General features: G+C 37.2%; 1 long non-coding RNA gene across 2 annotated transcripts; it reads left to right on the top strand.

Moving 5' to 3' along the window:
* The first annotated feature begins 48,553 nt into the window (after positions 1-48,553).
* Positions 48,554-63,575, top strand: LOC102004579. Of its 2 annotated transcripts, none has more exons than XR_259925.1 (3): positions 48,554-48,626; positions 56,367-56,484; positions 63,316-63,575. It is a non-coding gene; the product is annotated as an uncharacterized LOC102004579 (long non-coding RNA). The 2 variants fall into 2 exon arrangements; XR_001232795.1 differs by having other exon boundaries at positions 63,185-63,575.
* Positions 63,576-72,089: the final 8,514 nt, after the last annotated feature.

The raw sequence follows: 72,089 nt of genomic DNA, 5'->3' as shown, positions 1-72,089 counted from the left end.
CTTTGACCAAGCACAATGATAGATGAGTGCAGAAAGAAGTGAGAGGGCAGAAGCAAGTGAAAACTAGAGAAGAAATAAGGAAACCCAGACAGTGTGCAGCACTAACTGAACGTGTAGGGTTCAAATTAAGTGCATATCAGTATTACATGCCCCTTGTTTTCTCTCTGATATCACATACTCATTCAGGGCATTCCTACTTTATTTGAATTTATTTCTTCCTTAGTGGGAAGAGAATGTGTTGACTACAGGATTCTCGCTTCAACATTAACATGCAGCTATATTTTGTTATTACTGATATTTTGTCTTTAGTGACTTTGGGAGGATCATAAACCAGTTTTCCCAGTACCTGACATTCTTAGAGTAAATCAAAGTCAGCAGAGCAGAGACCAACTGTGTAGAATAAGAGAATGTTTTTAACTCTTTTCATCACATTTGCATCATTTATTAGACAGGAAATTATCAAGTGACAGGATGAGAGCCACCTCCTCCAAAAAATCTAAGAACAATGAAGGCAGCTGTGAGGAAAAATACATGCTCTAGATATATTAGCTCTGAGGATAATTTGACTAGTGAAGAAAAACGGAAGCACTTTCTTTCAAGGGCATTTGCGCAAAAATATAATCTGGCAGACGGGCTGATTCAAGTCGTTCCTCTAAGCATTAATAACTGTCAATATTGAAAACTAAAACTTTTGAAATTCAATATTTACATGTTTTAAAGCAGTTTTACCTTGTTGGACAGTTTAAATGGCAAAACTACTTAGGTACACTTTTTACTACATAAAAGGTGCTTGCAAATCACATTATTATTGAAAATATGATGACTCTGTTTTAACAAATGTGGAATAGGCATTTAGACTTACAGAAAAAAATATATTTTCTTTGGTACATTTTATATTAATATTGCATTGAATAGGAATTTGTATTAACAGAACTGGCAACGTTGGAAGAGGGGCAGGGTTGATATTTCATTTATTTCTTTACATTACAGAAAAATCTATAAGGAATGCAAAGCTATGATTAATTTCATTGTTATTTAATTCCAGATTAACAAGAGAAGATTTTAATACTAGCAAAAATTTTTTCCTAAAGAAATATTCATGCCTTTATACTTTACTTCATGTATGAGTAACCATAACTCACATTTAATAATACTTTCACGTAATTTATGTCACAAAAATTGTAAATGTGGTTTTCTGGTCTGACAATATACACAGTGGTGCCTCTGTTCATGAACTTAATTTAGTCCATAATTCTGTTTGCAAATTGATTTTGGTCATGAACTGAATCAAATGTTCTCATAAAGTGTAGAATATTAAGGTTAATCTATTCTGAACCATGTGTATTTTGTAGCTGCAAAAACACGAAAAAAGGTAGAGTACCTTGGAAAGAGAACACTAACCTTGCTTGAGGTGACTTTGGGCATGGAGGACAGAAAGGTAGATGGGGAGGAGGTCACTGGTTGGAGGGAGAGTCCTCCTCCACAAGGACATCAGGGACATTCTCCTTCAGGGTTTCCTCTCTTTTTGTCTCTTAGGTGCAGGTTAAATTTTGGTGAAAAATCTCTCTAATGTCACTTTTTTCTGTGCTGTATAATTCTCCTTAAATGAGAAACCACATTCATCAGCTTCAACATTGTATGTTACAGTTATGTTGGTGTTGGTCCTTCTCAAAGAAATCCTGGACTCATTTCATTTTTCCATAATGGATCTTATCACATCACTGCTGACTTCCTCAATCTTCCTCTTCCTAGTGGCTGCTTCTCAACAAGTGCCTTTTCCAGCTCACTCAAATTCAGCAGGTCCTTCTGTCATCAGCTCCTCCTTATGGTCCTCAAGAAGCTCCTGTATGTCTGCACCATTGACGTCCACAACCACACTCCTGCTCATGGACACAACCTCCTCCACCACCTGTGCGTCAGCCCCTCCAACATCACATCCAGTGACACATTCTGGCCACACTTTCTTCCAGACTGTTTAAGATCTGGTACATGACATCTCCCTACATTTTATCAATAAGGTTGATGCACTGAAACACATTGAAATGTTTCTTCTAGAACTCTTTCAAAGACAAGGGTGTCTCTTCAGTGACATTAAAGTACCTGGTGGAGAGTACATTTGTGTACAGCTTCTTAAAGGTGGAGATCATTTGCTGGTCTTTGGGTTGCAGAAGAGATATCAGGTTAAGGGGAGGAACTTGACCTTTATGCAGTCATACTCATTGTCCATATCATCTACCAAGGCTGGAGAGTGTCCTTGGCATTGTCCATCAGAAGGTACCTTTCCGGAAGCTGGCTGTTAGAAAGATATTTCTTAATGGTGGTCATGAACACACCTCACTCAGCCATTCATGGACAGCTGCCTTGTGGCTCAAGCTTTTGCATTGGCCTCCACATGATAGGCAGCCCATCCTCATCACATTCTGCTCCTTGAATGCTCCAGGGATGTGGGAATGGTACACCAGTAGTGGCTTAATCTTTGGACTTGCACTTTGGTTCACAGGCAGCAAAAGAGTCAATCTGCCCTTGTAGGCTTGTGCTGCAGCAATGTCTTTTCTTCCCACCTGATATAGGTTCCCTTCACCATTTTCCTTTAGAAGAGCCCAGTTGCATGGCAGTTGAACACTTGTTAAGTGGCATATCCTTCTTCCTTCATGAATCTCATGAATTCTTTTTTGTAAGCTTCTTAAGTGGCCTTGTCAGAACCGGAAGCCTCACCATGTCATATCATACTGTGGAGGCCACTTTTCTTGTTGAATTTAACAAGTCATGCTGCATTGGCTTTAAACTCACCACTTGTTGCCTTTGGAGAGGGATTTGCTTATTGTAAGTCCCTATGCAATTTCCTGGCTTTTTTACAGATCACAGCTTCACCAGTGCTATCACCTGCCAGCTGTTTCTCCTTCAACCACACTAACAAATGTTTTTCCACCTCTTCTGGCACTTGTGTCCTCTGCCTGGATAACACTATTACCCCTTTTGCCACATCAGCTCCTTTGATGACATCTTTGTTCTTCAAATTAGTCGGGACTGTCAACTTCACCATCTTGAACTCTGAGGCCAGACCAGTTACACAAACAACATGCTCATACTTTTCTACAATTGCATTATTTAATTCTATGTTTATTTTCTTTGAAACCTTCTCACCACTTGTCTTAGTTACTTTTCTCTTGTTGCTGAGACAAAATACCTGACACCCAGAATTAAGGAAGGAAAACTTTATTTAGCTCACAGTTTGTGGAGGTTTTAGTCCATAATTTGCTGTCTCCAAGGCAGAGTGGCATGGCAGAGGGCAACAGTTCATGGTTCTGGAAAACAGCAAAAGCAACAAGAGCAAAAGGGAAGGAGCATAAGAGAAGACCTTTTCTGTCCTTTATATTTTGTGTAGGCTATCCAGCCTACAATGGGTGTAGCTTTCACAACCATAATACCAGCACTAGAAAATAAATCAATCACAAAATCTAGAACCCACACCCATGACTGCATGAAGTCTTGGAGGGACATCTAGACACAAACCATAACATTCTGCCTTGCCCCCCCCACAAAGACTCATGCACATCCCTTTATGCAAAAGGCGTTTTAGTCCATTTCTAAGAGTTGTCCAAGTCCTAACAGCTTCAGCATTGTTGAGAAGTCCAAGTCCCAAGTCTCCTCTGAGATTTAAGGCCAACTCTTAGCTGGGAACCCTTGTACAAATGAAAAATTAAACACTTCCAACATTCAATGGCACAGATAAGCATTACCATTCCAAAATGTACAAACAGAAGGATACAAAGTATTGGGACTAAACAGGGCCAACATTAAGTCCTGTAGTTCCATGTGGAATATTTGAAAGAATCTGCAGTAAGCTGTGAACTTCAGTGTGCAGCCCTTACAGCACTTCCAGTGGTTGTAGCTCCCAGGGCTTCTTTTGTAGTGGCAGACAGGTTGATTTTCACAGAAGACTAAAAGATTCAATTTTAGGGAAAAACAGAGTTTATTGAATTTGGACCAGTCACCATACACCCCCGAGTAGCAGGTCGGGAAATGGCGGCCCCTTCCGGGTTTTTGTTTTCACTTAGTATACATTTTTGGTCTCTATGGTAACAAAATAGAATGTTACAGCCATTGACTTAGGTGGCCACATGTTTTCCTTGTCCAGTGTGGCCGGATCAGGCCCCTGATCATGAGCCCAGCCATTACGATACATACTTCCTGCACGCTGTTCTGTTTGTTCTCCTTTTTACATCTATACATTTCCTGTATGATCACAATGTTTAACTAGGGCCAGAGAAGGGATGAAACAATCCACGCAGGGTCATAGGTGGTTATCTGGGCCCGGGTGTTCTTTGTCTTTGGAGAAACATTCCAGGGCAAAGTGGACTGCTAAGTTAACTTTTTACAACCCCTCTGGAATGTTTCTCAAGACATATTTTGATGCTTGTACTAAGACTAAAAGTATCCTATCTTAAAAATGATATGCTAAGAATTGCCATCTCCTACACTTTCTTAGACCGGCTCTGCTCAATCTTAGCAGCTTTCTTCAGATAATCCACAGTCATGGATTTTCCAAATTTCTGGGTTTTTCCAAAGCACCTTTGGCTTCCCACTCATAGCTTCACACACTGCTCTCCCAGGAGCACACTTCCAGGCCTCCCAAATCTTCTTCTGAAAGCTAAATTGAAGTCATTTTAACCTCAGAACTCTTGCATTCTGCATGCACTTAAAACCAGTGCCGTATGGATGATGCCAACGTCTGCTGTCAGCTGGAGCAGTAGCCAGGCTTTCTTCTCTCTTGGTTGTAGGGGTCAAGTGGCTGTAGGGGTAAAGTGCCTGCATTGTTGACCACTCTGAACCTGATTCTGAGGAACAAATTCTTTATGCCATCACCATTCTGAAACATGGTGTGGCTGTCACCATTCTGGAACCTGGTGGTCTGTAGCTTTCTCCTCTAAGAAAATTCTTTTACTTTTGCAGTTTTGAAGCTGAAAATGGTGAAGACTGCATCTTCATGTGATGTCCCAGGTCATCTTTTCTATTCTCCTATTCCTTCTTAGCAATCAAGATTTCCTCAGCTTTATCTTTATAGTCCACAGTTTTACTTTACATTGTCCAAACTCACAATGTTTTAAATCATCTTGCTGGGCTCTTTGCTCTTGATTCTCAACATAAATCTGGCTAAAATCCCCTAACAATAGCCATTCCACCACCTCAACATTTGACAACCTTGAAATTTCTTCTGCCGTGTTAGTTAGTTTACCATCTTTAATCTTAGGCTCATGCAAAAAGCTCTGGACATGAGCAAAATGCAGACAAACTTTTTGCCAAGTGATAACATACATTGTCTGGGATCCAACAGCTAATGCAGTTCTTCTTCCCAGGGGAAACCTCCTGAACCTAGTCTATACCTGCAGGATTTCAATGAGACTTCTTGTCTTTTGAATTCTGACCAGAATCTCCCATATAGAACAGCCTAAGACATTCCAGATCTACTATTTCAGGCAACATCTCTGAACCTTTTCAACTTTTCCCATAAGCCATTTCCAAAGGTTGAACCACATGGTCAGGTATGGTCACAACAGTGACTCCACTCCTCTGGTACAAATTGATAGACTAGACTGTATACTGGTTCTTAAGGATTGCTAAACCTGTGTTATAAGGTTGAAGTTATGAAATGATATGTGTAAGTATCAACCAAAGACAACCTACCTTCTATACTGGTGAGAGAATTAATGCATTTCCTTTGTATGCAAGATAGTTATAACATGTTAGGCACAATTATATGCATGTATTTGAATCTGGAGACTGGCTTAAAGAAATGTATTTGGTTGCTAAATTGATAAGGGGTGGATTGTACTGGTTGATTGTGTTAATTTGAGACACTTAGAAGCTTAACTAGATAGGCTCAGCAACTCTACACCCTAGGAAGTAGAGGAGCCAGCCTAGGGTGGCTCATTGCCTGGATGACATAAAAGGGAAATGAGGAAGGACAGATGGGTTTTTGTTCTTTGAAGGAGCTCCAATCTTCCACTTCAGCTTGCATGCCATCTCCTGTCTTCTGGTGTAGACTCTTCGACTTCTACCCTGGATTCCACAACTTCCTGGCATAGACTCATCCACCTTCTGTTGCAGATGCATTGGCCTCCTCAAACAGACTTTCATGGAACACTGCAGTGAACTGCAGACCTTAGACTGAATCCTTTGGTCTCCAGTGTGCAGACACCCTCTGCATGCTTCCTCATCCAACGTTGTGGCTCACCATGGTAAGCCAACCTTGTAGTTTCTTGTACATGTGCTTGTCTTGTGTTATATCTGTTTCTCTAGCAAAACCCTGATGGATACAACACTCTTATTCCAAACTTTATTATCTTCATTACCGTTCTGCACATTCTTGTGACCTTCATTACTGGTCTGCCCTTTCTTTCTACCACCATGCTTGCTCTGTACCTTCTTTGGAGCCATGTTGGGTTAAGTAATACTGTAAAGTATTATATGTGCTAAAGAGCACACAGAAAAGCTTCACAGCAAGTGCACACACATCTGTCTGTGACCTCAATCTCAACTAGAGAAAGTGATGACCACATGTCAGAGCAGGAAAGATGATCAAGGTTGTGTTTTCCACCTGATGCAGAATCCATAAACAGAAGCAGAATTATGCCAAACTCTTTTGCTCATGAACAAAATTGTGGCAAACAGGAGCATTCATGAAAGTATTATTGTATTTTTAAAAGCCTCTTTCACCAGGGGTGGTGATGCATGCCTGTATCCCAGGATCCAGAAGATTGGAGCAGGATGATTATAAGTTTGAACCCAACTAAGGCAACTTAGTGACTTCCTGGAATCTCCCTGAAAATATAAAATGGAAAAAGTTTTAAAAGTGTTGGGGTTGCAGCTCAGTGTAAGACCCTGGATTCAATCCCCACTACCACAAAAAACATCTGTTTCATGTTTTTCCTCCTCTAATGATTATTTATACATATGGATTTGTATTTACCATTTTATTTTACACTTTCCCCTTTTCCTGATTTTTTAAAATTTATTTTCTTTCTCCCTGCCTTTTATTATATTAACTGTTTTTTATTTCCTTCTATTAATCTGAAGGAAAAACCTAACCTGAATTTAACCAGTATTGCTGCCATGGTTCTGTCACTTCTTTCTGATTCCTTTTACAGGAGTACGTCTATAGCACATAATTCACTGAGACTCAGGACACTGTAAATTATTTACTCTTTGACATACAAAGTTTGATTTAAAAAATGGTGAATTCTTGATTTTTAAAAATTAAGACACATTCACTTCAGTTGTCCTACAAATACTTCCCCTTGCTCAAACACACTGAGTCTAACAATCTTTCCATTTTTGGAAGCATTTCTGAAGTATCTTTACCATTTGTGATCAAAACTGTGATGAACCTATTGCTTAGTGCCATCCAATAGAGAGGCAGGCCTGTAAAGACATTATAGTGTGTTCTCATCCACACTGTTCATCAAATCTGACACTGTGTGACTTCAGGCTCTTTTCCAAATTTGAAATAACCATGAAGGATAAACTTTTTTTTTTTTTTTTTTGGTTTTTCTCCGGTACCAGGAACTGAACTCACGACCTTGCACATGCCAGGCAGGTGCTTCTGCTGCTGATCTAAATCCCCAGCCCCAGGATAAACATTTTAAACAAATTCCAGATATCAAGGCAAGCATGAACGTGTAACTAAAGACATCCATGAAAGGGGACTTCCAGAACTGCTTCAGAAAACACCAACAATTATGGGCTAAGTATGTTTGAGCAAAGGGAAGTACTTAAGGGGGAGTTAAAGCAAATGTGTCTTAATTTTTTAAAAAAAATCTCTTTTTCAGTTCATTATAAGACTCTGTTGTAGTCTGGTAATTTCTTATTACCTATAAGTTTATTTCTAAAGCAAAAATAATGTAAATAATCCCGAATATCTAACAATATGAAAATAGACAAATAAATAAGCTGGATTATAGTCTTATAATGAAAGGCTGCATCAATTATAAGAATAGGTAAACTTTTATAGAAAATGACATGCATAACACTCAAAAAAACCACCATGCTGAATGAAAGATAAACACAAAGTGATTAAAAATAACTTGTACGAAGCTCAAAAGAATGCAAATAATTCAAGGTGATGGAGAACAAAATATGGTTGACTCTGTCTTTAGGGGTGAGGCAGGGACATTGGCAAGTTTCCTGGAGTCATGGAAATTTTAATCATTTCTACTAGAAAATTGGTTGTCAGTACATGCAGCTGATAAAAAATAATATCACTCAAAAGACTAAATCTTAGCTACAGTAGAATTAAATCCATAAGCAATCAAGTATTAAAGCCAGGTATTTTAAAACTTTAACAAGCATAACAGATGTCTTAGTTGTTTTTCTTGTTGTCGAGACAAAATACCTGACACTCAAATTTAAAGAAGAGAAGGATGATTTTAGTTCACAGTTTGTAGACATTTCAGTCTATAGTCAGCTGGCTCTAAGGCAGAGTGGCATGGAAGAGGAGAAATAGTCCATGTCAAAGCAGGCAGAGGGCAACAACAAAACAGTGAGCAGCAGCAGCCAGCCTCCCTTTCCCTTTTATCCCACCTAGGCTATAAGCCTTTTGGGTGGTGCATCCCACACCCAGGGTGGAGCTTCCCATGACCACACCCACTGTGATGAACCATCCACATTCACATATTCTAGATCCAGCCACCTCTGAAAAGCACTGCCTATGACCTCATAAGACTTTGGAGGTACATCTACATACAAGCCATAACAACAGGGAAAACTGTATTTCTCTGATGTAGTCTTTCTGGATTTCCACTTTGGCCAGAGGACCAGACAAAACGCTCTCTAGAAGCTTTACCTGACATTGACATTGTATATTGTTTTTTGTGCCTTTTCCAAAAGGCAGCATAATACTTTTAAATATTTTTCATAAAGAGTAGTTCAGAAGTAACACTGAAAGTATTATATCACTACAATCAGATTTCATTCTTCCAAGTGAAGGCAATTCAATACAATGCTTACATCGTCCATGTTGCGTGTCCATTGCTGTCACATCGTTTAGCAAAAAACCAAGATTTTGTTTTCACCACCACCAAGAAAGACTACGGAAGGTGAGCTAAAAGAAAATTCTATTGCTGATTTGTAAGAAGGGATCTGTTACAGTTTAGATTCAAAATGTCCCCTCAAATCATCATGCATGCAGAAGGTGATTGGACCATGGGATGAGATAGCTGACTTGCTGTTAGGAGGCAGGGCCTGGCTGGAGGTGGTACATTGTGGGGTGTAACCTGGAGGAGTATTTCTCCCTGCCTGGCTTCTCCCTTCTCTCTCTGCTTCCCGGCTGCCATCCAATAAGCATCTTTGCCCTCCCAGAGCCTTCCAGCATGTCCTTTTTCTGCCTTGGAGCCAGCTGGCTAAGGACTGAAGCCTTCTAAAGGTGTGAGCCAAAGTAAACCTTCCCTCCTTCAAACCGTGGGTGTTGGGCATTGTGTCTCAAGAGACACAAAATGACAAGACAGAAATTGACACAGCTTGTCCTGTTGCTCTTAGGTTTCTGTACTGCCACCATAAAGGACAATGTGCATTTTGTCAATCAGTTCAGCATACCTGACACGTGTGTTTAAGTAACGTGGCAGCAGAGACTCACAGTATGCTTCCACTTTTACCCACAGCACGCCTACCTTTATAAGTCAGTGGTAACACCATCAGAACATTCTTGCTGGGAAGCTGGTCCTTTTACACATGGGACTACAGCAGATGTGCTTACCATGCCTTCAGAGAGGATTTGGAGGTGCTTTGCAAGGCACCACTTGCAAAGAAGATCCATAGACATGGAAAGGGTCCACACAAACAGGAGCAACCATGTCACAAACCTGGTGGTGAGTCATAGGCTTTAACCGTGTAAGGCTTAGAAAATTTTTCTTCAACACTTAATCTTGTCTCTGCTACACAGAACAGAGCAATCTTCTTGATATGATTTTATATTATCTCATTATATAAAATTAAAAGAAAAATGACTAAGCTTAAAATAAGACAGCACCCCTCTTCAGACTCTTCTAAGACTCAGTTCAGCTATCTGTATCCATCTCTGAGTCAGAAGTCAATGAGGCAACATGAATGGACTCGCTCTGTCTCCCTGGAACTGCATCAGCTCATTTGTTTATTTCTTCTATTGCTAAGTTAGTGTTGATCACTTTAAATCTCACCAAACAATGCCCTGTGACTTGTCTGTCTCTTTTTCCACTTTTGTGCCCTCTAGTACATTCTCCACACGGTCCCCAGTAGACTTGCATTAGGGTGAAAATTATATGGTGTCACTTGCTTTATGAATACATGTTGGAGACTTTTTGTTGCTTGGCTCTTTTTTAATGCCATAAGGTTCTAAAAGAAATAGTCTGACTATTGTTCTTATAAAAAATACAATGGCTAAAATTAGAAATACTAAGCTTCATTGGGTATCTCTTGCTATCAGAGGCAGTGGTCTCTGTCTGAGATACACAGGACAGAGATATATATGATTTTGAACAAGTGAATAAAAGATGAAATCTCTCTGAGAATCTCTGGGAAATGTTGTCTTCCTGGGAGAAGTGAGGAGAAATCTTGTCTTCCTGGGAGAAGTAGGAGAGTAGGAAGAGGCAGGAGAGGAAGAGGAGAGAGGAGAAATTAAAGAGAACAGGAAGAAAAGACAGGAAGGGAGGAAAAAGGAAGGGAAAGAGGTAGGAAGAAAGAATAACAAAATTCTCCCCAACTCTCCCTACTCTTGTGTTTGTATGAGACGATAGCATCAGTGTGTTATAAGATATGGAGGCGGCACAGCCATCCTAAAATCTTAGGTGTAAGAGCAGGAGCATACAGAAATATATTTTCAAAGTTCTGACAGCGCTGAGTTTCTGAGAAGACAAGTGGTGTGTGACCCTGACTCCTGCCCCTCCCCCCACTGTGTTAAGTCGCCTCCGTGTAGCTCACACATGGACTCTGCCCAGAGCCATGCGTTTGTCACAGAACATTCTGGCAAGTCCTGAGGGCGAGGTGCCATTTTCTGCATCCCACGAAGCACCATGTGGACTACAGCTGCCTTTGCACTTGCTCTTAGCTCTGACGGAACTGCTTTCGCAGGAATGATTTTGCTCTTTTCTTATCCTTCAGCCTTCAACTGAAATATCATTCCTCAGAGAGGCTGGGACCCCTGCATACCATGACGGTTTATTTTTCCACATGACTCTGTGAGAACTTTCCTCCTCATCTTTGTCAATTTCTGAAACTATTTTAATGCCTCACTCCTGACTCTTTGCAAAAACCATCAGAAAATGGACTGTATCTTCTCCTTAACCCTTCAGTCACCAGTCCCTCACCCAATGTCTGGCCAAGCGCTCAGTGTTTCTTGAACAAAGGAGTGGATGACAATTGGAAGAAAGCAGGAAGACTGCAAGGTGAGAAGAGGAGGACGCAGGCCTGAAGGCAGGGAGAGAGTGAGCAGGGAACGAGAGGTTTGTTACAGTGGGGCCCGCCGGTGTCTGTTAATGAAATTAAGTCAGACTTAGAGAATTGTAAGCTCTGGTAGGTATGATTTATTTGACCTAGTATTTCTAGTATTGAGACTTGAACCCAGGGTCTTTGTACTGAGGTATATTTCCAGCACTTTTTACTTTTTAAATTTTATTTTCAGATGCAGTCTTTCCAAGTTGCTAAATTGTCTAAGATGGGCTTGACTCAGGCTTGCAGGATGTTAGGATTACACTGGAGCCACCATTCCAGGCTTTTCTTTTTTTAACCATCATGTATAAGTAACGGTAATGATGTGCCTTGCTATAATACGCTATGAAGCCCTTGAGTGGAAATCCTTATGCAGGGTAAAGCAGTGCTTCGGGTCTGTGGCAAATATACTCTGGCTATGGGAAGAAATAATTTCAGGGGAGTCTGCGAGCACTGGTTGTGGACAGTAAGCCAGTGAGAACTATGTGTCATCAAACTTAGCAAGAGAGTGAAAAGAAGCAAGGTGGATGGGGCAAATTGGCACGGAAATAATATCTCAAGAGTTAAAGTCACAGTGTAAATAAAATGAATCCATCTGGTAGAGTCCAGCATCTAGACCCTCTCCCCCATCTTTTTACCCCTATCTCTGCAGCTGAACTAATATTTTTTTTCTCACTCGGATACTTTTGACCTCTACTTTCTTGACCTTGGCTTAAGAGCTCCACTCTATTGCAGTCCTTGTCTTTTACACCTGGTAAGTTTTATAACTGTGACTGGTGCTTTGTTGTCAAACAAGCTAACTGAATCTGGGTCCTTCGGCTCCAGTTTTGGTGTGACAGCCACTGACCTGTGTACGTGTGATTGCTCTGGGCTTCTAATTTTCTTTTTTTAGAAAAATCCATCCAGGAAAATATTCTCCCTAAGTTCCATTCCTTTTCCTTTCAAAGCTGAAGATGCCACGTTTAGCGAGCAATTTAAGTAATGAACACATTCATTTCCTCTAAAATATTAAATGCTGTGATTGGTGAATTCCTGGGTCTGATTTGTACACGCATTCTGAGAATGACAAAGCCAATATTCCCCTTCAAAATTTCTCTTTTGTTGTCAAAAGAGATATTGTGCTACGTTTACAGAGCTGGTAATGGTAGTGGATTGAACTTTTTAAAAAAGCCATTTATTTAGAGGATCCAAGTATCAGCATGATATTGTTTACTCTTCTCAGTTAACGTTGTTTCATAAAAACTGCTTTTCCTCACCTCCACATCCACACTATTAATTCATTCTGTTCGTTCTGTTCATAAACTACGTACTGAGCCTGTCACTGTCACTGCCACCTGCTGACCCAGGCCCTTGGCTCCCAAGAGACTTGCTGCCACCGCCTCGCCAGTGACTTCCCCACTCTCTCTTGGCTGAAGACTGTTACTCTGCACAGAGTGGCAGAAGTGACGGTGAAAATACACCACCCTGCTGTGTAAAACAACTCTCAACTCCCCACTACTTAGACAGGCAATAGAACATCCGGGTAAACCGGCCCAGAGCCATCTCTCCACCCGTTCTGTTCCTGCTTCTTCTTCACTCATTCCCCTTCCGGTTTCCAGTTCTAAGGCAGGAGCACTTCCCACCCTGCCTCTTTTGGGAAAGGGGTAGAACTCCCAGCTTTGCCCCAGGAAATCATCTTCAAGTTACATTTTCATCTGTCTCCAATGACCAGTTCCTCTAATGTCCTCCACGGTTGTGATAAACTTAAGATCTGCTGAGTATTAAAGAGCATTCACAGGCACTCTCTCTCCAAACTTCCTCAGATAACAAAAGTATTACTCTCCTGACCACACTGAATCTCCCACTCACTACTAAAGCTGTCTCCATGCTAGCTATTTGTCAAATGAAAATTGCAGCAACTGCAATTAGGATTACCGTAAGGGTTAGATGAGTATTTACATTGGATATCTGTGTATATGTGTTTGAGCACACGTGCAACCATACTCAGGGCATAAAGCCCAGCACACACTACGTCTTCAAGAGCACACATGTAGACCTGACAAGAGAGTGATACTTTGTTGACTTTTTCACATTTTTTTCTTTACTGTCTATGCTAATTTTAACCATTTTTATGGCAGCCATGCACATGTAAACTAGCCAGGGCATGTATCAAAGAAAAAGGAAAGAAATAGACTGCAGAAATCACAACAAATAAGACCTTTCCACAATAGATTGATTACCTGACTTTCTTTTTTTAATTTTCCTATCTTTTAAAAAACGCAGTTCCAAAAACATTGCTAAAAAGGTGGTACGTGCTTTATCTGTGGTCTGCTAATCAGCTTCAGGTTGTTGGTTTTGTTTGGTTTTGTTGCATCAAATTATTGTCATTATCCTGAACCACAGTTTCTTCCTGAGATGTATTCATGATGAATTCAGTACTCTCCTCAACATGCATTGTTTGTGGATCTTGAGACTATTTGTTCCATAAGGAACCAGGACTTCTCATATTTGTTTTCTTAACTTCACATGGTATCCTGAACCACAAAATGAAGTTTTCTGCATGGAGATTCAATACAGTTCTGATTTAACATTGCTAACAGATATTCGGTGTGGTGGTGTAAACCTATAATACATTCACTCTGTGAGGCTGAGGCAGGAGGATGACAAATTAGACCCCAGTCTGGGGAACTTAGTAACTCAGTGAAACCTTGTCTCAAAACTTTTAAAATAAATAATAATAAAAAAGAGGACTGCAGATGCAGCTTAGTATAAAACTCTGAGTTCAGTCCCTAGTACCACACATACACACAAAAAAATTACTAGTGGCTATGTATAAAATATCTCAAACACCTATCTCTTCTTCTCTTACTTCCTTTTGACATAACACCTTTCATATTTTATAAATTGTAATGTTTTCATTGCATATATCAAGGAATGATTTCAACCCTCCTTCACCAAAAAAAGTTTATTCTTTTAATTTTGTCTGAAAATACTTTTAAAAGACACAAGTGAAAATTTACATTTTTATAAGAGATGAGTGGTTTCTATTCTCAGTGCTTTTCTACATAAAAGTAAATGCTAGTACTCGTAATTAATTATAGAAGCATCTGTTATTGAAATTCATTTTATACTTGACTTGAGGTCCTATACTTAAGTATCCATCATGCCATAACTTACTCACTTCCATAGATCCAAAATAAACAAAAACATTTCAAACAAATAGTATTGCAAATAAAAGCTTTTCATTTTTCATATTCATTTGTATTAGTAAAGGTGAATTTTCCTACGTCATCTCTACAGTTCACAAAATGTCTGGGTATGACACACAGGTGTTTCTGTTGATAAAGGTTTCATTTTCATAGTCTTGAAAAATATTACAGTAAATACCTTCTTACTATTAAGGATTTCCTGACTCTTTAAAATTAGATGTTAAGAAAAACTCTTAGAAATATTTTTGTCTCCTGCTCCAGTGTTTAATGAATGTCTGTAAATTACAATTACAGAATTTTTTGGCTTTCTTTTGCCCCACTCCTGCTTTTATTGTTGGTCCCTTAAGGACAGGTATTTTTGTCTTCTAATTTTGATATCACTCTTCAACGGTGTCTTACATCATGCACTAAAATGATCAGATTATCAGCAACTTCATTGATTTGTAACTTACCTGAATTATGCGTTTTTGTAGTTGAACTAGCCACAAAACAACATATTTTTATAAAGTCAGTCATAAACATGCTCTTGTACTCAGAAAGGAAAAACATTTTGCTCAATCTAGCGTCCATTTGATAAGTGAGGGAGGAATAGACAATACCAGGCGCCAGCTGCAATTTCTCATCCATCATTTCTGCTCCTGCTCTTTCAAGAGGCATCTGTAAGAGCTACATGCATTTGAGATGGGACTGTGGGAGACAAAAGCAAACATCTACTGTCAGTTCCTGAAACTCTAAACACCACCCATGATGTCTGAGTGACAGGACACATACCTTTAACAAGAGCTGTCACATGGAGACCACAGAAAGACAAAGGCAGGCAGACTTCAGACAGTGACGAAAGATGTCTGGAATTCTTCTTTTGACAGTTTCATTTGACTCTAGCCCAAGTCAACTCATCTTTCTAGCATAGTTTTCTAATTTGTAAGTGGCTGGCGTCTTAGGAAAAGAAAGGAAAGGAGACATTAGGAGGCTTTAGAGAACACAGCTGTGTAGTTTCATGCCTCGGGTTGTTCTGGGAATAACGCTTAATGCTTTGTTTTAACTTTGGATCCATATAATGTGCTGTATGAGATCACCTTTCTTGTCCAAGATTCATGTGCTCCTCCTTTTATCAATAGTACCTTGGTTTCTCTTTGGGTAGCAACTCAGCCTAGACTATGTGTGTCTGTGACTGAACACACACCCTGTCTCTGGAAGTGAATAAAAGATCAGCACTTAGCCTATCTGTTTATGTCATTCCTAATCAGTAAGGAAGCATCCATGTACATGAAGAATCATAATGAAATGACATGTTTCAGGTTGTTTCTGTAACTCTGTAATTTCTGCACAAACTCTTCTGCACATAACTTTAAAATTTTATAGTTTTTCAGTCGTAGTCACATCACTTTCTCAGTAAGCAGGAAGTAAGGACCAAGGTCCATCTGGAGTGCACTGAGAAAGACAACTTTCCTCAGTTATATCTTCCTTTGTCAGGGGGAGAACCTTTCCTAGAAATCTCCAATTAGATTTCATGTTTCCACAGGTAACTGGGTAGATATCTATGTTTAGGTGCAGTAGGAAATAGAAAATCAAGCATTTGGCTTGTACAGCTTCTATAGTGGGATGAAAATGGACAAATCAAGGAAAATAGAAATTGCTGAAAGTGAGAACCATTCAACATTATCTTCAGTACATCCCCTAGGTCACGGTGATGATGTCAAATACAAGCACGTAACCCAAGCTGCAGCAACGGAACCTGTGTGTTGGAATTCTAGGCTGAGTTTATTTTGGCGGGTACAGTGGGTTAAGTGAGCCTTTTAAAGTTGGTACCGCCATTACAGGAAACAGAAAAACAAGAAGCAAAGAGAAAATCATTCAGAGTCACACGCAGCTTAGCTGGGTGTGTCCTCATAGGTACACACCTGTGTGTGTACCAGCACGTTGTCTTCTGTGACTGAGACCCTATAGTGTATTTTTCCATACAACATAAACATTCACCAAATCAAAATCATATTATTCAGCACTGTAAGTCCCAAGGTGTTTTGTCAACCCAAAGAGTATTTTAGATCACTAAGAATATAGTGCACCAATTTAATATGATAGGGAAAAATCTAATCTTCTTGGAGATAAAAATATCACTGAAGACAAAAGTGGCAATAGGCCTCTAGATGCAAGTAATAGTAGAGCCACAATTAAAGTACTGCCTTGCCTTTATGTTCAGTTTCAAATGAGATAGAAATCAACAGAATATACCAAGAATAAAGCTTCTGAGAATCATCAGATCCCCATTAAAATATTACCAGGAAGGTATGCTCCTACTAAATTGCTAATGTGCTCCTTCAGTACTACCAGAAGACACACACATCAATGGCTCTCAAAAAAATGTAAATGTGAACAGAATGCCTACATCTCTCCTGCATGCTTCCTCCTGGCCCTCCTCTGCCAGCCTAGTGACAAGTACAGATACACACTGCCCAGAGGTGGGGCAACAATTCCATGCCCAACATGCACCTTTTCTCTTGATTATACCATGAAAATATTTACAAGCTGGCTAACTCACTAACTCTGCTTTTAACCATACATTGTTACCCCCGGACATCTATAAAGCTTAAATGTTGTGCAATAGAGTATGAACTTTGTGGACAATAAACCTAAGTACTTTACCAAACTGCATATACAGACCTATGGTTATGACCTAAAGCCACCTTTCAGATATGGAGATGTTAGCAAAGAATCCTTCCCCTTACTTCCCTTCTCCCTTTTCATGTAAGCTTAGGACCATAGAGCTCCAAGAGGCTGCTTTAACAAAAGTCACTTGCAAAACACAGTTTTTTTCTAAAAACTAACAGAAGGATATTTATATAGAGCTCATTTTGGTTCTTATTATTTGGGCATTGGGATTTATCTTTTAATACCCAGCAATGTTAACTGTCTTACTTAGTGTTCTCATTGTTGAGACAAAATACCCAACACCCACAAATTAAAGGAGGAAAGGTTTATTTAGCTCACAGTTTGTAGAGGTTTTAGTTCTTAATCAGCTGAGTTCAACACAGGGTAGCAATGCAGGGGAGAAACAGTTCATGGCAGGCAGAAGATAGCAAAACAAGCAAGAGAATAAGCTCTTTCTGTTCTTTATAACTTATCAAGGCTATCCACCCATAGGGAAGGTAGTACTCACATCCATAATCCTACAACCTTGGTCCCTGAACTATGCCAAACCAATCAGCGGACCAATTTAGTAATTCCGAAACCTTAATTCCAGCATCAGATATTCTAGATCCAGTCACCTCTAAAAAAGTCCAACCTATGACTTCATGAGGCTTTGGGGGGACATCTAGACACAAGCCATAACATTAACTAAAATGAATTTATAGAACAATAGCTAATCTGGACTAATTTAACAGGCAAAGAACACTTTCTTCTCTGCATATTCCCCTGCCCCCTGTGAACCTGAAGGATACTATCAAGATGTCAAGTTTCATAATTCCATTCCAAAATTGCAACTACTCTGCTAAAGTAATAACAACAACAACAAAGAAAACCACTTAAGAGGAATGAGTTTAGCCTTTGACTTGTATCACATGTTGTGCACTTTTAAACACTGAGTAAATCTAGATTTTTCCAAGAGGAAATTAAAATTCTCAGTATAGGTACAGTGGCACAGAGAAATTGCACACACATACTTGACAAAGCCATTAATGAAAATGGCTCCTAAATAGACACATTCTTGCCTAGAGCTCTTCTTCTCTCCCCCTGTATCAACCAAAGGACAGATATATGCATATGTAATGCTTACAGAGGACATTAATCATTTCTTTTCCTAAGTGGATTTAAATATATTCTGTCCTGTAAATTGTAACCCAAAGTATAGTCAGTGTTTTGGTTTACTAACTATATTTTGTCATATACTGGCAACCTCTTTCATATCTGGAAAAACTGGATAAAATTAAGACTTTTGTGTATATACACAACTTTTTGTGCAGTGTTGTAAAAAAAAATTCACAGACGTAATTTTCAGTGGTCAATCTTGCTTCAGCAAAAACACATTGACTTAAAGTCTTGGGCACTTTCTTTTTCTCCTTCCTTTCAGAATCCCCATAAATGTGTGTACTTCTCAGGGAAGGATTTCAATCATGCCATTTCCTAAGATAGTATTTCATTATGAATTTTAACAAGTGATTACATAAAAATGTGTTATTTACTGTCTTGACTTTGAACATATTTTTCACATGGTTAAGCATCTAAAAAGACTAGGTTTTTCACATCATCCTCAATATCCACAGTAGTGATGAATAAACTACACACATGTAACAAGGGTTATCCCTGAAAATGTCCTCTAAGTAGGAGCATTCTGACATGGAATCCTTCATTTCTTCCAATTTCTTCTTTCTTACATTACACGTAATACAGACACAAGTATCATGTAGATGTGATATTTAAATTTCATTTCCAAAAATCCTTTTCAGGACATAATCTCTTTGTTAATTATAAACTGTATAAAATGTATTAGTTTACTAACTTTACGTTTGTCATAAATTGGCTGTCTCATTAATATCTAGAATTTAGGAGATATATATCAAATAATTATTAATTTTATAAGAATATATAAAATATGTATACATTACAGCAAAGCGAAATGAAATTGTATAATGTTAGGGCAATGGATGAGATGAGATTTTCTAGTATACACTAAAGAAATACCTTTTGTAATTTCTTGCCTCCTACCTCTCAGAGCTCCATAAACAACGACGAGCAAAACACTGTTCAGAGGCAGTTTAATGATTCCCTTTCCAAACAGAATAATCCCCACCAGTTATTAAAATCTAGTCACAAAGCGCATTATTCAACTATTTCTATTTTGAACTCTTTCAAACTTTCTAAACTTCCTATAACTAGATTTTCCATATAAAAACTTGTCCTCTGTGCACTCAAAACTAATAAATAAAATTGCACATGTAGCAATGGTTTTAACCTAAGATATGTTCTAAGTATGACCAGTTAGCTTTGAACTATTCCCTCCTTGTGGTCTTTTCTCTGCCTTTAATACAGTGGAAAAGTACAGATACATTAACGCTTAGAGATGGTAGAGCAATTTCCTTTCCAAAGTCATTTTTAAAAGACAAGCAATCCTATGAACTTCAACCTAAAGTGTACAAAGACTGTGGTCATTTCATTAACTACTTTGTCATACACTGGCCATATCTTTAATACCTGGGGATCAGATGTTGTAAAATTTGGATTTATCCAGGCATTATATATAGTATATGCATGAAAAAACAAAACAACTAAAACATACAGAAAAATGGTGTCTGAAAATGTTCAGGTACAAATACACCAGCATATCACCTTTATCAATCACTCCTTTCCCTCTTCCCTCAAACCACTCACCAGGGATAAGTGATTCTACGTTGCTCACAGATGTGCCTCAACAATTCCAATCCAAGAAGACACTATTTCATACAAATTTTATTAAAATATTTTACTACCTCTACATCTAAAGTAGACTGAAGACTTTTAAACATCAACACTAGATGTGTCAAGTCAGAACTCAACTGTCCGCTCCGTACACAGCCGTCTCAATAAACTCCACACTACTGACAATAGTTATAATTTGAAAGTGCATTAAAAATGTGAACATTCTGGCCTTTCCTTCTCTACCAGCTCAGCGGGCTATGATGCTCAAATTTGCAGAAGACAAACTTTCGTAGAAATTTTAACAATGTGCAAAACTGATTAGTTTACTAGCTGTACTTTTGTTATAGCCTAGAGACTTCTGTAGCATCCGGAAGACTAGATGTCGCAAATGAGGACTCTTTGTCCTTTGCGTACACTGCATGTACGGCAGAGTGAAACACAATATACGCACATGAGGGGCGACGGCCTTTCCTGTGTCACTGTAAGCACCCTGGCCCAGCACTCCGCTTTTCCTCCTCTTCTGAGAACCAATCACAGTGGACCCTTTTTAAGGGGAGGTGTGGCTGCTCTGCCCACAAAATAATACGTAAGTTTTAATGAAAAGAAATTTGCAAAATGCATGTATAGCAGCATAATTTATAAGAGCTAAATCTTGGAAGTAGCCTATATGCCCATGAGCAGATGCTCTGATAAAGAAAATGTGATATTCACACACAATGGAGCACTACTCTGCCTTAAAAGAAAATAAACTTGAGTCATCTGTAGGAAAATGGGTGCAGCTGCAGACCACAATGGTAAGTGAAATACATCAGACCCATGAGCTTAAATATTGCTTGCTTCCTTTCATATGAAAAATTCAAAGCAAAAATAAAAGAGATAACAGGAAATAGGGAGATAGCTCTTTCTTAAAGGGGAAAAAGATCAAGAAATGGAGAAAGGGAGAGAAAAATAAGGGATAAAAAATAATTGGGATATGCTATGTACATGTATCAAGTCCATTTAAGGAGCATAAATATTATATATCGCGAACATGCACACACACAAACACACACACACACACAAACACACAGCAAGGGCACCAAGGGATGGGAGGGGGATGAGCACATAAATTAAGCCATGTATGTCTACCATCTACTGACTTCCAGCAGGAACATGAAAATTATGTACTACACTCATGTACTAACAAAATAAAAATTTTAAAAATGTGTTATTTTACTACTTCTACTTTTCAACGTGTGTCAGGCACTTGAGAACACCTAGAAAGACAAGATATTTTTTAAAGGGGACTTAATATTATCAACTATTAGTTGTTGTAATGAGTTTATAGTACAAAAATCATTTTCCACATAACAACAATCTAGAGGTGAACTTTTCTCCTCCTTTCCACTTTCAACGGCTCCGAGTCCACAAGCCCAGTAAGAAAGGCTGGCAAGTGTTCCTGGAACTGCTTCTACAGATGGTCTAACAATTCCATTTCAAAAAGTCACTTCCAAAGGACAGTTCTTTTCTGTGATGTTTTAAATAGGCACTTATAAGATATGTGATTTTCTAATTGGACTTTATCATATGTTGCCAACCTCTTTATATATAGAATGTCCAACTGTAGTAAAGGTTTGGTTTTAAAAGGTTGGTGGGAAAGATCACAGCAGCTTTTTCATGTTACACACATAGGGCTGCTACAAACAGCTAGTATCTGGCTCAGATGGAGCTAAGTCTAGTCTTTTTTTCTTCTTTTCCCTAAATTTCTGCTTAGAACTCCATATTTTCCCTTTTTTGTGTAAATGTTACAATGAAATAGCTGTAGTTTCCACTGAAAATGAATTGTTAACTTTAAAGCAAACAGACCACAGAAAGTGCATGGGTTTTGATCCTTCTCCCCTTATCACTTTAATATCTTAACCATATTTTATTCTATGGGATATTCTTTGCTATCAATTTCTTCACCCTGCTTTAAAAATATTATAACTAGTGACTTAAAATGAAGCAAGTGATTTCCCCACAGGTCCACAAGCCAGAAGTCTAAAATCAAGATGCTGGCGGCATGCAGAGTCTTCTGGGAGAATCTGCCTGTGTCCTTTCAGTGTTTCATGTCCTCTACACTTCTTGACTTGTGGCCCCTGCTCACATCAGTCAATCTCTTCTCATCATCACATTTTCCATTCCTGACCTTGACCTTCCTGTTGCCCTCATTCAGGACCATGGAGGTGATGTTGGGCTTACCTGCGTGATCTAGAATAGTCCTCCCAGTTCAGTCCTCAATTCAGTCATATTTGGAAAGTCCCTTTTACCATACCAGATAAGTTATTAACAAATTCTACAACAGAGACATCGTAGAACATGTCAGTGTTCAGCCCCAACCACATTCTTTCAGCTTAAATCAGTTCAAAGTAATTTACCATCTCTTTAATTTTAAAGAGGTCAGTTTTATACTTATAGGTTGAAATGAGTCCAGAGCCATTATATTAAGGATTGCTAAAAAAATCCATAAGAACAAAGAAAAAAAACCTAAGAAATGAATAATACCAAGGCAAATCTATTTAAAAATCATATGAGATTAGAATAAATAATAACTGTTATAAGGTGACATTAAAAGAAAAGATAAAACAGAGACAAATAATTCCAGCAAGTCACAAAGAAAATAAATGAGCAACTTGCTGTGCTTACATCAATAAAGGATTTGTTTCCAAAAGTCAAAATGCATTTTTGAATTTCACACAAAAGCTGAGTCATAATCACATGTAATTTCAATAAAAAAGACTTTTCAAAGTCAAGTTTGAGCCTTCCATAGTCTACACCCTTCTCACTTTTCACCTAAGAAAAAAGTGGTTTCAGATAAATTTAAAGTTAGGGAAAGGTCTTTACCTGGAAACTTACTCAAAAATAGTCACAAGTTATAAGAGATAAATTCTGATCTAAGTGATATATATTCAATTTATGTTTTTAATTCAATTTATTAAACAATTAATCAGTACCTATTTGGTGCCTGTGATATGAGCCTTTGGGGTGTTGGGAAGCTGTAGGGAGCTGCTACTTCTCTTGGGCTATGCAGCTGGAGGAGTTTGTTGTGCTGGCTTTCTTAATGAACTCAGTTATCCTCATCCTCCAAGGAGCTCAGGACCTTGTTGCCACTGAGAACAGCTTTGGTTCACTTTGGGGGAACCCTGGTCCTCACTCTCAGCATTGCTTCCTGGCTTTGGAGGGGAAGATGGTGCACTGCTCTGTCTCCTGGAGAAGCTTGTTGTGTTTGCTTTCCTGATGGGAACTGGGCTGTCCTCATCACTGGAGGAGCTCGGGACCTCACCATTGCTGAGGACAGCTGTGGTACTTTTCAGAGGAACTCTGATTCTTACTTTGTGCTTCACTTCCTGGCTCCAGTACAGATCCCTCAGCCTGCTAGCACAGATCCTTCATCCCACTGGCACAGACTTTCTAGCTTCCAGCACTGATGTTTGGCCCTTCGCAGCACAGATCTGTGAAACTGGTCTGCAGGAGACATTGTTATGGTTTCTAGATCTTCAGTAGGGCTCATGTATGACATTGGCATAGGATCCAGGCCCTCAGCTGGATTCTTTGGTCTTTAGTGTATGGAAAGATTTCCTGCACTCTTGTATGTATAGAATTCTTTGGGTGACTCTTATAAATAATCTTATAAAACATATGTCCTGTATTATATTGTTCCCCTTGCAAAACTCCAAACTATAACAGTTACTTTCTATGTTCTAGGAGTTAGAGAAAATCAGAGAGACAGACAGACAGACAGACAGATAGAGACAGAGAGACAGAGAGACAGAGACTGGGAAAGAGGAGAGAAAGGATAGATAGATGATGGATAGATAGATGATAGCTAGATAGATGATAGATAGATGGATGAAGCATTTTGTTCATCTTCTTCAGAGAACGTAATGCACTAATGTATGCTAGTTGAATACAAGGATGGAAGTGTTCTTCCGCTGTACCCATTTCCATAGTATTAAGTGTCCAGAAGTTGTTTCAGGACAGAATACAGTGGGAGGAGTCATCATCTCAATGCAAAGAAACAACCTGGTGTACCAAGATTTGACATATGTATAAGGCCCTGATGCCCTAGACAGAGTAATTATTTAATGTAGGAAAACAAAATAAATTCTAGCAGTGATTACCTTGCCCTAAAGAATAAACTCATGGTTATCTAGGCCTTTCCACAAAATGGAAAATAGGAATCCCCCTTTGCAGCTCTCTCCTAGTAGAGAGAGACACCTCTTGAGTTTGAACTGCCACTGTGAAGAGCAACAAAGCAGCAAACCTTTGTCTTCTAAGTTAATACTGTCTGTACAATCACTTTTGGAACACAAAAGTGTGCCAGCACCACAGTCTGTCTCCAGAGAGCCCGGAACAGCGAGATAAGTTTAAACTTCCTCCTGCAGACCTGCATCCTCACATATTCACAAGAATATAAAGACCTAATGGAAGCAAGTGGGAAAATTACCTTTAGATGTTCTTGCTGATTAGATTGTTCTGATAAAACCAGCATCAATAACAAAGAAACAGGAGGTAATTTCTGTATTAACACAGCTAACATCTACTGTTGCCCACTGATTCTATGACACTATGTCTCCGGCATTACTGTAGGTGCTAGAATGCAAAGGTGGCCAGGTCGGTTAATAGACTTACTGAAACTCTGTGAGCAAGAGATGGCTCTGGAATATCAGACTTCCTGATTCTTAAACGGCGGTCATCTTCTCTACCCCTAAATAGATTTTGTGTTCTCTATTATGTTAGCCTCTTACTAAACATCTGAAATGAATGCTGTCAGATATATAATTTCATTTTCTACTTATAGTAGGCTATAATTTTCCAGAGGATGAAAACGTATCTCTATTTCTGTGTTACAACTGGGACATTCATGGTTATCTTTCTTGTACGTATTTGTATATTGTCATCATGGTCATATGTAAATTTATAACAAGGACTGTATGGAAAGCTCTCCTAGAGACTTTTGTCAGGAAAGAGCACATAAAAGTCTTCCTCAAAAGTCCAAGGATTTATTGATTTTTCACTCTTTTTCAAGAGGATTATCAATGTCAATGGACATTGACACACAGGTATAAAAATAAGAAAAATGTATTTATAAAGGTTGCATCACCTAAAATGTCCAAGTTAACTAATAGTACAAGAACAATTTCAGTAAGAGAAAATGGAAGAGGGTGTATTTAACCTCACAAAAACACATACACCTGGGATGCTACGTTCATGCCATTTTATGCCTAGGCTTGTTTAAACCTAATTGGGTACCCAGGCCCTTTCTCATTGTTTCACATATTTTATCATATAATTCCTCCTTTTTAAGAACAAAAGTGATATAAGAAGCTTCCCTACCACTTCAGGTAAATACATAATTTTTTGGTCCAAAGACATTGTACCACAAGAAAGAGTCACCAACAGCTCCAGAATTCTCAGTTTTGGGGTACCAAGCACATCATTTATAACAATAAAAGGTTCACATAAGTGTGATTATTTATATCTTTGTGGTTCCATTGAGTTGTATTACACCAAAAATTATTCAAGTGAGCAAGAAAAATAACTAAGAAATGCATTGTCTCTAAAAGAAAGATAAAGAACATACAACAAATATTTGCTAAAACAGTGCTCACTTCTGGGTACCCATGACATTTAACAGAGCAAGAAATTATAAAAAAGATTATCAATAACAATCCCAGCACATGAAGATTTATCATAAAGGATACTAATAATGTAAAATATTAATATACAGAACTTCAAGAAAAGAGGTACCTGTGCTATTGTTAAAAAGTAGGCCACAAATTGACCAGGGCAGGCAGAAGGGCAAACAACTAACACCTAAAATACTTAGGTGACATAAATGTCCAGATACTACAGAGACTGATGGCATAATGAATGATCCTGTGGTCACAGGCCCCCTACCCTGAAGACCCAGGATATTTTAATGATCCCTGGGGTTGCTCTATGCAACACAACTAATTATAACTAGAGAAACAGTAATAGATTCCAGTCATGGACAAGGAAGGCATAACAGATACCAGAAGACAGAAAATATACCAGCGCAGAATTGTAAACATTTAGGACAAACTTCATGCAGGAAGAAATCACAGGTGTTGACTGCCTCCTATACCTGTGTGACAGAATACCAAATACTGTAGTTCTAACTGACTCTAAAGTGATTCCTAATAATCCTTTCTTAGTAAAATTCCCAAGTTTAAAACATAAGCTGCTAAGGTTCAAAACTAACCCTGCTAGGAGAGTCCTATCATTATTGGGTAGGACAGCAGTAAGATGGAAAATAATAAACCCTATTGAATCCTCACAGAATTTGGGGACAGGGTTTAAAATGGACAGACATAGGTCAAGCAATTAAAACTCTAGAAAATTAGCAAACATAACAATGGCATTTAATCAGACAAATGCATGTGCAACCGCACTGGTGGAACCACCACAAATGATGTCAAGAAAGCTTTACCACCAAGCACAGCAGAACATCTGCAAGTCTCAATGCTGAATACATTAGCTGACTGCCAGAGCAGGCATAGCAAATCTAGATGTTTAGACTTCCATCAAAATATTCTGGCTCACACAGGATAACACTCACAACAAAATTACCTCTAAATTAAGATCCACGACACGTCATATATTTTTCAAGTTTAATGCTAAAAACATGAAAAACAGACCTATACTTTCCAAGAGCTACATTATTTGATACCTTATGCACAATTATAATAAGAGATCATGATAATACAAGATTCTAATACAAGGTCATTATGGAAAAAGGAGTCTACACAACACAATTTTATTCCAGGAAGAGTCTGGATTAGCTATGAATGCAAATAATAGCCACAAACATGCTTTTCCACCTATAACAGAGGAGCCAAAGACAGCACAGCAGCTAACTTTAAAATTTTAGCTACTGTGTAATCCAAAATAGGCTTCAAATATAATATAACACAGTGCAGCAGCTGATACAAAGCACACAAAAAAAAAACATCAAAAATGGCATAAGACACACTCTTTGATGCAGCTTTGATCAAGAAACAATAACACGGAGAGACCCGTATAGGCCTTCTATCTGTTCAGCATCAGAGAATGGCTCTCTATGTGTAACTCAGCTTTCAGGAGGAGAATCACTGATATTTCACCCATCATAGCAATACCACAAACATGCAATAATCATAAATATATGATGTCTGCTAGGAGTGATGCACACACATATTTGGAGAGGGATATTACACAAAGAAAGACACAATACATCAAAGGTCATCATCAGCCTATTATACATTTGATGATATTCCTACAACTATAGATTTTACCCCATACCTGTAGAAATGATAACTATGTATGTTAGAAATATAGAAAACTTTGGACAATATAACATAAGTCCAAGAGCATATTTCAACCATACCTCAGGATCAAATGCTCAAATTACTACATATCCAAAATGTGTAATATTGATGAATTTTATCAGTGTTGCAATGAATAAAAAGTCTTATCTAGCCTCAATCACTCAAAGACATAAAGAGATCTGCCTGAATTATGGCATGCTAGAATCCAAGAGGTTCAGTGGCTTAACATAAGACATAAAGATGTTATTATTGAAACAAACCAGGGGGAACTCAAAATACCATTAATAGTTCTACAGAAGATATCAGCAATTGCAAAGAATCCAGTTGAACCCATTATACTTGCAGTCATGACATCAATTGCATGGGCAAAAGATAGTAAAGTCATACACACAAAGTGTACATTTTACCAATTAACTGCCAAATCCTTCAAGGGCAATGCACAATGACCAGGTTGATGATCAAACAAGAACCCTCTAACCATGATCAGGATTGTCAGCTCTAACCTAATGAAATCAATCTGGTCTCATCTAAAAGAAACACTGCTATACTGCTAACAATTTTGTTTAGATTCTACTTGCTTAAAACTTTAGCCAGAAGCTTCTGTGATTCATCACACAAAAATAACGTGTGATTCCTTTTGATGAGGCACCATTAGGAATCAGGAGATAGATTGTGTAAAGCAGGCCACACCTTGCTGTGAGTTAGTCCATGCTGTATAGAATAATGACCTTCAGGCTGTGCTTTGTCCTGCGTGATTCCATGTTATAAAATAGAAGCTTGTTCTATTCTGAGTGCAAATGCTACGTACTAAACTTGGTGACTCACCTGTGCAAGTAACCGCCAAATGTTGGACACAACAGACTTACTAACAAAAACGACTCCCAGCCCCGTGGCACCGTCATACAGCATAAACTAATACATAAGTTAATCTTGCTAACAGAAAGTTGCCACTTGCAAACTTATCAACTTAAATCTGGGCCACATGGACATAGGACATATATAAATTATACTAGAAAAAAAACAAGGTCATGAGCTTATGAGACACACCAGACCAACAAATGATGTAAATTCCTTGCCTGGATAATATACGAAGTGTGACAAAATAGGCAGTGAATGTTTACATTTACAACAGTAAGAGGCACGTTGCTATTATTTTATCACTCACTGTTTTTATTACACCGTGTGAAAGGAAGGACACCCACTATTGGGGTGTGGCTACACCACACTCATACCACCAGGTAAACACATCAGGAGATCCACAGCCTACAAATTCCAGTTCTCTGTCCCTAGGCTTCAGCTCAGCTTGGTCTCCCTGCTTGACACAGCCCACCCAATGAGCCTGCCATCCAGAGGTTTGAACAAACCCTTCACTCTCAACCAGGCTCTCGTCTTAGGGAAACTTCACCTGCTCTGTAATCATATCCGGCCACCTGAGGCATCTTTTCCCATTTCTGTAGCCCCTGTGCCTTCCCTTTCAGTTCTTTCCCTTCAAATCCTGCAGCCACTGTTAACCCCTTGTTTGACATATATAATTGTGTAATGTGAGATTTGGGTGTTGTAGATATTAGTTATTAAGACTGAAATAAAATGTGATTGTCTTACTCATTTGGCTACTGAGAGAGACTTCAGTACTTGGTCAAATAAGGTTGAACAAACTGATGTAACTTGTGCATAGTTAGTTACTTTTAACTAGTTGGTTTTCTTAGTGTCTTTTCTCTCACTGCTGCCACACAATACCCAACACTCAAAGTTAAAGAGGAAAAGGTTTATTTAGCTCACAGTTTGTGGAGGTTTCAGTCCATAATCAGCTGGCTCTAAGGCAAAGCAACTTAGCTGGGGGGTGACTGGTCAGGAAGACAGCAAAAGCAACAAGAGCAACAGGGAGGAGTAAGCCTCTTTTCCTCCCTTATACTCTATGCAGATTACCTGCTCTAGGGCAGGCATAGCACCCACACCCTCAATCCCAGCACTAGAGAATGAACCAATCACAAACTCAAGATTCAGCCACCTGGAAAAAACCACCCTCCATGACCTCATGAGGTTTTAAGGGGGTATTCAGACACAACCCATAAAATTTACACAGCTCATACAGAAATTACAGAAAGACACAAACGTGTCCAGTCTGTGTTACAGGCATGGCTCACTCATGACATATTTGGCTTCTTTTTACTGGCACTGATTTTCAGTAACTACATGTTTCCGGGCCCCAACTCTGGCAGGTCTTCCTTTCTTGCAAAACTGCAAATTTTCCAATTTTTTTCAGCTCTGCTTTTTTCTCCTGATTCTTCCTATAAATCTGACTAAAATCAGTTAGTAGTACCCATTTCCCAACATGAACATTAGGCTGCCTTCAAAGTAAAGGTGGTGTACTAACTAACCTGGCAGAGGAAATCTGAAAGCAATCCAGAAGTTAGATACAGTCATAGCAATGGCCCCATCCTTGGTAACAATTTCCTGTATTAGCTTTCCCAGCACCGGGACAAAAATACCTGACAACTGTAACTTAAAGAAAAACAGGGTTATTTTTATTCAGTTTCAGAGAGTTAAGTCCACAGTCATCTGGCACTTAGCCAGAGTCATCACGGCAAAATGGCATGCAGAGGAAATCTGTTCAACACATGGCAGCAAGAAAGCAGAGAAGACCTGCACAGCTAGGGACAAGAATACACCCTTCCGGGTCAATCCCCCAGTGCCCCACCTCTTCCAGCCGGGTGCCTCACTTCCTAACAGCACGTTTAGCTGTGAACTCATCAGTGAATTAGTCTGCGCACACAATTGTCTTCCAAAACCCACCGCTAAACACACCAGACAAAACAATTTTTTTGAAATACTGGTGATCAAACCCAGGGACTTCACATTGAGCTACATCCCAACCCTTTTCTTGCTTTCTTTTTTGTTGTTGGTTTGTTTATTTCTGTTTTGATACAGGAGCTCACTAAGTTGCTAATTTGCCCACACTGGGCTGGAACAACCCTCCTGCTTTGGCCTCCAGAGTGCTGGGATGATAAGCATGTGCCACTATTCTAGGCTAAAACCAATTTTTAGTGACAGTTATTACACATTTTTCAGTTTATATGTTTGCTTCTTCACACTGCTCATCTTAACCACATATATGTCTGACTTGAAAGTTAGTGTGATGGGAGCTGGGGATTGAGCTCAGCGGCACAGCTCCTGCCTGGCAAGTGCAAGGTCATGAGTTCGATTCCTGGTATGGGAAAAAAAATAAATTTAATGTAATGGCCAAATGCATCTCTATTCTTCTCCTGTATATATTTCCTATATGTGACATTGTAAATTTCAACTGTTTGCTATATGTACATGTATATGCATATGTATATGTATATACATAGTCTGCCTAGATCATAGCTGTCCATTTTCTCATACACACTGAGTTTTCTTTGTGTCTGTAGTTTTCTGACTTTATGGTTGATAACTATTTTTAACCTGTTCCTTGACAGAGGACAAGAGTAAGAATACGTGCCTCTCCTTATGGCAAGACTAAACAAAAGAAGATAGCCCCAAATACATTACCGAGTCTCAGAAAACACTTCAAAATTTTTTTTACTTGTCATTGAGTTTGTAGTGTTATCTTCACACATGATGGACAGCAAATTAATATTAGCATGCATGTATCTTCTATGTTGGAACTATCTACGCCACTTGTTTAAAAAATACACATGCGTGCACACATAAGTGCTTGCACACACACATACTTCATTTTCCTTTAGTATTTATCTTCATCTCATTGATGTCATGCTTGAGAAGCTCAACCTTATAACTTGGAAGAAAAAGTAAGTAAATAGAAGGTCAAATCAGGTGATTCTTACACAAATATGTTTTTCTGCTTACAATCTTGAATTAGGCAGACACAGTAGTTATTACATGAGGGAGTGGTGTGTCTTCCACTTCTGTTTAGATGGCAATCTTCAATAATTTCTTGAAATCCACAGGGATATTGGGAGAGAAGCTATGAGAGAGCTAATCAGAAAAAGATATTCTAATATTTAGTTATATCACAGTATAGCAGAAACTCCCAGGGGATATAGCAGAAGCCCTATTGGTTGATTTATTTTAACCGTGTTGAATAAAAGAAAGAGCAAGTATCAGATGAAATCTAACACTGAAAATTCTTGAAATAAACTCAAATACTTGTCTTCTAATTTTGTGATGATTTTATTTTTTAAATAGTAATTTATTTTTTTTCTTCCTCTTAAATTCTTTACTTTTATATTTCATATCCACCAGCAACTAAGATTTATTTCATTTTTAGTATACGATCTGAGGTACAGACCTGGAGAACAAATAGAGTTGTTTGGAAAATGTAAGTTGAAAACAAATTCAAGTTAAATTCCTTAATTACCCTGCATTCCTTCCAGGTATGGCTAGATGGCATGTATATAGGAAGCCTCTCACTTCAGAATATTTTGAGCAGGGAAGTTGCCATAGCAACTTCAGTCACTGATAACCTCCATGAGAATGAATTCCCAACAGGTATGGAGATCTTGGCAGTTTACACAGCACTTTCAAACCATAAATGCACTTAGTATTTATTACAGTCTTATAACTAATGAAGGCTGTTAATATTAGCCCTAATTATGGCATAGCCTTTAAGTATGATAGTACTTAAATGTGAAGAAGTTGAAAGATTTGCTAAAGGTCATGTTAGCACTCAAGTAGCAGATTTGGAATTTAAAGTTGTGTCTTCTGATCCTAAGAATCATGTATTTGTCCAAAGTAAGCTTAATAATTGGAGATAAGATTATCTCTATCTTCATGCTAAATTTTTATAATGTGAGACTTGTGCAATGATTTGAATAAATCTTCTCTCTCTGTTTTAAAGCAAACTTGTCTACATCTAGTGGGTTTGAGTGCACAGATCCTCCACTGATAACTCTGATCCTGCCGATTAGCCGGAGTCACAGATTCATACACAGTTCTTTGAGATCCACTGATCTAAGTAATCCACACCTTGGCAAATACTCTACTAGTTTCTGAGTTGGGATTTTCTGAAAAGAAAATAAACTTCTTCAAGGTGAAAAAAAAAAGGCAACAGTATAAGATGAACATGTAAGAGCAGAAAAAATTCCACCTATGAATTAAGAATTATCATAGATAATATCAATCTATGAAACAATACCTACAAATTAGGACTTCCAATTAATGGTCAGTTTGTCTTCCCAGAGGTTATGTGGCAATGTCTGGAAACATTCCTCACAACTGCAGGAATGCCATTAGTATCAGGTGGGTGGAGGCCAAAGATGCTATGAAAGGTACTGCAATACACAGGACAGTCCTTACAACAATGAATTGTCTGTAATGAAATGTCTATAATGAAACTATTGTGAAATCTGCTTTAGCCAATGCAGTCATTTCACTTTTATTTATTTGCTTATCTTACAAAAGTGACTTCTGCAATTGATTGACCAAAAATTTTTTATTGCCTTTTAAAATATTACTAAATATTACCAGGTAATCATAGAAACACTAAAAACCACAAATAAGTAGAAACTTTGGACAAAAATGTTATTACATTATTCTTTCATGTAATTTTTTAATATGTTGTTAATAATCTATTACGTCAGTAAGCCTAGATCTGACTCACTAGTTTTAAAGGTTGATTGGTAATCCATTTATGAATGCAATTAGTATTCAGTGACTGCAACAAATAATCTCCTCTTATCAGCTATTTACATTAATTCTATTATTTCCTTTCTGTTATGAACTGTGTTGTCATGAATATCCTTATGAATAACTTCTGGTGAAATGTCTTATTTTTTGGTTCACAGGTAAAGGGATATTTGCAATTTTATTTGATAATTGCTAAATTTCATTTTATAGAAGCCATACCAATAACTCATAAGAAATATCCATTTTAATATACTTAATGGGCTAGGGATATGTTGAAAATCATTTCTTTAGTTTCTGTGAGAGAAAATACCATGATACTTGAGTGTTTATTTAGAAGAATGATCTCAATCTGTGATGTCCAGGAAAATCATAATCCTCAGTTTACGAGGACCTAATTAAAAAGTTACTAAACTGCTCCAAACCCTATTTGTAGTATTTCGTGCCAATAGAGTAAAAAGGATTAACTTCCACAAGTGTAGCCGGCAAAGCTCTTTTATAAAAAGGGAGACATGAGTGCAGTAGGAACTCAATAGAAGCACATATTAAATAGATGAATGTAATCTGTTCAAAAAACATTAAAAATATTGAGAATTATTCTAATTTTCTCATTGTTGTAGGGTTTTGATCTGTATATGTCTAAATTTTCAAAGTGAAGTGTGTCTTTACAATAGTGCTAAAATATTTGAGAACACCCAGACCACTAACGTCTGGTTTACACATTAAAAAAACAATCAAAAAAAAAGAAGAATCCAAGGAAAATGTCAGGGCTTCTGCGCTACTTTTTGTTTTCCAGAGCCAGAGGGAAAATGCCACTGTGGCAGCAGGCAAAAATATTTTGCAGTTTTCCCCCACTGGATGCCTTTTTTGTTGCATATTAGAAATATACTTATGAAATGCAATTTAGTGCATTTGCTAAAAATCATCACAAAGATAGGTTTTCAGCTAATTAACCTATTTTTCAAAAAAAGCAGCAGGGAAATGCTTGTTAATGGTTAAGCCATAAGATACACAAAAATGCAGGCAATATTTTATCGTGACACCCGGGAGACCTATGTGTGACACAGTATAGAGTCTATGTGTATCTCACTCTCCACAGGAACTAATTTTGAAGCACCAGAATGCTGTGAATTGGCTGTAAAACAATGTTGAAGAAATTCAACATAGAACAGAAGGCACACTTTCCTTAGGAAGAATGCTGATAAAATTTTAATGAACTAACATGTTGTCATGGGGATTTGTTGCTATTCATTAATTCATTGTGCTGTTCCTCTATAGTTTTGCTGAAGTTGAGTGACAAATTGTCAAGTAGCTGCTCTGGTGGTTTACATTGCCTCATTGATACCCTAAATTTAGGGGGTAAATTCTTTGGGAGACTTACCCCATCGCAAGTGGGGTGATACATTTTTTTTTTTTCAGCACCCTGAGCCTTCGATTGTATTTCAAATAAAATGGCATCTCTAGGGCAGGCCTTTGACTCTGAAAAACAGTGGAAATAGTCACAGAATGATTGACAGCTCTGGTCACAGATGGGGACTACCACAGAGTGAGGGCCAGGGAAGGCTCGACCATATAAAATACACAACTGTCCGCCTATGAATTAGGATAGAATTCTCAGTGGAGTAGGATAATTCAATCATATAATCGTAGAATTGCAAAGCTTGGAAGGACCTCAAAATGAGCCTAACTGTTTCATTTTACAAATAAGAAAACAGAAGAGGCCCAGAAGGATAAAGAGCCCTACTGGATGTGTGGGGCTGAGCAAGGATCATAAACCGCATACTTTAGCCTGGGTTAGTGTTCTTACCCTAGCCTCTCCCTCTGCTTCTTCTCTTGCTCCTTTTACTTCCAATGGGTTTTGTATTTTCCTCTTAAGTTAACCTCAATGGCAGAATAACGTGAAGCCATATCCTTGTATGGAAGCATAGCCAGCACTGGCCTACCACAAGCTCTCATATTATTTTTTAAAAGAACACAATGTGCGATGGATGATCCATTTCTGTATTGGTATTCCGTATTTCCCAAGTCTTTGAGTGGGATTATGCTGGAGGACGATGTGGTAAACTTGTCTAACACTTTCTGTGCCTCCCACACACTGCTACATACCCAGGCTGTGACTAGAAAATGAGAACGAATCTTTGACAACAGTCCCAGCCAGAGCGAGCACTCTGACGTGAGGGATGCGTCCTTAGCACAGGTGTCATCAAACAACCACCATCAGACTCGATTTCCGCTCCCTTCTTGGCGGAGGGCAGCGGGCAGGAGGAGCCCAGACTGTCCTGTTCTGTGCTGATCGCGTCACTGGGAAGCATCCAAAGGTGGAGAACTTCATCCTCTGGCACAAAACATTCACATCATGTTTGCAGAGACAGCTAAAAATCAGTGGACCAGGAGGTTTGGTTGTCTGATTTGTTTTTAAAATCCTAGATTTTTCTCACTAGGACAAGTTTCAGGATTAGTTTTTCATTTTGGTTATTTTTCTTTTTGTTTGGTATTTGGCTTGGGCTTTCCTGGGGAGTCGCAGCGGGGTGGGGGGTTGATTCCAAGGTCCTCGCACTGAGCTACATCCGCAGCCCTTTTGCGGTGATGGGAAGGAGGACACGGTCTTACTAAGTCACTAAGCTGCCCAGGCTGGGCTGGAAACCGAGGTCCTCCTACCTCCGCCTCCCAGAGTGCTAGCGTTGCAGCGATGCACCTGCAATGCCTGCTAGAATGCCTGCTAGAGTACTAGTTTTATATAAATTTATTGACTTCCCACTTTTGCAGAAACACCTAGGAGACTCAAATTCATAATATGCAAATATAGTAAATGTCCAAAGTGCTAAACAAACAAAAAAATGAACATCATCAGTAAACTCCAATTGATCCACTTTACTGTATATTATAAGTCTTTGCTACTCACAAGTGTAATCATTGGATCATCACCTTGAATTTGGCAGAAGTGTATAATCTCAGGCTCAAACATAGACTTAGCAAATCAGTGAATCTTAGCAAACCTACATTTTTAATAAAACCTTAGGATGCTATATACATGTGTTAAAGTTTGAGAAGTTCTGGTTACATCACAAAAGACCCTAATGTTTAACATTTATAGCTGATAATAAGCATAATACAATCCAAATATGGACACTTAGTAGTATTTTTTATTTCTATGGTTTCCTGCAGACAAAAGCAATCACTACTATATTTTGCTCTTTTTTAAGTTTCTACATCTGAAAGCTTGTTTAACTATGTAGATAGTGAAAATAATGTCTATTCCTGACTCCTCATAGGAAAGGCAAAGTGTGTAAAATCCCAATACATTTTTATTCACTCTTGAACACATTCAAGTCGTAACAATGCTAGCCATCACTGGGGTTCTAGGTGTGCCAAGCACTACTATTGTAGACCATGCATATTATTTTAATCGAACACTCTCCACAACTGAAACATGTAGACAATAACACACTGTATATGAAAAGAAATTAAAACACAAAGGTTATGTAATCTAAGAACATTAAGTTAGGACAAAGTAAAAGTGAAAACAGAACCCACAAAAGAGATATATCTCCCACAATAATTTTTGATGAAGCTATTGACTATGATCAAAAATGCCTAGATTAAAACGCAAATATTTCTTATCCCAGGATGTGGCTTAAGCCAGGACACACTTCTATTTTTACAGAACTGTTTAACAATTATATGCCTGATATACCTATAACATGTAACAATTTTTTAAAAAGTCAGTTAATAATGCATTTAGAAAACAAAGCAATTTGTAAGACAAACCATCCACTTTAAGATTTATCATCTTCCCAATGATCAAAACAATTGATATCTTTTGATTTAATAATTTTCCTTGAAAGAATAATCCTAAAATTAAAGCAATAAAATCCAAAATATCAGGCAGTTATTCCTGACAGAGTCATTTTATGCCTTTTTACATTTAAAGAATGTAACAGGGAATTACTTAAGCATACTATGGTATAACATATATTAAAATGTTACAATAACTTTAAAATTACATTTGCAAGAAATGTGTCATGGTATAAAAGTACATTCATTAAGTGAAAATAGCTCAGAAAAATATATACAATAAATAAAGAGGACAGGTTTAAGGAATGTGACGTGTGTGTACATGTGTGAAAATACACCACAATAAAAGTACCTAGCCATGTCTAGCTTATCTTTGTATTTTCTCTTTTTTATATTTTTAGGTGTTACCTAAATAAATGTGCGTTGCTTTGCAAATAACGTAATTTCTCAAACTAAAGTATGTTCTGCACGCATTAAATTGCATAAAGCCGTTTATTTATTGGAATATCACAAAATACTTGCAAATGTCAAACTCATACACTTTTCTGAGTAGGAACTTCAGCTCATTCAATATTTTCCCAAGTGCTCCATGCAAATAAATATCTCATACAGAGACAGCAAGGGCTTATTGGGAGATGCTAGACTCAACTTGTTAGCTACAGGCTACCATCTGAGTTACTTCGGGGGAAGATACATTCGAAACATTACACATTTGAAACACAGAGCCCATGACCCAGAACAGAATGAAAGTCTATATAGACTTCACCTGATACTGCTGGAGTTTTCCGCTGACCCTGTTCAGCAGCAGTTTCAGATTTCGCATCAGCTCGTCACACTTTCTCATCCTCAAGTGGATACTACTGTCCCTTTAAGGTCTCTTTTACCTCTTCCCTTAAAATCTATTGTCCTGGAATGTTCAAAAGCAAATTTCCTGTGAAATTCTTCATTTCAAATCGTTTCTTACCATCCATAAGCACACAAATCCCCTCCCAGTAATGTTAAAAATTATTTCCATAAGCAAGCACATAGTTCTCAGGGGCACTTTTTGCTTATTTGTTTGATTTTGTTTTGCTAAAGATTCTGCAATAAGCATAGGGAAGGTGAATACAGTTTACTAATAATCAAATTAAGATCTCGTGATCTAGCGATTTTCGGCTTCCACATATGCTCCAGAACCTACTGTTAGCAAAACTCACACAGCAGTCAAATAGCTGCATTTTAAATTTAGACACAAAGGAATGTCCGAAACCATGAATGCCACTATCACATGATTCCCGGTAATTAATTTGTTAGGAGCCTCCATAAATAACAGTGTAAAATGCTGCATAACGCACAGACTTTTGTTGTCGAAAGAGTCCCCCTCTCACTCCTGACTCTCTGGATCCTGACATTGCTTCTTGGTTATTGGTTGACAGTTCAGTGCCTTGAGTGTTGCTCTCGCTGTAGGGTTAGCAGGATAATTGACAAACCACAGGGATCGGATTCCTGGATTAGGATGGTCAGACTGTCAAAACAACCATGACAAACTCTCACATCAACTTCAACTGCAAGTCAAGCCTCGGAGGAAAAAATTCACCATGGCAGGGCCAGATGGGAAAGCTTTAGTTTAAAATATTTCCCACTGCAAAGTATACTTCACCATGGAATGGAAAAATCCAATTTAAAAAAATATAATTCATATATAATATTTCACCATGGTCACAATTAGAACATTTATTGTAAATAAACACCTGGAGGTCTTATTTTACTTCTGTAATGTGTCTTTTGAATACCATAAAATGCCTTTAACTTTTCTTATAAGATTGACATATATTTGGGAAAGTTCTTTCTGTAAGATAAGGTTATGTTTATGAAATATTCTATATGTACATATTGTGTATGCACACCCAGGGAAAAGAGTCCAATTTTCAACTCTATGTATAATTTTGTTTAAAGTGCCTTGTAAACTTTAAATAAAATTGATGTATATATGTAATTCTTATTAATAAACAGCATGTCACAAGTTGTGATTACCAATTAGGAGATTATATCTATTTCCATTTTAAGGAAAAGCAGTTTATGAATGTTCCCAAAACTCTAACTAAATTTGCCACTTTAAAGATTATCTCTAGACTTTCACATTCCTATCATAGATCTTTGAAATGACAGCTCAAGTGACATCTATTTATAATGCAGGCATATTCTCTGTATGAAAACATAGATTGCAAACCGTTAAAAGGAAATTAAAATGCAAATACAAAAAAGGGTTATTTACTTAGCTCGGTGCCAGCTAACACATGGGATATGGACACCTAGGATTAGAAGGATCCAATTATTTTTAAAATATAAAACTTAAAGAACTTATTCATGCACCACTTGGGTCTTGGAATATGATCAAAATAGTTTTGGAATAGTTAATCAGTATTTTTCCATCAGAGTCAAATTTTTCAAAACATTAAAAAGAGCAAGAAGCATGAGTGAATATTATTTACTGACAGACACTTCAGCTGAACAAATACTGAAATGTTCAAAAACAGGGATTGGAATAAGATGGCACTAAACTATCAATTTTTATCTTACAAAAATGACAATTTTGAAAGTTTTATTAACATTTGTGAATAAGAGACAACATGATAAAACTTTGCTAGTACCAACAAATTCAGTCTTAGTTTTCCAGTACTATGTGTGAAAATATCACTGTGCAATAAACTGCAAATATCCTCATTCTTCATGTATATTTTGCTTTTACAAAAAAGAATTTAGGTCTAGAGTTAGAAAAAAATAGAATGAGTAGGATATCCCATATAGGAAGTTTTCAGAAAGTCATAATCATGTGATGATGAATCATGTGATGTGTGTGTGTGTGTGTGTGTGTGTGTGTATGTGTGTGTGTGTGTGTGTGTAAAATTAGGAAAATTGCTTCACACTGTAAACCAATCCATGGTCTCCTATAGATAGGTGATAATTTATGCTTGTCTTACAATTTTTCATCTGTACGGTGGTACAAAACTAGTATGAAATTTTAGAAGCAGTATTTTGAATTTTGATCTTTTCCTGGGCCAGTGATATGTTTTATGACACTCCTGCAATGCTGGATATTGTCCACCAGTTACAGCACCCCACTAGCCTCAATGTCATAAGATAAACAGTACAAACCTACAATATCCTATGGTGCCAATGGTTTTCAGATACGGGTATCTAATATATTACATGAGATATTTAGCAGTTTATTATAAAATACTATTATTACTAGATGAATTGCTCAAGTGTAGTTTACTGTATATGCTCTGAGTGTATTTAGAGTAGGCTAGGCTAAGCTATGGTATTTGATAGATTAGATGTATTAAATGCATGTTTATCTTGCAATATTTTCAACCTGCAATGAATGTCATAAGACATTACTCTAAGTTGCAAAGCATGTATACATCAAGGTCTTCTCCTTCAGAATTAGTTAAAAAGGAAAAATATTGGATTTAAATTCCTTTAGTCTTAATGCTGTCCCTGAATTAAGGAAGAAATTTATTTTTGCTATTGCCTTGAGGTAGGGAAATTGAGATGTTAAGGGACAAGTTTATATCACAGAGCCAGGGCTTGAATTCAGTTTGAGGAGCCTACCTCTCTCCTTTTCTTAGAATTCAACTTGGGAGCCTTCACTGACATGTGGAAGGGGAAGTAAAGTTCTTTCATTCCACCATTTTTCTACAGGCAGTCATGACTTTTATAACATATACGTGCTCTAACTGTAACAATAAATTAGAGTGTATTATCAGAATCCATATGATCTTCTCTACCTAAAGCAAGGCTTGAATTTGAATATTTCATGACAATAATAATAAATTCACAGAACATCCCAACTTTTACTATTGACTATGATCTCTGTGATATAGATTAAAAACTATATAATTTTACTCTGCGCATCGCTGCCTTCACATTTTACAGATGGGTGATGGTAGTTCCAAATTTGCTTAATATAATCCAAGGTCACAAAATTAGAACCGAAGAAAGCCAGGATGAATCTTCTTTCTATGAAGTCAAGCTGCTCATATATTAAATTTACAACTGATGACCAATACCATATTGCTGTCTAAAGTGGAGACCAAACTGTTTACAATGTTGGTCTAATAGAGATCATAAATCTTGATTAAGATATTATTCACTCAGGGCTGGGGATTTAGCTCAGCGGCAAAGCGCCTGCCTGGCAAGCGCAAGGTCGTGAGTTCGGTTCCTGGTACCGGAGAAAAACCAAAAACAAAACAAACAAACAAAAAAAAGATATTATTCACTCCGTGGCATGGTTGCATTTTGACTGTTCAAGGACAGTAAAGGTATCATTCCACTTGGCACATTCTTTGGTGCTAACTCAAACTTGAGTTCGTATTTGTTTCCTCACAGCAAGTGCCCGACAAACAGATGTTTCAGAAGGATATTTTCCCGTCTTCGCTTTCTGGGTAATGTGGCTGACAAGTGAAAAGAAACTGATAAAATTGATTATTCCAGTTAAAAAATTATATATATATGGCAATAAAAAAAAAAAAATGTCCCGAGTGGCTTAGAAAACAAGAAGTAAATATTTTCCTTTAGTTAGTTAAGAACAAAACAGTTTTACCTACTCACGTGGCCTTGATCTCAACTCTGTCAAATAAAGGAAAGAATGTTGGTAATTACAGATTTAAATACAGAAAAATAATCCTAAATAACAAGACTCACCTTTTAAAGTTGTGGTAGCTCAGGGCTACAACCCCAGCACTCTGGAAGGCTGAGGTCGGAGGATCACAATTTTGAACCTAGTCTGGGCAATTTAAGCAATTTAAGGAGACCCTATCTCAAAATAAAAAACAAAAAAGGATTGGGGAAGTAGGTCAGGGCAAAAGTCCTGGGTTCAATCTCTGGGACCAAAAAAAAAAAAATCCGGATACTGGATGACTTCTACAGAATTTGTAACAACTGTTGCTAAACTGGTAGGATCTAAGTGTCCTTTATTTTTCTTAGTGTCTTCCTGAGAAGTGAAAAAATACAACTGCAGCATGATAGACGATAAAGGCTCTTAAGGGATGTAAGAATGATACACATCATCTCCTCTCTTCTCTATCCTTATTCCTGTTCTACTGCCTCCAATGAAGTATTGCAGAAATGGAAAAAGAGGGACACAGGCAAGGATGGAGTTTAAACACCACGGAAGCACTTAGAGTCATTGGCTTCATTAATCTCAGCTAGAACATATATTATATACACATAATTAAATACACACAGGTATGTAAGCACATGTCTGTGTGTACACATGAATGAAAATACCTATGCATTTTACTTTGAGATAATATTTCACTTAAGTATTATTACTATTATGATTGTGGTTACATGTTCCTTTAGATGTGGAACAAATATGTTACCAAAGCAGGTAAAAACACAACACATTAGAATGTTCTCATGTAGATTTTTTGTTTGCATTTTCAAAAGAGTCCTAGGGAAAAAATTCAAATAAGCTTTAACTTTTATAGCCTGGAATCCAATATAGAGTCAGAAAGTTAGCTCTAAAATGCCTGAGGGGGCAAACAGTTGTTTAATGAGGACAAATGGAATAAAATTAAAATGCAGCCTAATAAAGTATCTTCTAAATGTAATGTTAGCTCAGTCATGTGGCTCAAATAATATTTTTGTTCAAAGGTACATAAATGTAGTCTTAGTAAAATGAAAATGTAACATGAAACCAAGGAAGCAAATCGCGAGAGAATCCCGGTGCATTGCAAGACAGAAATGAGGAGAGCCGGAAAAAATATAAGTAATATTTTCATAAGATTTTTATTGTGAGATCTCTCCCAACCCTGATACAAGTTTGTTATGCCAACTCATCATGCTCAACATCCAGAAAGGGTCCAGGAACATGTCACCAATGGGGAAGATGCAACTCTTGTTTGTGAAGAAACCTTCAACGTGGAATTTTTCTTAAATGATAAATTAGCTTTAAGGCTGATTAAAATTCTAGCGAACATGTCTTTACAATAACTACTTGATTTTAATTAGTTGAGATAGGCACAAGCTGGGACTCGGTAGTTTTTAAATGTCACTGAGTTCCCAGAAGCCCGAGAGAATCTTCCCATCTTCTAGTGTGGTATACATTGGCCTCTGGGAAAACAAAATAAAACAAAACCAAAAAGCCCCAAAAGCCAAAGATTTCAAGAAACACTGGTCAATCACACTAACTAGCATTTAAATTTAAGTTACTTTTAACCTCATATCACTCTTAAAGGAACACAGGATAATAGCTCTGTGAGTGTGCAGCATTTGGTTTGGGGCCTAACGCACTCCAGGCCCTTTGCAATGCTCAGCACACACTTCTCCTACAGTCCTGCAATCATACACAAAGATTTTATCAGACTAGGGCGGACATGTGCCACACCTCCACGCCACAGTCCACCGGTGCCGATGCTGTCACCCTTGGGGGAGTGTGTGCTGGGTAGTGTCTGGCCCTTTCACAGATCTACCAGGCACAGCTTCCCTTTCTCCAAGCCACTCTGCATAAATCTCAAATCGTCAAAAGACAAATGTCAGTGCTCTTTTCTGACCACAAAAGAAGACATGCATGTAGCCCATCTCTTGGAGGTGCGTGCTGTCCAAACGCTGAACGGTTTTCTGTTCTTTCTTCTCACACCCTAAGTAGCCACTGGTGGAAATGAAACTACACTTCATACTTTAACGGGAACTGATTTAGAAAAATATTTTCGAGGAAACAGATTAAGTTGCAAAAGCACTGTGATGTAATTATATATGATAAAATGTACGGATCCGTTGAGTTCTTCCTGTAACCCAAGAAGGAATGATGGCAAGAATAAGGAAGAAATAGACAAGAGCCAAAAAGCTGGGGTCAAGCGGAGGCCCCCTCTCTCCTGACCTGAGAAGAGGAACTGCCTATAACTGTAGGGCATTTATTTATACTGTCAGGAGGGTGATGTTAATTTCAACCTCTCTGCCTAACAACCAGCTTGCAAGCTGGAACAGCTTGTTTACATGGTTCAAGGAGCTCCCCTATTCTAGGCCTGGCTCTGTCCTCCAAGCATAATTACTTTCCAGCTTCAGCTGCTCCTAACAATAAAAGTTTAAAAACAAAGTGAGTGAGGAATCTGACCAAGAAAAATTCATAGGGATGCTTTAATAAATTTAGAAAAAAAATCTTAAAGAAAAAAAAGATAAATCAAATTTCTGTTTCTGAACTCATGGAATAGACATATTTTTCCCTACTCTTCCAACTAAACATAAATAAAAACCTTATACTTGCCATATTAAAAAAAAAAACACCAAATGGAATTTTTTTAAACTGAAAAACACAATAGAAAAAATTTTAAGCAACTAAATGGATATTGATTAACAGCAAAATAGAAGAAAGAGTAAAAAGAAACAATGATAGATCAATGAAAACTACCGAGTCTGAATAATAGAGAAGAATATAGTCTTTTTAATAGAGAGAGAAGAAGCCAGGTGTGATGGTGCACACCCCACTACTTAGAAGCCTGAAGCGGGAGGATCATGAGCATGAAGCTGGCCTGAGCAACTTAGTGAGACTCCGTCTCCAAGAAAGAAAAAGAAAGAGAAAGACTGTGCATACTGCTCAGAGCTCACTGGCAGAATGTACCTAGATTAAATCTCTAGTACAAAAAATAAAAACAAAAAAACCCCAGAGCTTCAGGTAAGATCTAACACTCGTGTCATGTGGGATATGAAATAGGGCAAGAGAATATGTAGAAAAGTACTCAAAGTAAGAATGACTGGCACCTCCAAAATTTGACAAAAGATGAACTAAAAATTAAATTTCATAAATCCTAAACAGAAGCCTGAAGAAATCCATACTCAGACAAAGACACATCGTAGTCAAACTTTCCAAAAATAGAATAAAATATTGAAAATAACTAGAAAATGATAGCTTTAAAGGAGAAATCATTTAATTGATAGTGGACTTACCAGACACCATAGCAGCCAGAAGGAAATGGCATACAATTTTTTGAATACTGAAAGGAAAGAACTGAGAAATCAGAATTTTACATTAACAAAATGTCTTTCAAGAATGAGGGTAAGATCAAGACATGACACTCAGATGAGGGAAAAACTAAAAATTTCCCTAAAAAATAGAAGTGTAACAGAGTAAAAGTGATTTTTAGGAATGAAATGTTGGAGCATCTTGCAGTAATATGATGAAATAGTTAAAATACAAGAAAGCACAATACCTTTTATTTCTTCTCCTGACTTCTCTAAATTGGGTCTAATAGATTAAAAAAAAATGTGTTTTCTGGAGTGATTTTAAACATACCTAGATGAAACACTGAAGACATATTGTAAAAAAAAAATAGGATAAAAAGAAATAAAAGTAGATAAGGCAGCAAACTTTACAGGAATTAGTGAAATATCTATCCCAGTAGACTATGATAAGTTGCAAACACACAATGTAGCACCTCAAGCAAAGAGATACACTGAAACACTGGAGGCTAATCAAAATGGAATTTTAATCAGTGTTCAAGGATAGTGTAAGAATGCAGTAAAGAGAAAAAGAAAACACATAAAAGAACAATAAATAAAATGCAGATTTGGGCCAGGGATACAGCTCAGTGTCACAGCACTTGCTTGGCAAGTGCAAGGTCCTGAGTTCAATTTCTGGTACCAAAAAATAAAATAAAATAATATAAAATGCACAGATTTAAGTCCCAACATATTAACAACTACTGTATGGTAAATATAAATTATCTAAATATGTCATTTTTAAATAACCCATGGGTCAGAAGGGGAAATTATATATGTATGTATATATGTGCAGGATAGCTAACATAGCTGTACTACTGACTTCTATCACTTTACTGAAAGTACCAGTTAATGATTACTTACTCAATCAACCTTGCATGTCTCTATTTGCTTTCCTGAGAATCCACTTTGAATATATCAGTATGTAATACAGCAACTATTTTTAATTTCCTACCACTTTGTCTGTAACTCTGTATTGTCTTTATTGTTCTTATGCTGTTTTGTAAATGGATGTTTGTTTGTTAATATGTTTTGCTTCTTTTATTCTTAAAATAAATTTAAAATAAATAAATAAATAAATAACTCATGGGTCATGACATAAGACTTATAGCAAATAAAAAGTACATGGAACTGAAAGAGAATGTAAATAGATCATATCAAAGTGGAGTAGGACACAGCTAAAGCAGTATTGATAGGGAAATTTATAACACTAAATGCCTCCACAATAAAGAGTAAAACTCTCAGTAATCTAAACTCTTATCTCAGGAACTGAGAAAAATTCAAAGCACAAGAAGTGAAAAAAATATCAATAACTAGAGTATAAAGAAAATGAAAAAAATAAGTAATGAAAGTTAACAAAATGAAGGCCTGTTTTTGTAAAAGGATTAAGAAAATTAACAATTTCTAGCCAGATAAAAAGAAAAAAGAGAACACAGAAATTAACAACATTAGGAATGAAACAGTGCCCAGAAGACATCAAGAACTCAAAGGGCAAGTACAAATGACTTCTTTATCCACATAATTTGACAATTTACATAAAAAGGAATAACTGCCCAAAAGTCACTATACAACCCAATCAGTATGAGTAAAACAATTTGATAGCCTTATAATAATTAAGAAAATACAATTCCTCATTTAAATATGACCCTCAAGATCTTCAATACTTATTTTCTTTATGAGAAGCCATTACTAGCTCCTCTTAGTGGAAATCTTTGTTGACTATGTTCATAATTATCCTGTTGATCCTATTATTTGATGAATACATACTTGTTTCTTCGACTTTGTCTCCTCCAGATTTAGAGCTATACACCTACCCAAGATGAAAATGCGTTGTGTCTATTGATGGCCTTGAGGTAGAGATCTTCTGCACAGTATCTCTAACTGTCAGTCAACAACCATGACCTCCACCAGCCTGAAGCAGCCGGATCGGTCATTGAGCATTACTCCCTCAGAGCAGGTCAAGGTATTTCTTTGGGGGGAGAATGTTATAGGCAGCTAAATTAGATAAAAATATTATAGGCAGTCAGTTAGGACTAGGCCCCTCAAAGGAGCCAGTACAGAAGAAGAGATGCCTTGCAACTGTGGGGGAGACAGACATCTCCAGCTGAGGACCTAACCTCAAGACAGAAGACAAAACAAGTATACCCACATATTAAGGACAAACATCAGAGACTGATATCTTGAGGAAAGCAGGAAGAGCCTCTAACCCAACCCCTACAGGAAAAGCCCTGTTCTGTATTCACACCCACTTGCTCCGTGACTTACTTCCCCATTTTATCCCTATGTATTTATTTATTTATTTTGGTACCGGGAATTAAACTCAGGAACTTGCGCTTGCCAGGCAGGTGCTTGTGCCACTGACCTATATCCCTGGCCCTTGATTCCAATTTAATCAATTTTACCTGAGCAATTATGCTTGTAATCTTTTTTCTCCTTTTTTATTTTAAAGAGAATAAAAAGTAGTAACAGTAAACCATTAGAAATGATACACAACTTCAAAATCCAAGATGATAAGAATTCAACAATGGCTGTTATATTTTGATTAGTTTTATTCCACCTTGAGGCCACCGTGCAATTTCCCATTTTTCCCCATTTTGGACTCACGTGGATTTGCTCTATAAAAATCCCTCTAGAAAAGACAGGGTCTTTGGCCACCCACTAGGGACCTCTTCTGTTTCTCTTTTGGACAGAAGCTTTCTTTCCCCCTATAAAAATATTCTGCTCTTAAGAAACAAAGAATTATACTAAACATACAAAGAATGAATGCTAATTATATATAATTTTCTTCCAGAATACATAGCAGAGGAAACATTTCACAATTTATTTATGAAGCTGTTATTATCCTGATAGCAAAACCAGGCAGATAAAATAACAACAACAACAAAAAGAAAGACACAAGAGGAGGAGGAGGGAAAGAGGAAGGTAGGCTACACACCGATATTTCTCATATATATAAATGTAAACATCATCAGTGCAGTACTATCAAAAGAATTCAGCAATATATTTTTAAGAAATCATTCATCATGACCAGTCACACACTATTACATGAAATCTAGGCTGGTTCAATATCAACAACTGAAAAAAATATTTTTTCATATTATCAGACTAAAAAAGAAAAATCACGTGACTATGACAATTAAAGTAGAAAAGCACTTGACAAAATTCAATGCCCATTTATGATAAATATCTTAAGAAAAAGAATAAAGTGGCATTTCCTCAACATGGTAACTAATATCCAAGATAAATCTATAATTGACATTATATTTAATGATAAAAGGTCAAATTATTTCTCCATAAAACTGGTAATGAGCTAACAATACCCCCTCTCTTTCTTATGCAGTAAAGAACCAACAGTTCTAGTCTGCTTAATAAGTGAAGAAAAAGAAATAAAGAAAAACTTCCTATGTGTTGATGGTATAATTTTTTAAAATTCCAGTCTATAAAAATAATCCTGAAACTAATAAATGAGTCCAGCAAAGTCACAGTATATAAAAGAAAGAAACTGATCTGATTTGGATACAGTTTAACATGTCCTATGAGGGCTGGAAGCCTGGCACCCAGTGTAATGGTGTTGAGGTGGTGGGTCGTTTAGAAGGTGGGGCTCAGTGGGAAATGATTAGGCCTTTATGAGAAATTAGTGCTTTTCTAGTGGAAAACCCAAAGACTGCGGGTTGTTTGTTATGAGCAAGCCTGGCAACCTTGGACTCGCTTCCTGACTTTCTGGCACACACTCCTACCACTGTGATGTCATCAGCCATCTTGTGATGTAGCCAGGAGGCCCTCACCAGAAGCCAACTCAGTGAGGCTACCTGGCCTTTGGCTTTCGGCCTTTAAACTTGTAAGTTAAATTAAACCTTTGTCTTTATAACATTACTTAGCATCAGGCATGTAATTATACTAACACAAAAACTGCTGGGATACATACAAAGCTTGATAGTATTTCTGCATGCTTGCCATGAACATATGGGCACAAAACTAAAAATTTAATGCCATATGTAAATTCAAAAAGTTAACAAGCTTTAGTATAAATTTTGTGTGCTAGAAGTTACAACTACTTTGATTTCTGAAAAAAATTTCAAGGATTTATTTAGAGTATGGTCACTTATTAGAATAGTAGTATGTTAATTATCCTCAAATTGGTAAAGTTTGTGGTACAATAATTACCAGAATCCTAGGAACATTTTTATAGATACATACAAAATTATTCTAAAATGTATATGGAAAGGCAAAGGAAGATTTAGATAAAAAAATTTTGAGAAAATAATGAAGTGACTGACTTTAGGAATTATGGGATACCTATTGTTATTGAGATTGTGTCTTAGGGGGACAAATATATAAGTCAATGGAACAGAATAGAGGATGCACAAGTACAGCCACAGCAATGTGCTTTTTGGAAAATGTGCAAAAGCAATTTGGTTGGAAGGAAAGTCTTTTCAACGTTAGGTCAAGGGCAACTGGACATTCTTAGGCCAAACAAAACCAAAGAACTTCTATTAAACTTCACTCTGTATATGAATATTAGCTCAAAATGGATCACAGACATAAAAATAAACATAAAATTTTAGGAAAAAAGGAACAAATTTTTATTATCCAGAGATAAGTAAATATTTATTAGACAACAATAAAAATAAGTTGTATAAAATAAAAATATTGACAAAATGAACTTCACAAAAATTTAAAATTTTGGCTCTGGGAAAAAAAATCATTGTGATGAGATGAAAAGGCATGATAAATACATGTGAAAGAGTTATAAATACCTACACAACAAAAGATTAGTATCAAAAATATACAAAGAAGAAAAAAAATCCTGCTGTGCAATGGACAAAAAACATGAACAGATATTTTACAAAAGAAGATAATGGATATTTGTTTTCATTAGCAATTAGGGAAATACAAATTTAAAACATAATGGAATATTAGAAGCTACTTAACCAAAATAACTAAAATTGAAAAAAAGTAATGACAATACCAAATGCTGGTGAGGATCCAAATAAACCAGATCATTTATAATGTCAAGGTGTAAATTAAAGTGGTATGCTACTCTGAAAAAGAGTTTGGTAATTTCTTGAGAAAAGAACTTAAACTCAAACTGCCATATAGTCCATTTATATCTCTAGATGTTTACTCCACAAAAATAAATTCACACAATGCTGTGTGGAGCTGTTCACGGCAGGTTCATTCTTAATGTCCAAAAAGTGGAAACAATTCCAAAGTCCTTCAATGATTGAATGGTGAAACAAACTGTGGTAATCCATATCACAGAATGGTATCCTAAAATAAAATAGAATAAAGTACTGAAATATACAACAACTTGATGAATATCTAAAGCATTATGCTGAGTGAAAAAAGTAGCCATGTTGTATGATTGCCTTTTACAATATTCATGAAATGATGGAAGTATAGACAAAGATACAGATTTGCAGTTACCAGGAATTACTTACATATAAAGAGCTGGTAGGTAGAGAAGAAGTAAGTTGGCTATAAAAAAGCAAAATGAGAGGTCCCTAAGGTAATGGAACGCTCTGTATCTTGAAGCTATCAATGTCCATGTTCTGCTGCTAATATCATACTGTAGTTGTAGTTATTATTGGCAGACACTGGAAGTATATAAAAGGTGTTCCTGGGGCTGGGGATTTAGCTCAGCGGCAAAGCGCCTGCCTGGCAAGTGCAAGGTCTTGAGTTCGGTTCCCGGTACCGGAGAAAAACCAAAAAAAAAAAAAAAAAAAAAAAAAAAAAAAAAAAAGGTGTTCCTGTAATGTTTCTTGTATTTGCATGTAAGCCTACAATGATCTCAAAATTTTAGTGTAATATATGAAGAAATTATGACATAATTTTATTTTTGTTAGATTTATATCATTTCCCAGTGATTTTCATGCCTGAATTCATAGAAATATATATATAATTTTCATTTATGAAGCATGTTCTTAATTAAATGCCATAATTTCTCAAAAATTATTTTGAACTATAAAATCCTATTTATATATAAAAGTCACTCCAACTTTTCATATTTTAAGTATCTCTAATATATATGTACATACAAATACAGATATAAATATATATGTATATTCACCCCAGTCAAATTACAGTGTTTCTTCACATTCAGTATATAACTTAAATTGAAACAATGTGTCATTTAGATAATTTGTTGCAACAAGGAAGCAGAATTGGGGCTCTTAGGACAGAGCCCCACTTTCATAGAACAGCTGTCTGTCCAGAGCCATTAATACCAGAGTAGAACTGAAGTATGATATTTTGTTAGTTGAAATATAAAATGGTACCTACCTTTGCTATGATAACCAATATAGCACTGTCTTGAGAACCATGCGCCTAGCACAAGGGGTTAGTCATGAGCATCTGCAAGGGAGATAGATGTTGTGGGTGTGAAAATATCCACACAGGACTGGAGGAAACCTGGGACCAGGAGTGACAGCACTGCACTTCTTGGACATGGCGTAAAGAGGGAAACAAATTCATCTAGGATGGCAGGCACTGATGATGATGCTCCAGTCAACCCGGCAGCAGGTGGCATATCACAGATATAGCTGCCTGGATGGGTTACCTTTACAGAATCTTTGCACAGGAGCACGAAGGTCACAGCCTTGAAAGGGACAGGGAAGCTTTAGAAGAATCAGAGTTCTGAGGCAAGTCAAAGATAAAGATAGAAACAAGCTAGCTCCAGAAACCTTGCCACTAGAGAGTAGGACAGTTACTCTGTTCTTCAACAGCAAGAGTTAGAGCAATGTCTACAATAAGCAAGTGACGTTAGGCACCCACCAATGAACACGATTGCCAGAAACCTAGAGGTGATTCAAACTCAACCATCACTAACCGGAGGACCTTAACTGAGCCAGAGAAGATAGGAAGCTACACGTGGGCACGTGCCCATGGCTCCATCATACATGCACTTTTCTCTGTGCTGGATGCCATTCTGGGGAGATGGGTGGGAAATGAAATTTCCTTTGGAAAAGAAAGAAACAACCCTTAGTGTGTGTGAAGTTGAAAGTGAGAAGTCACCTAAAAGAGATTAAGATCTGTCTGGAAGATCTGCCTTAAGTAAAATCAAAAACAGAAAAAAAAAATCAAATGATTTCCACTTGTAAAACCATCTCTTCATCCTCTATAAAGTCGTGGAGGCTTCAGAGTAGCATGTTCAATTGTACAAAACAAACTCATTCCCAAAACATTTTGTGATATTTTACTGAACCAAAGATAATCTATAAATATGTGTGCAACATGGTTCCTGTCCTGGAGGAGTTTATAGTAGATTTGAAGTGGCAACAAATGGATCTCACTAAAGGCTTCACAGGAGATGGAAATACGTGGAAGAGTTTGCATGACAATGCCCTCTAGTGATGAGCAGTGCTCAGAGGGACCAGCACCGTTCTGCCAGTAAGAAAGGAGGTTTAAACTTCACTTCATCTTCTAGCTTGTCAAAATGAGCCATCTTGATAAAGAGGGAAACTTAACCTATTAAAAATAATTTATACTACTTTCTAGTTTGTTGGTAATTACTCTTTCAAGGGAATCACTTTTTGGTGCTTGAGGGTCTGGAGGGTTTCTCCCTATGTATGCATGTCTACAATGTGAATGCGCACTAAAGCCTCAGGAAAACTGCAGAAAAAAACCGGCAAGAGTGATACATTTTCCTTGACACTGATATGCTCATGGGTAAACACTGAGGTTGTGCTCTGGCGAATGACTTTGACAGCAACAATTACTGAAATCATTTTCCCATAAGGCAACACAGTTTAGCAGAACCTGTGTGACATGAAAAGTCTGATGAGGATGTAGTGTCAGAAGATGCAACTGGAACTTTTAAATCACAAGTACTGTGCCCTTCTGATATTTGCGGCCCCTCTCTCATCAGTTATGCATCCCACCAACACTCCCAATTCTCTCACTTCTCAGTGCTCTTCTGAACTCTAGACCAATCTCCTTAATTAATATCATCATTCAGATGGGATTGAGGGAAATCCCACCACTCTTTGGATTTCAGATTTAGTATGTTCAAAATTGAATTGTCTTCGTGACCCTGAACATTCCAAAAATTTCTTCTGCGGGGTTTTCTGTCTCTATCAATCACCCAGGTACTCACAGTAGTAACATAGGAATCCTTTTAGACACCTTCATCTTCTTCAACTTTCATACCCATTATCAAGTTATACCAGTTTCACATTCCAAATAAATATTAAGTCCTTCTCATGCTCTCTGCATCCACTACTAGCATACTGACCCACTCATCATTAATTTTCATCTGATCTTCTGCAAGCTTCATAATAGATCTCCCAAAGAATCATATTAGGTATGCCAACCCAGTCTCTACAGCTATTAAAGCAAAGATAAAATCACTCTTTTACCTAAAGTTCTTAATCAGATTCCCACCAACAATGGGTGAGATGTACGTTCTTTTTTAAAATAAAAGAATGAAAACATATTAACACAGAGACACCCATTTACAAAATGGCACAAGAACAATACAAGCAATATTGAATTACAGACAAGGCGACAGGAAATTAACAATGGTTGTTGTATTACATATTGATATCTTCAAGGTGGTTACTCAGGAAAACAAATATAGACATGAAAGGTGGATCAAATAATTGATCATTAACTGTTCCTTTCAATAGAGTGATAGAAGTCAGTAGTATGACTATGTTAGCTATTTTGTGTATACATAATTTTCCCCTTCTTTCTTTTCTCTTTTCCCTCACCCCAGTCGCTCTTTACTTTTGAGCAGTTTCCTTTCATTTCACAATGTCTATCATTCCTCCTAACTTTTATCCACTCTTTCAGGTTCTTACACTAGTGAGATAATACATTGCTTACACATTCAGGTAAGCTTTTATCATTGCTTTCAGAGTTACCCTGAACAGACCCTCCCTCCTCTTGTCTGTTCTCTCCATCATGTGGTTCGCTGGGCCAACCTGGCCTTCTGTAGGTTTCCCAGTGGTCTTGGCATTTGCCCTGCAGGGACTTTGTGCAGAGGCTGTTCCTCTCCACTCCTCACCTGATCAGTCAACCTTGATCAACCTCTAGGTCACTACTTACATTCACCTACACAAAGAGCCTGTGACCCTATGTTCTGAACTAAATTCAACATTTTATTTCCCTCATTAATACTTTTTGTCTCCATAGAAATATATTATGGTTCTGAACAAAAATGTTGCACAAGTGTCTTGGATTCCGATGCAGGCTTTTTGGAGCATGTTTGGATCATGGGGACACTATACTTACAAGTGGGCTCACCCAATGATGATTTCCAGCAGAATGCGTGGTTAGTAGTGGGCCAAGGCTGAAAGGGTGAGTAACTGGACTGTGACCTGGAAGGTGGTCCTGGTCCCCAGTCCTCTGTTTCCTGGCTCCCTGGCCTGTCATCATGCTGCTTCCGCCTTGAAGACAGCTGACCCTGGACTGAAAGTCTCTGAATCCAAGAACCTCATTAGATCTCTTCATTGACTTGTATCTGGTATTTTGTCCCAGCAATAGAAAAGTAGCTAATACAAACATGTTCTTCAATACAAAATTATTTTTGTACTATTATTTATTAGTCTCCATCACTAGCTTTAAAGCCTATGAAAGTGTGGTTGCTGTTTTATACAAGTTCAGTTACAGAATCTGGCATGAAGAAGTTTTGTAAGAAATGTTTAATGAGTATGTGAATGAATATGAAATAATAAATGTTTTCTACATGAGACTGGTAGTAGCAACATCATTTTTTAAAATAAACAAGTAAGTACAAATAGACCATAAAATTTTCTTACCTTGGAATTTGAAACATTAACACACCTAACTACCCCTTATAGAACCTGGGAAAATCCAGTTAATGAACATGTAATGAATAAATAAATGATCAGTCACATTTGTAAGATGTCAACCTGCTGTATATGCATGCATTAGGGAACTATAGATCAGCATAGGAATTAGTCAACTTGGTAACTTATATTCATACATTGGTAGTAAAATATGATTTTCAAAATATACATGTCTTTTGACAATGATTTAAATATATATAATAAATTTCAAAGCCATCTTTTGTCTACCCCCTAACAGAGGTCTCACTAAATAAAATTAAAATTCGGGGTCAGATACCAAGATATTTTTCTACAGAGGAAAATCATTCTAATAAAACTATTTTCACATAAATTACAGATGTTAATCTACAGGTGCAGAGTTAAAACTCTGGTAATTAATAATAAAATCTCAGGTCAGCATTTACATTTCATTGTTGTGAAAACTGATATTAATACTATGCTAAGCAGATGCAATAATTTTTTAAACTGAACCACTAGATCATTTAATTGAAAAAAACTTGAGTTCAAAGCATTGTTTCTATTGGTAGAAATAGAATCAACATTTTAGTGCACAAAATGATAACAATTTTGTCTTAATCCCACTATTTAGCCCATTTAAATCTCCTCTGATTAAAGATAATTCCAGCATTTTAAAGATCAAAGCTTCCTTGCTGGCTGATTAGTTTCTTGGTCCTAATTTTACCTCTCAGTCAGACCATACAGTCTTTACAACAAAATTTAAATTTTAAAACACAGGATTACTACCTCTTCCAACATAGAAAAATTAACAGTAGTTCTTGCATAAGATCACATTTGCAGTAAGTGATAAATGCTAGTTAGATTCACATTAATCTTTGCACCCTGTGCCCTGTGGCTAAAACAATGAGTTTTGTAAATTGCCAAAAACACCCATTTTGGATACCGCAATGTGAGAATGCCACAGCTTCCATGAAAGACTCTTCAAATCCCACAATGTGTTATAAATAGCTTCATTTCTAACACCTGACCTTTAATAATATGCAATGCATATTAGGAGGAGGGATTATTTCAAAACAGCCTTCAAAAGTCATAGTTCTACAAATGAGAAAATACTAGCTTCTTTAAATCACAGTTATGTATGATCTCTGACTAATGATACAGAAATTGAGAGTTAAAAATTACCAAATCAGTCAGGACCACTCCAGCCAGGATTTTACCACCCTTAAAATGTACTCTTTCTTTCTCTGTATTACTAGATGTCTCCTGAAATATTACTTCATCCTTTCTTCCCCAGCTGCAACGATCCTGCTTCTGTATTTCAACATTGAACTTGTATACTTTCTATGACTGATTCAATTCTTCTTTGCTATATGCTGCCTTCAGTTATTTCAAAACATGGTTTTTAAAATGTAGTTAACACTGAGAAACACAAATTCCACCAATGCCGGTGGCATCGGATCACAGTGGGCCAAAATTCACATTACTAACCTTGCACAGCATCCCGGACACAGAGGGTGGAATTCACCGAGCACTTTTTGATGTGATTGACGATTCTAAGACCTCCTGGAAGATTTAAGAAAAGCTCAGCACTTGGCACTTCCACAAATTCTGACATGTGAGGGGATTCACAGGCTCCAGACCAATTCTGAAACTCCATCATATCAACTCAATTTCTTACAATGTGAATATTCTCAAGTTTCTTTCTTTTTCTTTATAGTGAAAGTTTTAGGAAGTTTATATGAATTAATAAAAATCCTGGGCTCTATGAAGCCAATCTAGCTTTGAACATGCTTTTATTGATCTTTCAGGTAAATCTACTGTGAATGTTATGAGCCAAGCCCAGATCACCAACTTCAAACAGAATTACAGGTACCTGTAGAGAGTGATGCTGGCAGACAGGCTTTTACTAAAACCAGCAGAGCAAAGGTGAGGAGAAAAAAAAAAATTGCTTAATTAACATTTTAGATGTGTTGCAGCTTGAGTGATTTGAGGCAGCTGATTAAACTCCCTGGTGCCTCCTGGAGGGTACCATTTTCCTTTCTCTTCTATTTAATAGGTATAGTCGATTTGTTTCTAATATCTGAACACATTAGCATAGAGGAGACTTTCAATATGCTGGATTTTTTAAAATATTCATTCTTATACGTCAGTTACCCTGCCCAAACATAATAAAAAATATTACTATAGCCAATTCTATGGCTATAGTAAAAAACAATTTTTCTGTTCTCACCTCTTAGAAACAGGGCATTTCTTACCCACAAAGGGAAGTACACTTGCTCCCTATTTTTCATACAGACAAAGGGAACGGTAATATGATTAACTATCCCCACCACCTCTAAAATTCACATTCATGTCCATGTGAAAGAGTTATGCCCACTTCTTCTTTCTCCATGCTCCAAAACAGGCTGAAATCGGAAGTGGAGAAGTGTTGGGGACTGCTACAAAGTGGTTCTGAGAAGGATTTGATATTAACCAATTGGCTTTCAATGTTTACTTGTGAGTTGTCTAAAGCTTAGACACCTTGTCTGACAAGACAAGGCCACAGCTAAGGATGTTTGGCTCCAACCCCAATTATTACAAGGAGACTGCAGCTGCGGTCTCCATACTCCTACAATAAATACCAACCTAAAGATAAGGTAGTTCTCCTGACTGGCATAATTTACTATTCGGGAAAATTCTCCCAAGGTCCTGTGAGATTCCTGTGTTTTCTTGAGTATCCTTCTCCTTTGTTTGAAAACCAAATAAATACAGGCCACCCAGAGAACTCTTTGGCTAAACTCAGAGGACATCAAAGCTGTAAGAGAGTTAGGCCCTCCTGGAGCCCTGAAATCATTTCCACTGTCTCATTTATTTAAACCGTTGCCATCCACTCACTTGGGAGATTTCAGGCCTGGTCAGCCTGCAATAATTTAGGGTTATTTAACCTGGTTTTTGATAGAGAAGAGCTAGATAGAAGCCATTGGCAGCACCGCCATACAACCTTGTTTTTTAGCCTAGACTTACATTTGAGCTATACCCTCCAAATAAAACACAAAGTTCCTTGCAAAGTGCATATGAAAAAAATTACCAAATTAAGCTCAGTCAGATCTCACAGTGAAGATCTTAGCTCAGAGATACACATCATTGTGGTTAAGAAATGGAGCCCTGAACCCAGAGTACCTGGATTTAGAAATCATAGTGCGCGGTCTTGGGAAATTCACTTTACTTCTCCCTTCTTGAGTTTCCTCATCTGTAAAATGAAGGCAGTAGGAGGAAGAACTTCATCACGGGTTTTTGTAGCAAAAGCAGCGACATACCCTTAGAAGAGATACTGATTCCTGTTACCCTTCCAACCAGCATTATGCATGACTGTCATGCCAAATGGAAGCCCAGGACGCTTTTATTTTTTCATTTCATGCTAGAGTTAATTCTTTGACATAAAAGTGTGCAGACTGTCAACAGAATTTTATTTTAAAATAGAAAATTTTCCTGTCACCTGGTCTCAAATATTCTCATCCACCTTTGCTTTTTTTTTTTTTCATATTCTTATGGAGCATATCCCAAATATATTACCTGGCCTATAACTGTTTAGTATGGATCCCTAAAAGACAAAAACACTCATCAAATGCAAAAACAATATTCTCTGGTGAAAAAAATGGCAAGATGAGAGAATAGAGCCTTCAGGGCTCATCCCCATACAAATATCAATTTGTTCCATTATCCCTGCAGCATGTAGCACTAGAAAGAGTAATAGAGTAAAAGATTCTTTTTCTTCAAAAAAAAAAAAAAAAAAGCAAGGAAAAGAAAATACTTTTAAAGGCTAGGCAACTCAGGTGAATGAGTACAGTACCTGGTTATAGCACAAGCATGAAAACAGGTGAACTGAGGGCTGAAGGAAGAACAATTTTACATGATCTGAGTCACACACCCACAGCCTCAAGCAACAACATGTGAAGAAAGACGTGATTCATTTGGGGGAAAGAAAGCAGAGCACCTTTTCTTAGGCCCTTAAAGGGGACTTGCCACAGTAGAACAATGGATTAGACAGCCCTATGGCCCTTGGACCCAGAGAAGTACTCGTGAACTGCACCCCTAGTCCTGTCCCAAAACCAAATAGAAATTTATTGCCCCTTGCAAAGTATATTCCATCTCTAGTTCACATCACTCACTGGCCAATGGGAGAGACCATGGGCTCTAACTAATCCAGTTAGTAGGCAAATCTGAATGGCTCAAGCTTCAAGTGCACGTCAGCATTTTGCCAGCTTCATGCTCCACGGCATTTCATCCTGCTGCCTTGTAGACACAGTGGTCTTGGATTTAGGGTGCCTTCTAGTGCTGCAGTAACTGCAGCAGTCTCATGCTTAGGGACTGACCATGCCAAAGAGTGAATCCTGAATCTATGTACAGACGTACTGTTAAAGGACATTCTGAGATCAAGCCAGTCTGTGAAGACTGGAATAAGACCTCACTCTTTCAAATGAGTTCACATCAACTCAGAACCACAATCAGGGGAACAAATTTTGCATCATTAAGTGAATAAATTAGGTGCTGGTAACTGACCTAAAAGATGTATGGACTAGGGGTGGGGGATTTAGCTCAGCAGCACAGCACCTGCCTGGCAAGCACAAGGTCATGAGTTTGATTCCTGGTACCTGAGAAAAACAAAAAAACCTAAAAAACAAACAAAAAAAAAAAACAAAAAGAAAAACAAAATAAAGATGTATGGGCCATCTAATAAGAAGTACAAAATAATTAGTTTTAAGGAAGATTGGCATATTTTAATAAAAGATGGAAAAAAATTTAAAGAAGTTATGAAAACAACTAATCAGAATGAGACAATGAGAGATATTGAAGTAATAATTTTGAAAAGCAAATTATTCTTGGAGTTGAAAGATACAGTGAGTAAAAGGAAAAAATGTAACAAAGAACCTTAAAAGCAGAACTGACACAAATGGTGAAAGAATCTGTGAACTTCAAGACAAATTATTTGAAAATGTACATCCAGAGGAGACAAAAGAGTAAAGAGAAATGAAGAAAGTTTGCAAGTTTTATGGAACAACATCAAAAGAGCAAATGTAAGTCACTGATATGCAAGAAAGAACAGAGAAAGGTAAAATGGTAGAAGCTTACTTAAAGAAGTAATAACAAAAAACTTTACAATAATAGAGAAGGATATAAGTATTTTGACAGATAAAAGTTAAAAGTTTCCAGTAAGATTTAATAAAGAAAGATCATAAGAGAAATTATAGCCGAACTGTTGAAAATCAAAGACAAAGACACAGTCCCTAAGGCAGCAAGAAAATATATGTAAATAATATATTATACAAGGGGTTTTTTTTGTTTGTTTGTTTTGGTACCAGGAATTGAGCTCAGGACCTTGCACTTGCCAGGCAGGTGCTTATTCCACTGAGCTATATCCTTGACCCTATCCAAGGGTTTTAATGTGGTTATCAGCAAAAACTTACAGGCTGAGAGAGGGAGACTCAAAGTGCTGAAGGAAAAACTTTTGCCAACCAGGAATACATAGAAGAAAATGAAGGCTTTCCCAGTGTCTTGGTTACTTTTCCTTCATTGCTGGGACAAAATACCTGATGCCCAAAATTAAGGAAGCAAAGGTTTATTTTGCTTACAGTTTGTGGAGGTTTCAGTCCATACTTGGCAGGTTACAAGGCAGAGTGGCACACGGCAGAGGGCTACAGCTCATGGCGGCAGAACAGAGCAAAAGCAACAAGCAAAAAGGGGAGGAATGGCAGCAAGCAGCCTCTTCCTCTGCCTTACATATGCAAAATATCCACCCCAGGGCGGTGTAGCTCTCACACCCATAATCAATCAAACTCTAAAAGCCTGCCCCATGACGTCATGAGGGTTTGGGGGGACATACAGACACAAACCACAACATCCAGACACATAAAATCTGAGGCAGTTACCACCACCATACCTATCTTAGAAGAAATGCCAGGGGGAGTTCTTGAAGCCAAAAGAAAAAGCAGCAAGAAACACAAAAGCATCTAAAAGCACAAAATTCACTGTTAAAGTAAGTAAAGAGTCATACGGATATTCCTTAAATATGTTAATTGGTAGTGTGTGACACATTTGTATCCTTAGTACAAAAGTTAAAAGACAAATTTATGAAAAGTAGTAATCACTACAATAATGTTAATAGATATGCAATATAAAGGTTGCACATTCTGTCAAAAATTTCAAAATGTAGAGGGACGGAAAATAAGTGTGGCCTTTTTGTTTTTGTTTTCAATCAAAAGTAGTTTATTGTTAGCTTTAAAAGCTTTTATAACAACTCTACACAAAGCATGTCAACATTATGTGCTGCAAACATGTATTTAAAAAAGGAAGGGGATCAGAAGATGGGTGAAAGGTGTTGGGAGGTGAGAGAGGAGATGAAGAAAAGAGCTATCATGTATTAGGTACATGTGCCAAATCCCCACAAGAAATGCAAACATCATGTACTATTAACACAAAGAAATAAAAAACAAAATATATCATATAGTTAGTGTACATAACTAACAAGAGTTTGTTTTTGTATATTTTTTGTTAAAACATTATTTAAAAACAAGCAACATTATGTATAATAAAGGTTGAGACTCATGTTAAAAAAAAAAAAAAACTCTACCAAAAACTGTTAAAACTAAGAAATGAAATAAAAGTTTCAGGATACAAAATCGAAATACAGAAATGAGTACCATTTGTATACACAAGAAGTAAACTATCTAAAAAAGACATCAAAAAAAATCTTATGTACAATGGCTGAAAAAATTAAAACTTTCAGAAATAAATTTAACAAAAAAGCTGAAAACTATCAAACATTGATAAAAGTAATTGAACACGATACAATAAATACAGAGATATCCTGTGTTCATGGATTGGAAGAATTGATATAATTAAAAATCATACCCATACTACCCAAAGGAATATACAGATGAATTTAATCCTTACTAAAAAAACAATGACATTTTTCACAGAACTAGGGCAAAAAATCCCCAAATACAGGTGGCAAGAGAAAAACCTGAACAGTCAAAGTAATCTTGAGCAAAAAGAAAAAAGCATTAACATTGTTTAGTAGATTATACTAATCAGGACTCAAATAAGGAATGGACAATATGGCCCTGGAGGCTTCTCTCTTCCACAGTCTCCTTCTCTGTCTCATCCATATTTCAGTTGAGGATAAAACTAGGTATTTGTTTGGTAGATTTTCCCACAGTCCTGAGTTTTATTATTACATTTTATAAAGTTTTGTTTTATTTAGTTTTGCTTCAGATATGTTCCTCTGACTTCTACATTTCTTCTAAATTTTTAGTTGGATCTAAAGGTTTGATCAGTTTTATGATTGATACGTTTGACCATAATTAGGACCTAAAATGTTGGTATTTTATTACTTTTTCTTCATTTATTGCTAACCTCATTGCATAAAAAGAAATATTTTTCATCTCCTGTTTACTAAACCAGTAGTACAGCTTTACTTTGGCAAAATAAATGTTCAATTCTAATCTTTATCAATTATCATTTATTCCACCTTCCAGGAATGGCCAATTATTATCCAATGTATCTGTAATAACTCATGAATTAAATGTATTTTATGCATTTAAATTCATGAAATTATCCTGATAAGTGTTTAATCTGTCCATATTTAGGTAGAGTAATCCTTTCAAATTGTCTCTTGACAATTTTTATAAAATTTTAATAGTCTTTGATAGTTTCCTTGACAGAATAAAATGTTAAAGCTTATATCCACAGTTCTTCCCAAGAGGTAGAATCAGCCACATGTCCAAAAAGTTCATGATCTGTTCAGTAAAAAATAATAGTTTGTAGAATACCAAATTTTCTCCATATATGGAATGTAGATGTGTTTGCATATCATTTGAAAAGTACTATATAATAACACTTTATCCTTAACTATTTCAGCATGTTGATAAGTATTATGCAATGATATTTAACATGAAGTCACTATTCAAATATATCTAATTCACCCAAGGTTATCTTTTACCTTTTTACTTAATCAGGACCTAATCTATATGCATGCTATATTTGGTTGTGTCTTTTTAATCTCGTATAGCCTAGAATGTTTTTGCATTTTACAAAATCTATTAAACTACAAGAGTCCAAGACAATTTTTGTGTTGAATGTTTCTTCCACCTTTTGGGTTTTTTTCCCAACTGTTGTATCATGATATCCTATTTCAGTATAAAATATTGACTCTCCAAAAATTTTCACCCTGAGCTATTGAGGTTAGCCATATATCATCTAAAACCTTTCCTGGAGCAATATTGATTTTCTCTGTGTAGAAAGTACATCTGAATTACAGGAATATTGTAGTTCACTGACATAGTATTATTTGCTCTCTTTATGAGGTGCAGAAAGTTCTAAAATCCATAATTCCCCCTGGAAAATCATGAAAAAATGAATATGTTACTTGACCACGTAGGCAACAGTTTAACCTTGTGAATGTCCACCTTTAAAACGTCCTTACACAATTATGCAAAAACGCTATTGGTAGATATTATATAGAAAAAGATATGGGAGAAGTTACAACGTTATCTCCAAAGCTCCTCTCCACTATTGAACTATGGCTATGTTAAATTACTTAAAATACGCAATGACTCTTCCTGGTTAAATGTGCCTTCCTTCTCTCCAGGCTTACTAGAGGCTCTCCTGAGTTTCTCCCTGCTTTATACCCTGCAAAGGAGAAAAAAAAAAAATCTCCTTTTGGACAATTCTAAGCTACATAGGCCCATGTTTGCATTTTTTTCATCTCATTCTACATAGAACTTGTCAGAGAAGCTCAGAAGCTGTTATCCAACCCAAGGGAAGGACCTGGGAGTGATGTTTTGGAAAGTTACTGAGTTGGTGCCTATCACAGGCAAATTTGAAAAATACTGCCCTAGGATACAGCCAATCGCCACCGAAGGCCTGTGCAGTGCGCAGCAGCGGCTCCTATCCGGGCTCTGAAGCCACATTACCCGCCATGCTTCTCTTCAGGGCAGACGCGAGGTGTGCGTTAGAATTTCCACGCTCTCATAGGAAAAAAGCCAATTAAAGATATGTTATATATTAATTATATTCATCTCGGGGTGATGTGTTACATTTCTTCATTGTATCTTTGGGGTATTAAATTGTCTATAGTAGACATGATTTACTATGAAAATAAAGAAAGTGCGTCATTGAAAGAGACGAGGCAATGCTCATGTTCCCTCAGCTCAGACTTAGTTAAGTCTGTCTGTAAGCCCAGCACAGGGATTAAGTCTCACTCCGTGCTTTCTTTAATGCCTAGGACATGTTGGAATCCAACTAAATGTGAGCTCATTTAAAAAAATTTGAAATCCCCCGTGGTCCTTTCTTTGCTTCGATCTCTTTTCTTTGCCAAGTACTACTAGTCTCCCACGGCTGTGTTCTACCGAGGATACCGAGCACAAACACTCAGTGCCAGTGTTCCGGGTCATGACATCATTACAAGAGAAATCTTATTTAAGAGGGATATTAAAATTTCTCAGCATGTCATGTGTCAAAGATTTAAAACATTGATTCTGCCTTCTTCCGCATTGCTCACTGAGTCCTATCAAAACCACTCTTCACGCTGAAGCACTGCTATAGAATCATGACCCTTCGTGCTGGTGTGTGTGCTCCAGATTTTGATCAAATCTCACCCTCATAAATCCACCAATGGCTTATAATTGTAAAAATGTATTCAACAGATGGAGGGCAGCTTGTTTTTGTTCTTTACGCACACTCTCACGTTGTTGTCCAGGCCAGTCTCAAACTCCTGGGCAGAAATGAACAATGTGCTTCACTCTGTGGTAGACGGGACTACATGCACACAATACGGCACTCAGCAGGATGGTTGCTTTATAATGTGAGCGAAAAGTCCTTAGACAACTCTGTCTCTCAAAATACTTTTGGGAAAATATTAAAACAAGACACTTTATTTTTAACAAAGTAGTATTATAAATATTTTCAGTAACTTGTAAAATAACTTTTTTTAAAAAAAAAATTCTGGGAATTGAACCCACTTCTCCAGCCCCCACCATTTTTTAAAGTTTGATATAGGGTCTGGTTTACTCACTAAATTGCTCAGTCTAGGCTCAGACTTTCGATCCTCCTGCCTCAGTCAGCTGCAATTGCAGGAAGGCTTAGATTTTAAAGAAGGCTGTTTTAGGGCCTGGGGATTTAGCTCAGTGGCACAGCGCCTGCCTGGCAAGTGCAAGGTCACAAGTTTGATTCCTGGTACAAGAAAAAAAAACAACAACAAAATAATAATAATATAAAAAAAGAAGGCTGTTTTACTTTTACCTGGTTATTTAACATCTGTGTGCTTCAGTTTCTTCAGCAATAAACTGAAAATAACATTAATGGCCTAACTACTATTAAAATATCTGATAGGGTACGTCAGGACAGTAAAAATATGTAGAAAAGCTCATTAAAACGATGACAACTTTCAGGATAGGGTGGTGTACGCCTGTAATCCCAGCTACTGGGAGCTCTGGTTATAAAATACCTTTTTTAAATGTCCCCACTTGATCACAGCTGAATCTTGGGGAGAGAACCTTAAAAAAGAAATATCTTTAGCTATGGTCAGTTCCAAAATCATAGACGTAATCAGGAAATTTTCCATAAAGAGCCAGTGAACATGAGGGCCAAAAGCCAAACCTCTGCAGCCTTTCTGATCTTTCCACTACTGTGACTCTTCCTGGCTCAGAGATTGCTGTGGTCCCCTGAACACATTTTCCAGTGTTATATCGCCTATACAGCAGGATGGAAAGTCTGAGTCCAGCTTGAACATCTCACTGAGACATTGTCTCAAAACACAAAATAAATAAATAAAAAGGAAAAAGAAAGAAAAGAAGAGGAAATGAATTAGGTATTTACTATTCATCATGATTTATAAAACTAGAAAGAAACTTAGTGATGCTTCCAGTTCCTAATTTTAGTCGAGAAAATAAGAGATAAAATGACCTGCTTCGTTTCAGGCATCTCCCTTGCAATTCTAGTTTTCCTTTTGAAAGAGCTAACGTAAAACCATTTGTGAAGTGGATTAAAGAGATGTGCTGCATACTTTGGTAAAGCAGCGCACAAAATGGCCTTAGATTTCTCAACATCAAAAGCAGTGTTATATCGCCTATACAGTGCTAAAGGAAAGCTATTTTTATCAAAATTATACAGCATCTAACTGACTGATTAAATGTAAGAAGTCAATAATGATACTTTCAGATACGCAAGGTCCAGCAAAGGTACTTTCCACTCCATATTTCTTAGGAAAGGATGCTGCAGAGAAACAAGGGTATTGTAAAGACAATAAGAAAATATAAACAGAAGATGTACGGGGATGTACATCTGTAAGAAAATATAAACAGAAAGTGAAAACATTTTAAAAATGAAAAAGAAAATATATTGCTTCTTCAGTGGCCGGTAAGAAATAGATGAGAACAAACAGGAGCCCAGATTGTTGGATCCAACACTCAAGTAACAGAGATATTACCTAGTATCAGACTGTAATTTTAATTTAAAGAATATTAATGACCCTGAGATGCAAAGGGGAATGAAGAAGTCCAGGATCACTGAAAATGCTTCCCAGTTCCCTTCCTGTGACACTGGCACATACTTTCTGTTTCAGATGAGCTCTCAAAATAATGTATGGAGGCACTGCTAATGTAAAGGGAGCTCTGGTTATAAAATACCTCCTTTCTATATTCTGACCATGACATAGCCAGCTCTGACAGTTTCCAACAGGCCAGGCTCATAAGACAATAAATTCCAAGTTCTACATCTACCTGAATTGTTTTTTCCTTTTTTCTTCCCTTTCCCTCTTCTTTCTATACCAGTTTCTCCTAGATAGAAAGCGCAGTATACAAATCAGCTGGTAGCGTCTGTCCATTGCACTCATAATAATAATTTAAACAATATTTATTCATTTTTGTAGATTTCAGAAATCATACAAAGCAAATTACAACATATTTAATTATAGTTAATGAACAACATAGCGCTATCAAATTTGACACATAAGAATAAAGAGGACAAAAGTTTAGGTTAGAAGAGAAGATGAAAGCTGAGAGAAATGTTAGAAGTGCTAATAGCCTCACCTTCAAAGTAGAGAATCAAGAAATACTGTCTATAATTGACCAAATAGGAAATGAATATGTAAGTATATGAATCGTAAGTATATTACTTACAATTACAGAGAACATGAATAGATGAGCTGAAATTTTAATATAATTGGGCGGGAAGTATGCCGTTATTGGTCAGTGAGCTAAGACTCAGTAGGCAATGTCTAAAATTAATAAAGTAAAGCACACAGACATAGCTAAAGTGTTTTCAGATGTGGATGCAATTTCCAGGAGACAGTAAGAGGGATTAAAGCAACACATCTTGTGCAAAGTGGCCCTGTGAAGCCAAAGATCATGCTATTTCTTGAAATTCTCCCCCATACTCTAATTTTTTAAAGCAGGACTCTTTCTGCTAATCTGATAACTTTTAGTTATTCAAATAAAGGCATAAATGTCCCCACTTGATCACAGCTGAATCTTGGGGAGAGAACCTTAAAAAAGAAATATCTTTAGCTATGGTCAGTTCCAAAATCATAGACGTAATCACGAAATTTTCCATAAAGAGCCAGTGAACATGAGGGCCGAAAGCCAGACCACTGCAGCCTTTCTGATCTTTCCATTACTGTGACTCTTCCTGGCTGGGAGATTGCTGTGGTCCTCTGAACACATTTTCCATTCTCACTAATTAATAAAGTGGTTCATATATTATTGAACTCAGTCTTTGTGGGAAATTACTTCAGACAGACTGCATATTAATTTTGACAATATCAATAGAAATAATATCATTTTAAAAGAATAGTGCCCTTGAATTTTATAAAGGCACCTGCCCTCAGGTACAGAGTATATTGCCCACCATTGCCCGCCAGCAAGTGTCATGGGAGGCTTTGTTCTGCCAGGAAGACACAGGCATAATTGATGTTCATCACTTCCAAGTTGTACCCTCTGCATTCTCTCATTAAAGGATTTAGATACAAGGACGGAAGATATATTTTGAAGATGGTAAGGCTTTTAAACAGGCTTTGTCTACCTCTATTCTGTTATATAAATGTAAACTATAATTCTACATAACTTAAACCACTCTATTTTTGTATCTTCCTGATAGCTACATTGCACCCTAATTAATAGCATTATCTTCACTGTCAGTGTTACAGATTTGAGGTTGTTTTTTTTAAAAAGAAATTTAGGTGTTATGTCTTCTTCCATTGGATGGTCACCATTTTGATATACACATCTGGTTAACAAAGCTGTTACAAAAACAGAGAATTTATTATACTTTCTGTACAGAGAGAGTTGGTTCTTTACACTGTAGTTTTCAGTGGGGAGGTTTTCTATTACTCGATGCCTGAGTTCTCCACAAACTATGGTTATGACTTTGTGTTCATTCATGTGCTCAGGCGATGCTTTACCCATTCACTCATGAACTCAAGTTGAGTGTTTACAATGAGCATCGCACACTGTACTGGAGTAGGGAGTGGGGAGATGGGGAAGGAAAAAGCACAGACATATGAGCAAGTGCTTCAGTCTCCGTAAACAGCCATCATTAGAGAAGGGCTACAGTTAAGAGAAAGACCTAGACCCAGGATGCTTGTCCCTGCTGTTTACAAGCTGGGTTGACTTTAGGCAAGTTATTACACTCACTGTGAGTTCTATACCTCATGGGAGCAGTATCATTAGCCATATTAGGGTTGACCGTGAGAATTAAATGAGTTAATGAAATGAAGCACTTACAACAATCTCTGGCACATCGTATGTACTGTTCACTACTTCCATTATGCCACTTGGAGAGATGAGGAATCATATACATACTAAGAAATTACGAATTTTGGGGGGCTGGGGATTTAGCTCAGCGGCAAAAGCGCCTGCCTGGCATGCGCAAGGTCGTGAGTTCGGTTCCCGGTACCGGAGAAAAACCAAAAAAAAAAAAAACAAAGAAATTACGATTTTTGAAAAGATACCATGCAGCAACCTCTGAATAATAATTAGCATTAAATGTTTTCATTAGCAAACTTCCAAATGTGAGAAATGAGAAGGAATAGTCTTATTCTGGTTCATCCTATCATATAAAGTCTAGGCCATTAATATGTCTGTTCATCTTTAGTTGTGTGTCATTTTAGGCATTATTGTATTCTATTCACTTTATATAGATTTTTTCCTGAATTACTTGCATTATTCTTTCTAAGGTCATTATGCATATGTACTGACAATCGCATATAATTCTATCGGGATTCATAGATTAACTTGTATTTTCAAATGCATGAATTGCTATGCAGGTTTCCAGTTTTATTTTGATTAAGTGCTTGTCCTTATATCTCTACTCATACTAATAGCTTAACTTGAGAAATTGTATTTTGATTTGAAGCTGAGTACACTTTTAGGGTTTTGCCACAGTAAAGGTTGTGTATTTGTAAAGTGACTCAGTTTCGAGGTGCCAAGAGCATGACACCAGCTTCTGCTTGGCCGTGGTGAGGGTGTCACGGTAGATATCACAAAGGCGGGAGCCCCTGTGAGAGATCATGTGGCAACACAGGAAGCCCCTGACTGATTCAGGGCTCAGGCTTTCTCTCCTATAACAACTCAGTCTTGCAGAACTGTAGTTCCTACAGGAACCACCTTAATCTCTTCCGAGGGCAGCGCCCCCAGTGACCTGACAACTTCTGTCTAGGCCCAGTCTCTGCCAACCCAACATTATATACTGAGGACCAAGCCTCCACCTCACAAACCCATGTATCTAATCCCACATCCAAACCACAGCAACTACATAAATATAGCCTCCTTCGTTAAATCTTGCAGTATTTATAAAGTTAGCAGCTATTTTTAATGAGAAAGGAATATATTACCCAATTGGATGTTACTCCATTATTAAATATTTATTACTATTTTACATAACAAAAGTATTGAGGTAAACAGTTCTGGGATTAATTCAACAGCTCCATTATCAAATACCTAGTGTCTACCTTCTCTCCTGCTGCCTTTCCATTCTCAAGAAGCTGATGTTGTCTTCCCATGATTGCAAAGTGAATGAAGTAGGTGCAAGATTACATCTGCACACAAAATACCTACAAAATCAATAAAGAAGACTTGGTCTTTCATCAATACACCTTCCACCTTTCATCAAAGAATATTTCCCAGTCAGCTCTGTGCACTTCCTTTCAGTGGCATTGGACAGTTCTAGTTCGCATGCTTTTCCTTAGTGAAGAGCAAGTTAGGAAAATATCTGGTATTTTCAGTCTATCTCCTGCTTGTTGTTTTGGCCAATACAATGGCTTTGGGGTGTGTAACCATCAGTATCAGCTGCGATAAATAACTGTTGCAAGAAAAAGTCTCAGGAAGGTTCAACAGAGCAGGTGCTTACTTGTGGATCTCTTTCCAATCTTTGTGTCAAGACCTTAGATACATAAATTAGAGAAAAGTATATTTTCCTCATTCACAAAATTGTAAGGTGAAGCTCATAGTCTCAGTTTATTATTCTATGTAGATCACTAGAGAAAATCCATAAAGTAATCTGACAGCATGATTTTCTTTTTTTTTTTTTTTTTCATAATACTTTATTACCACTTTCCTATGGGTTAAGAGAATGATCATTCAAATAATGTTAAGGACAAGAACACATTACTTTTCAGGTTTGCTATATGTCATAACTGCTCTAGCACTTAAAATTCCATTTATATACAATTTTCTGTATACAGGTTCTACAATATCATAAACCTTTAATAAAGAAATTTTCATAAACTGCTGTCACCGATTCCTTTTTTAAGAAATCACAGTGTTACATAAGCACAGCTCTTTCACCTTTTTCTTCTAGCACATTCTAAGTTGAAGCGAATAGCACACAGCATTTTCAGCCATTAGTATTGTGTCCTGAATCCAAGAAGAAAACAGCCAGTTAACTGAAAAAACACATTAGCCAATATATCTGCAATGCCCACTGAGGATAATGCTGAATTTCAAAAGTTCTGTTATACTTACTTGTAATAGCTGTTACTTTGTGGTTGGAAAGAAGTGCAAAATAAGGGGAAAAGTGACAAAAATGTAATAGAAACTCCTGTGTAGAAAGTGTCATATCTGTCATCTGGGACACAAGGCACTGCGGAAAGCTACTGCCAGACTCAAGTATCACCAGATTATGAGATGTGCATAACGTGCAAGAACGGACTTGGGGAGCAGTCTTCCTGCACCGCACTTTGCGGACTTAGAAGGGCTGCTTCTGCGAATGGCTCGTCCACAAGGGAAGAACACCAGCAAACCTCCATCCTGAGAACAGCTGGCAAGCAGAAGGGCTTGGATCCCTGGTAGATGAGAAAAAGTGACTGATCCTTGTGGAAAATGGCAAGATGCATTCTAATTCAATTCACAGAGCTTAAATTTTAAGCATTTTTTTTTCTTCTCTGAGCAGCAGGAACAGATGAACTCTCAAGAAATAAAGATCTCATTTTCATGGAAATCATCTCACAAGAACAAGAAAGCAGAGAAATAAAGAAAATGTATGAGGCAGACTTAGGATTGCTGTAAAAGACAGCAAGTATCAGATTCTCTAAGAGGACTTAACGACTCCTTGAGGTATATTTTAATGACTCTGTAACAGTTGCCATGGTTTATCTTCCCTCTGGAGTAAATAGGATACTAGCAAACAGGTGCAGTATACTCAGTCTTGGAAAACAAAATTTAGTATAAAACCACCAGACTACTCCACAGCTAAGGTTAGCAAATTATAACATACTGAACACTGCACAGGAGTGAAGGTCTAAGCTGGCCTGTGATTCTCTGTGTCTGAGCCGACTTTCACAATTACTAATGTGGCAGGTCCATATGCCTAATCAAATAGTGAACACATAATAAAGCTTCAGAAGATCCGAAACTATGGGACATCAGAAGCACTGGGGGGCTCTTCAAACTCCACACAACAGGGCTCTGCATCCAGGAGCAGTGAGTGATTCATGTATCACAGCCCTGACACCTGTATTAAAATATGTCCAGGTGATCTAATGGGCACAAAAACAGGCCACTCGCTACCTTGAACAGTGGCATAACACAGACACACAAGTGTTGCCATTCTAATCTGACATTCTGGTTTGATATAAAATACTAGATATTCATGAGCTCTTTTATTTATTTGTTTATTTGTGATTCTTCCAGTCCTGACTCAGATTAATCTACGAGCTCCACGAAGACAGAAATCTGATTCATTTTTGCACTCCCCAAATACACTTAGTTACTGGCACCAGGTGAGCATTCTGCAAATGCTTACTGAACAAACAATGAATAAATCCTAAATGTGTTCAATTCTAAGGCACCCGCCTTATTATTATCAAGGAAATAAGTGGTAACTTTTGGACGAAGAGACTTATAATACAGTTGGGCAAAGTCTAAATTAGCCATTACCAAGTTTGCCGTGATGTGTACTAACACCATTAAAACAAACCACACCTACATTCTTAAAACTGTGTGAATAATTTACACTTTTATGTGTACAAAGTGAAGAACAGGAACTAGCATTTTATTTAA

The sequence above is a fragment of the Chinchilla lanigera genome, unplaced genomic scaffold, assembly GCF_000276665.1.
Source record: "Chinchilla lanigera isolate Chin_1 unplaced genomic scaffold, ChiLan1.0 scaffold00010, whole genome shotgun sequence".
In the NCBI taxonomy this organism is placed as follows: Eukaryota; Metazoa; Chordata; class Mammalia; order Rodentia; family Chinchillidae; genus Chinchilla; species Chinchilla lanigera.
The sequence above is the reverse complement of the archived record's forward strand: the minus strand, read 5'-3'. Positions and strand labels throughout refer to the sequence as shown.